Source organism: Polyodon spathula, chromosome 4 (genome assembly GCF_017654505.1).
Source record: "Polyodon spathula isolate WHYD16114869_AA chromosome 4, ASM1765450v1, whole genome shotgun sequence".
Classification (NCBI taxonomy): domain Eukaryota; kingdom Metazoa; phylum Chordata; class Actinopteri; order Acipenseriformes; family Polyodontidae; genus Polyodon; species Polyodon spathula.
The window spans coordinates 51,996,800-52,068,888 of NC_054537.1; the positions used below are offsets into that span (position 1 = coordinate 51,996,800).

General features: G+C 39.7%; 1 protein-coding gene across 2 annotated transcripts; it reads right to left on the reverse strand.

Moving 5' to 3' along the window:
- Positions 1-9,995: 9,995 nt before the first annotated feature.
- LOC121314621 (geminin-like) lies at positions 9,996-30,084 on the reverse strand. Of its 2 annotated transcripts, none has more exons than XM_041248070.1 (7): positions 29,980-30,084; positions 27,924-27,990; positions 13,239-13,343; positions 12,251-12,401; positions 11,301-11,383; positions 10,975-11,085; positions 9,996-10,889 (listed from the first exon to the last, which is right to left on the reverse strand). In XM_041248070.1, the coding sequence occupies exons 2-7, from the start codon at positions 27,978-27,980 to the stop codon at positions 10,698-10,700; spliced, it is 699 nt and encodes a 232-aa protein (XP_041104004.1). In that variant the 5' UTR covers positions 27,981-27,990; positions 29,980-30,084; the 3' UTR covers positions 9,996-10,697. The 2 variants fall into 2 exon arrangements, with proteins under 2 accessions (XP_041104004.1, XP_041104003.1); XM_041248069.1 differs by lacking the exon at positions 29,980-30,084 and adding an exon at positions 28,938-29,200.
- Positions 30,085-72,089: the final 42,005 nt, after the last annotated feature.

Here is a 72,089-nt window from a genome sequence, read left to right on the forward strand (position 1 = left end):
ATTTGCACAGTCTAAAAACAACACCCATATGTAATGAGTAGATTAACTCATCTTGCAGCGCGTGACCTTTGCTTATGTTTTAATTATCAAAGTGTAGGAGAGTGAAAAAGAAAAATGAAATGAATTATCCCTGCAGCAGTGAAAAGCAAAAACACTCCCAAGCAGCGTTCCTGCTAAGCTTTTTAGATAGTGAGAAACTTGTCATTTTGACTGAGAAAGGGTAAATTATCAGTGAGAAACCTTCGGCCACGCATCAACCCTTTTAATATATTTTTGTTGCATTATACAATTTTTAAACAATATTCCTACACAAGTTTTTCAACAATTTTACAATTTACTTTAAATTTAAACAAGACATTTATTGTGGCTCTGCCTCTGAACCTATGCAGCCTTGTCGGTTGTTATCAGATGCATGCTAACTGGTGGCCTGCATAAAATTGCTTTATACTACTGCATAAAACACTGTTGCTGTAATAATAATAGTAAGTAAAGCACCTGAAGACACTTCAAACCTGTCATTATGTTTATAGACATCACTTGGCTCATTGCTGGCATTAAAATAAGCAGGCAAACCTAAGACTTATATTACAACAGTTCAGAAAATCAAATGTCCATATTATCATATTTACAGTTTTCCACTAATGCAGTAGTTCAGTCTGCAAATAAAGGTGTTTTGAAAAGACCTGTTTAGCTTATTGCTGGCATTTACAATAACAATAAACAATATGAAACAGTTTAGTAACAGTCCAGCAATGTCATGTGAGAGTAATCTTATGTACAGTACTCCACAAATGTAGTTTTACTGGCATTATAATAATAACCAGGAGGATAAAATCTAAAACACTGATAAAGGCGTGTTGACTGACTCGTTGCTCTAAAACAGGTTCACTGCTATGTATTACCCGATTGTAATTTAAATAGCGCCCCTTTTAATGTAAACATATAATTAATCCTCTCAAGTGTTTCTTTTCTAATTCTGCAGTGTTATTTGCAAGATTTAAAAAGAGGCGTGTCTCTAGACAGAATGGCTTTATGAAACCAACAGTGTGTAGTGTAGTGACTACATCCTTTACACAGTAAAGTGATCAATTTCCTTAAGGATTGTATAGCAAGAAAAATAGTTTGAGCTCATTTCTTAAATTCAAATATAATTCAATTGAGAAATGACCATGGTTTTAAATTATAGCTAATTATAGCTATAATTATAGTTTTGTTAAAGGCAGGTAGCATGGAAAGAAATAAACTAAACAATAATGAAATATGCAATTAATTTAGCTTACTTACTTCGGGAAAGCTCTGCCTTGAACGCAGTACCTTAGGTCTTAGTTTTTCAGCATAGAATGCAGTGCTTTGCCATTGTTGACATTGCATTTGCTTTCTTATTCTCTATGTGTTTACGACTGGCATTATGATATTTAATGATATTTACTCGTACATTATAATGCGAATTACAGCAAAACTTCAAGAATACTATCGCACCATCCTCATATAAATGATCAGATTTCTTTTAGCTCTGTCTTATTGAAACATTGCTTGATTGGTGCAGCTGCCATGTTCAGTTTCAGTAGAGACATGTAGTCACATGATGAATAAACTCACAAAAAAAAAAATAATGGACATGGTATATCTTCAATTACTATACACTTAAATGTGTATTTTTAACTAAAGTGCTGATTACAATTTTACCAGTTTCAAAATGCTTGAGATGATTTCTGGAATGATCGTTTTTTAAAAGGGAAATAAAACAAAAACTGTCAAAGTGTAAGTATTGTGACTCTTATTTATATTTACCGGAGTATTTATACATCTAAGTAATGCAGGAAAATTCAATTCAATTATACGACGAGTTAAAAACTGTAAAGTTCATGAGCAGCACCGAGCAACACTCTATAGAGGCAGAGCATTTTTACCTGAGGGAAATCAGAGAATCAGTTGCAAGACAGACACAAATATTCTTATGTTAGTGCGTCATAAGAATAGTTTCAAAATAATAAGTTTACCTCGAGAGGCTGGAGTCTTGACTGAGTTTGATATTTAGTTAGTAAACTGAAAAGTTAGCAAACTGAGTGCGAAGGTTGTTGTCAGTTACTGCGAAAAATACGCGCATTTAACCTTAGATGGAACGCTGCTCACAAGAAAAAGCAAAGCATATGGTAACTTACCCTAAACAAACACCATTCTTTTCATCACAGCAAGCAGCAGGTGACAAAGATGCTAATACTAGTAGTATGTCGTTGGCTGTAGCTATTGTGGATATTACTGGACCACGAGCAAGTGAAGTGGAAACTGAGGAGGGCCTACAGCAGCTATAAGCATGTTATCTAATGACCCATCATGTTGGCCAGATCACATAAGCAATGATCAATGTTGCAAAATTGTAAAAAGAGGTCTGAAGCAGATTATGGAAATGGAAATTCTACAGAACAGTATGAAAATGGTTGCATGCTGTTTTACAAAAGAGAACTACTACATGAAGAACGGTGGCAACATTGTTCGGTATGTGGTGTGTATATTCTCCTTCTAACCATGTCATCTATGTAAACAGTGGCAAAATGCAATCCATCTCCTGTTGGAAAGTGGCTGGTGCTCTGTGCAACCTAAAAGGCATGGTCCCAAATTGGTATAACCCGGAGGGAGTTGAAAACGCAGTTCTCTCTCTGGAATCTAGGGTTAGGGGTAATGTGGAAGAGCAAAGCTCTGCCCTTTTTAAATTGGCAGGGATGGGGTTAACTTCCCCTACCTGCCTTGGTTCATTGTGTTCAGGTGGCTGGGGTTGATTAGATGATTAGTTTAATTAACGATCAATCAGCGCCCAGCCACCTGACATAAAAGGAGGCCTCTGCTTCTCATTTGGAGAGAGGGAGCTGAGGAAGCAAGTTGGGTTTTTTTTTTTTTTTTTTTTTTTTTTTTGGTTGTTTGGAAAGTTTGAATCCAGTGAAGACATTGCCCAGCCTGGAAATTGTTATTTTTATAAGTTTTGCTTTTTTGTCTTTCTTTGTGTTTAAATTGCTTTGTTTTGGCCCTTGTGCCCTTTCATTTTTGTGTTTATTTATAATAAAATAGTAATTTTTTTGAACTGCAGTCTGTCTCTGGGCCTCTTTCCACTCGCCAGCCTGCCACAGGTAACTACCAGTATCCCTTCATTAAATCCAGTGTTGTCCTAAAATAAGCCATGCCTAGACACTCCAGCAATTCATCTACCCAGGACATGGGATAAGCATTAAATTTCGATTTTTCATTGACTCGCCTGAAGTCAATGGAAAATTGAGTTGAACCATCTGGCTTATCCATTAAAATAACTGGACTGTTCCAGTCACTTTGAGACTCCTCTATTACTTCCATCTTGAGCATCTCATCAATTTCCACTTTCATTACCTGCCTTTTGCTTTCAGGTATATGGTATGGCCTCTGGCGAACTGACGCCCCTGGCTCAACTTCAATGTGATGGGGGACTACTCGAGTCTGCCCCAGGATAGGAGAAAACACATCAGGAAATTCCATCACCAGACCGTGAGCCTGACATTTCTGTGTTGGTGTCAGATTGTCTGTAATCTGTACTAACCCTGTTTTTGCCAACACAGAAAGATCAGGTCCCAGGTCTGGGACATCATCTGCTTGCACCACTAACAATGCCCTGTGTTGCAACTTCAGCTTCAAGAGGTTCACATGATAAATGTGCTTTTCTCTCTGTTGCTCCTGCTGGTGGATTTCATAATCCACCGCCCCAATCTGGCGTGTAACCTCAAAAGGTCATTGCCACTTTGCCATAAATTTGACTGAGAGCTGGAGAACAATAAAAGTACTTTATCCCCTGGCTGAAACGTGTGTAACCGGGCTCCTCTGTTGTACTGGGTCTCCTGTCTATGTTGAGCCTGCTGCAAATTGTCATTGTCACCCACTGCCCTACAGACTCAAAACATTTGCACAGTTCCAACAAATATCGGACAGTATTGGTCGAATTATCCTGTTGCTCCTCCCACATCTGTCTGACCAGATCAAGCACACCTCGGGGTTTCCGCCCATACAGCAACTTGAATGGAGAAAACCCTGTAGAAGTCTAAGGTACCTCTCTGAGAGCAAAGAGAAGGGGAGGAATCAGCTGATCCCAGTAGCGCACATCACTACTAATCTGTGCAACCTGTTTTATTAAACCCTCTTAAAACACTCCACAAGACCATGGGTCTGAGGATGTTAAACTGAGGACCTAATGGTCTTTATCCACAAAAATGTATATGTTAGTGGACTAGCCGGAACAAAAAGTTGATGCCTTGGTTGGTCAGTATTTCCTAAACAGTTGACTGTTTATTATTTTTATTTTAAAACAGATATTGGCGAGCTGCTTGAACAGAGCCTCAGTTTAAGCGTACATTCCAGTCAGAAGGTCACGTGGTCCTCCGGGATTAAAGTATTTTTAATGTTAATAGGCTATTCTGTTATGTGTATAAATACTGTGTTAAGATTTAACTTTTTCCTCATATAGTCCTCACTTAACAGCGTTTGTGTTTAATGCTGTAGTTTCAAATTAAGCGCTCAATAGTAATACTTTAAGATGTTTGGGGGATGTCAGTAATGGCTCAAATTATAACAGACCGACTTCTCTATACATTTCATATCCTTTTTACAAAAGTAATATATCCCCTTTCATTCAGGCAATACAGCATATAGGGGACCAGTATGTGCCCTTATATCTAGTCGGTTGCTGCGTACCCCCTACTTCCCTGGTTTATGATACCCTACGCATCTGGACGGCAGACAGCTGCTGAGGAAGCATTCAACACCATGCTTGGGCGAGTATGGGTAGTGGTTGAACAAGCTTTTGGGCACTTGAAAGGGACGTGGCGGATACTGCTGAAACAGTCTAAAGTGAGGCATGAGTTTGTTGCCAAAATTGCCACTGCCTGTTGTATCCTGCACAACTTGTGTCAAGAATAAAACAAGGTGTTCAGGAATCAATGGCTGACACCTGAGACAAACAGGGAGATGGTTACCTCAGTCATCAGTTTCAACTGAACAACAGTGATCTGAGGAGGCTCATGTTTTCAGACTCCCTCCTTGTTCCAGTGATTTTGAGTGGAGGGTGGACACATGTGGTCATTGGACATAACTGGAATCTAAAGCAAGGGAATTCACTTAGACACTTATGCCCCTTTTCCACCTGCACACTCGAGCAGAGCCTGTGCCGAGTCAAGCCAGTCTGGTAAGGCTTGGGTACCTGGGGTGGTTTTTACACTAGAGAAACTAAGCATTAATTTAATAAAATTATTTTTTATCGTGGATTTTTTTTTTTTTTTTAATGCGGAAAAGTATTGAGAATGCACGCATGTGTGTGTATATATGCCTAAACAAAGGAAGCAAAGACGGGGGACCATATTACAAGTGTACCTAATTTAATTACATCCTTATAAAATGACATGTGGTTTAACGTTTCTATTTTTTTTTTTTTAGTGCAAGCCCTAATATCTATAGTGATCTCTCGCTATAAGGCTCTCAGTAACTACGAGTCTTGGATACAGCATGTTCCCCAATTCCCTACTAGTGATTCATGCAATATTTCTACAGTAAATACAGTACCTGTGTTGTTCAAACTGTAAACAACTTCAAGTGATTTTATTTTGCATTTTAGTCAGATGTGTTGTGTGTCTCATAGTGTAAAGGTAAGGAGTTAGGAAAACATTTAGCGGTTGTGGTCCTGGGGGTTGTCACTTTCTCTTGGCAGGACGCTTGAGCGTGATGATGATATGCAATAATCCCGCCCACAGCCTGCTTCGGCCCCGAGCCTGATTCAGGTATGTTGCAAGGCTGGAGTTTCACAGCTTTGTTCTGGCTCAGCTTGGGTATTTGCTAGTGTACCGTGAGGGTGTAGAGCCCTCACCGTATGGGTGTGCTAATTTAAACGGCACATTAGTAAGCAGCTCACTTGCTCTTAGTGTTTAACTTTAGCATAGTTTTTACAGCAAGGGTATACTCAAACAGCTGCTTTAACACTAGAACAAGGGCATAACAGTTCATGGTAAGTGGTTTTATACAAAACTGCACACCCACAAGAGATACGCAACATGACAGGCCAGACACAGCAAAAAATATTAATAAAAAAAGCCACCTGCATTATCAGTAAGGTGAACTACATCATTTCTAACCATAAAACCACTTCTAACCATAAAAGCCAGTCTTGGAATCCACAGTAACAACTGACCTGCTCCCTTGCCGTATTTATAGTGATGTCACTTAAGGATAAACAAGCTCATTAACATTTACATGTAAAATGTGGGTTTCCATTTGAAAGTAGGCGTGGGTTTTCCTGTGATTTTTATCATTTACACGTGTAAATAAGATTCACTCTATTCCTGTTTGGTCAGCCACAAACCTGATTACACGAATAATTCTCCCAAAGGTGTATGTATGCACATCGCCATTTCACGTGTAAATTGCTCCGCCTGGAAACCCCATGATTGAGACTGATATTTGACAAGGATATTGTTACATTACCATTTTGGAATATCAATTTAGTACTGGAATTGTATTTTTGATCTAAAAATAAATCAGATTGTGTATTACTGGAATTAGATGTTCACTTATGTACCCTTGATTGGTCCAGGTTCAGAACTGAATGCTAAGCCTCAAATTAACTAAACCTTTCCAGCCAAGGATCACCACTCAGGATATTCATGAGAGAATAACATTTGCTTTTATAATAAAATTACACCTTTGATGTAGCAAGTATTGTGTCCCTCGGGAGGGGGATCAGAATACCTCCTGGGTATCCCTGCCTGTCGTAAGAGGTGACTAAAAGGGTTGTGTCAGGAAGGGCATCCGACGTAAAACCATCTTGCCAAAACCATGGTTGCAAAGAACACAAATCACATACCGGATCAGTCGGGGCCCGGGTTAACAACGGCTGCCATTAGTGCTGTGTCCCAACAGGGTACTAAGGGAAATTATGCTACTGTGGGGAAAACTGTAGAGTGGGGTCTACAGAAAAGAAACAAGGTGAAGGGGCCTGAAAGGAATGTTAAGTCAATGAGAGTGGGGAGTTGGAATGTTGGTACCATGACACGGAAAGGGAGAGAATTGGTTGAAACTATGGCAAGGAGAAAAGTGGAGATCTTGTGTGTGCAAGAAACCAAGTGGAAAGGAAACAGCTCAAGACACCTAGAAGAGGGATACAAGATTCTATACGCTGGAAAGAGTACAAAAATGAATGGAGTGGGTGTGATAGTATGCAAAGACCTAGCAGACAAGATAGTGAGAGTGGTTAGACACTCAGACAGGATTATCAATGTACAGGTGGTCTTTGAGAGCGGGTTGTGGAATATCATCTCTGTATATGCACCACAGGTAGGAAGACCACAGGAGGAAAAGGTTAGCTTCTTGGAAGATCTCGAAGAAGTGGTTAGCAGAATCCCAGGAAATGAAATGGTGGTAATTGGAGGAGACTTCAATGCACATTTAGGAGAGAAATGCCCAGATTATCCAGATGAACATGGTCAGAGAGGGCTAGGAGAGAGAAATGAAGAAGACGGAAGGCTACTAGAAACACTCCAAGCTCTTGAATTGTTTGCAGTGAACACAGGGTTCACGAAGAATTATGAGCAAAAGGTGACATACAGGAGTGGAGGCCATGATACCCAAATAGACTACATATTAGTGAGAACTGATAGAGCGAAAGTCCAAGATGCTAAAGTCCTGCCCTATGAGGCTGTTACCAGACAACACAGGCTACTAGTGATGGACATCATAATATTGAAGGAGCGAAGAATAAAGCAGAGAAAATGCCCAGCACGAACAAAAGTGTGGAAACTGAGAGAAAACAAAGCAGATTTCAACAGGCTGGTGAGAAAAATGAAAAACAACAGAGGAGCCTTCAGTTGAAGAAGAGTGGACTGAGATGAGCCACATCCTAGAAGAGGCTGCTACCAGGGTTTGTGGAAAGACAAGAGGCGGCAGACAGAGGGAAAATGAAGAGTGGTGGTGGGATTTGGAAGTTCAGGAAACACTGAAGTAAAAGAAAAAAGCATACAAAGCACTGAAAGATGGCACTGGAGAACTAGAAGAATATAAGAGACTAAAGAAGGTAGCAAAAAGAAGTGTAGCAAGAGCAAAGGAAAGAGCCTGGAAAGAATGGTATGAGAAACTTGAAACAAAGGAAGGAGAGGACCAAATCTACAAGATTGCTAAACATAGAGCGAGACAGAAAAAAGATATTATCCTGGTGGCAGTGCTCAAGGATGGAGAAGGCAGAGTCTTGATTAAAGAAGAGCAGATCAAGCAAAGATGGCTGGAGTACTTTAAAAACCTGTTAAATGTAGAAAATGAGAGGGAGAACCTAATGGAGGCAGAAGTAGTGTGTGGACCAATCCAAGAAATCTCAGTAAAGGAAGTGACAGAAGCTATCAAAGAGATGAAAGTGGGCAAAGCAACTGGACCATCAGGAATAGCAGCAGAACACTTTAAAAACCTCGATGAAGAGGGGATTCAGTGGCTGACGAGATTGCTAAACAATATTGCAAAGGAAGAGAATTCCAGAAGAATGGACAAAAAGCAGTATGGTTACCATCTACAAGGAGAAAGGAGACCCAATGGAGTGTAAAAACTATAGAGGAATAAAACTTCTGGAACATGGATTGAAAATCCTGGAAAAAATTCTGGACAAGAGACTCAGGAAGATAGTCAGGATCCACAACTCACAATTTGGATTCTCAGCGGGGAAAAGCACAACAGATGCCATTTTTGTGATGAGACAGTTACAGGAGAAGACACTAGAGAAAGGGAAAAAGATGTATGTGGCCTTTCTGGACTTGGAGAAGGCATATGACCGTGTGCCCAGAGAGATGGTGTATTGGTGCTTGAGGAAGAAAGGAGTACCAGAAAGCATGGTGAAGTTAGTTCAAGCAACCTATAGAGATGCAACTACAAAGGTGATCACACAACAGGGAGAGACAAAAGAGTTTGAAATCACAGTTGGAGTACACCAAGGATCAGCACTAAGTCCTTTCCTTTTTATAAACATTATTGACACACTGACAGAGGAGGCAAGAACAGAAGTGCCTTGGGAACTCATCTTTGCTGATGATGTGGCACCGATGGCAGATTCAGTAGTAGAACTACAGGAGAAAGTGTTCAAATGGCAGAGGAGTCTGGAAAAGGGTGGACTGAAAATGAATGCAGAAAAATAATGGTAATGGAGAGAAGAGGAGATACTATGACCACTGTTGAGACAAATGGAGGAAAACTGAAACAGGTTGATGGCTTTAAATACCTTGGATCAGAAGTGGTAAAGGGAGGAGAAACACTGGAGGCAGTAAAACAAAGAGTGAAAGCTGGATGGAACAAGTGGAAATAACTGGAATAATCTGTAACAGGAAAATTCCCAGAAAGTTAAAGTGCAAAATGTACAAGACTGATTAGATCTGTACTACCATATGGAGCCGAATGCTGGGCAGTTGGAAAGAGGGAAGAGAACCTGATGAGAAGAACTGAAATGAGGATGTAGAGATGGATTCTGCAGATTTCAATGAAGGATAAGATCAGAAATGAAGAAATCCGTAGATGATGTAGGGTGGTGGATGTGGTTGAGAAGATGCGGGAGGCGAGGTTACGGTGGTATGGACATATCATGAGGAGAGACGTTGAGGAAGTAACAAAGAGGGTAATGGAATTTGAGGTGGAAGGTAACATGGGAAGAGGCAGGCCTAGAAAGAGATGGATAGATTGTGTGAGAAAAGATATGGAGGTATGTGAAGTGAGTGAGGAAGATGTGCTCGAGAGACAAGTGGAGAAGAGCAACCAAAGCAGCTGACCCCAGGACAGTCTGGGACTAAGGCTGTGAAAAAGAAGAGGAAATGTAGCAAGTATTGTCCTATCCACCAAAAGAAATTAAATAGTAAAATTAGTCATTGTTTGAGGATTATGGATATCATTTTATAGCTTTACCTTTCTGAAGCACATTATTTTGACCAAAAAAAAAAAAAAAAAAACACCCCACACTTAGAGCATGTTTCATGTTTAATAAAAACAAAAGGAATTGAATGTGCCTTTGCAAGAATCTTACCCAACAATGAAGAGATTTCATACTCTGAAATTGATGCGATAGTCTTCAGACTATTCATATTAAGGTTACACATATTGAAGTGCATTTGTATATTACTCTGTACCAGTACATTGACTAATGTCTTAAAAGAATTACATGGGAGCAAACCATGTTAAGCACACCAAGCCTGTTAAAAAGAATATTGAGAATCAACCTAAAATTAAAATCGTCTTTTTGTGTGTTTACTACACAATATGTACAACTAAAATCTCATCCAGAAGTTAACATACATACATTAATTAAAACTGTACACTTTCAAAATATACATACTAAACTGTTCACAGCTGGTTAAACCTGTATTGGACAGCCATGATTTACACATGCAGTGCATGAACAGTTTCCTATCCAAAAACAAAAAGACTAAACACCTTCCCCTCCAGCAGTATAATGAGAATCCAGGCCAGGCCGGCGCTACCCACCAGTTATTTCATTCTCACCTGGCTAACCTCTGTAAAGTGCAAAAGCTGGTCTTTGAAAAGGGTTTCTAGCCCAAATAAACATACAAATGAGTGAATCTTAATGCAAAATGCTTTTTCCACATTGGTTCCTTAAATAATAATGTAAAGAAAAAAACAAAAACACACAAAAAAAAACACGTTTTCAGGCTACTTTAACTGGATTTGGGAACATTAAAGTCAGTCACAGTTGTATTATCTTCATTGTCACTTTCCAATTCTGAAAGCTTATAGTCTTCCTCCTCATCCTCACTGCTGATGTATTCCTCATCATCTTCATGTTCATGTTCTTCTGCATCAAGGTCTCTAAGGACTTTGAGGTTATCTGGACTCTTCCCAGTTAATCTCTGCAAGGAAAAAAAAACTGTTACTCAAGCTATTAAAACTTCCAAGTTATGGATTTTTCTGGTTTTGGAAATACACCAATCTTACCTCAATCATACTGGCCATGTATTGTACATGCTCTGCAAGTTCGGACAGTTCTTCATTTTCTTGCTTTAACTTTGAGATGTTTTCCTCTTTTAACTCAATTTTCCTATGCAGCTTTAGAAAAAACAAACAATTAGTCAAACTGGTCTCAAGAGTTAATCTTGCATACCACATTCAATGTTGCACATTCATCCTTTTGCTGTAGCACAGACTAACCGAACCTTGCATTTTTGTATTCCAATTCACTGGCAGGTCATGCAGAGCGTGGGAAAAGTCCGTACATTCAGACAACTAAATATTGCACAACAAAGTAATACAAAACTAGATACCATCTCATTTTCTTGAAGAACCTTATAAAGTGCTTCCCTCCTTTCATCTGCCAGTTCTTTCCAGTAGGTAGACGGAGGAGTTTCTGTTCAAAAACAGAATACAATTAAGGAAAGACATACTTTAAATATTACTGGCTACAGAAATTGGTATTTACAAATTCTTGTAAATTTCTCGTTGCAGCAAGGTCATAGCTTAAAACAATAACACACAGGACAGACAGAAATGTAGAGTTTGGTGAAGCTGAGCACTTTGTTGAGCTCAGCATTCAATAAACAAAATAAGTTTTAAACATAAACAGCACACCAAAACAGGACATGGCACTTGCGGCCAAAATAAATAGGCAAACAAAAACGTACTAACAGACAAAACAAGTGGACGAATGTTAAATACTGTGCTGGCCCTCCAGCATGACTTAGCAATTGGTATTTCTTTATTTTAACTCTCTTCTCCACACCCGTTCTCCACTCACAAACACATAACCCCCAAGTGTGTGAAAACATGCTGCTTTATACAGCTGTACCAAGACTATTGCTAATCCATCATTCAATCTGAGTCTCGGTACAAATGCATGTGAAATAGTCTAGTGCAATTTCCCGTACTCACATACGTTTTAGCTGCACGTGAAGTGCTGTGTAATCCTTGTGCCTAAATACAAATATACATTTTAAATAACTCGTGTTCATAACCCATATTATATCCCCGTATACCAATTACAACACACAAACATTAGCACACTACACGCAACACAAATTAATAGCCAAGGGGCAGGGCACTTTGCCACAGCCACAATGACCTTATCAATTTGTCACAATTGGAGCAGTTAACGATGTAGCTACAGGGAAAACATGCACGTTTGACTTCATCCCCATTTATTGGAGCCCACACAGTTCAAGACAGAGGGAAGGAGAACTGTTGGTTCCAAAGTGTGCCAGTTTCAACAACTTCTTACCTTTGACCATAAGTTCATAAGTCTCTTTGGTCATTCCCTCTGGCCCATTCTCACTGTCCTCGGTATACACAGCCACTTCAGTTTTGGCCCTCTTTGAGCTTTTTGGCTGTTCCATGCTCCACAATTTCCTTTTTGGAAGAGACCTGACTGGCTACAAAATAAAAAAATGTTAAACTCCCAAGATTACAAATGTAATCCCTATAAAAACAGCAGTTCTCAAACTATGGGCCACGCCTCGACGTGTTAAGGGGCGTGCGAGCAGTGTGTTTTTTTGGAGGTTGGCGATTTGGGAAAAAAAAAAAAAAAATGTATATGAATTACATTATACTAAAAATAAAATACAAAAAGTATCAGATTTAAATGAATGACTTTAAATTCTGGTGACAAAGAGAGACAAAGGTACAACACATGCCAAAGTGGGGGCAGCAGCGGAGGCGCCAGCAAAATACAGAAGCCAAAAATATGATGAAGCACATTTAAAACTGGGCTTTACATGAAGCGGGTCCAGCAGTGCACTGAGGCCTCAATTAGTATCTAAACCAGTAAAGTTTTTTCAGAGGAAGCTCAATAAATTTATTTCTTTATTTATTGCATCTATAGAGCGCTTTTTATACAGAAGTATCGCAAAGAACTGTACAGTACATAACAGAAAAAAGAACAAACCAAAATACATTTGTATAGCATGTCACACATACAACTACCACAATCTAAACAAAAAAATAAAAAGAATTTAGCTGCTTCCATTTGTACTGTTCTTGAATTAATATTTGTGAAGCTCATACTGCTCTATATTGATCAAATCCCTTCTACTTTTTTATTCATTTTTTTGCAACATAGGATTCAGTTTGTCATTGTTTTAGTAAACAAAGGGAGGCGCAGTTATTTTTTTCATAGCTCAGGGAGGCTCACTATGGACAAAGTTTGAGAACCACTGCTATAAAAGGTTTGATCCCATTTTCTAAATAAATGTACAATTAAAGTGTTTTACCTCTCTGGTCCTCCCAACAAGGTACCCAGTTGTCACTGTAGGTTGAATTGCTTGTAGTGTACGCCTAGGATTTGAACTTCCATTGACTCTTACAGTGAAGATGCTCTAGGAGAAAAGAAAAGTTTAATATTTGACCAAGGATAGCTTTAAAATGATCAATTTCATTTACGGATGCATCACGATTAGCTGAAGTACTTCAAGCCAACCATTTCAGGGAACATGCCCAAGTATTGTTTGTGGGAATGAACAGTAGTATTATCAAAATTTACCTGACCTGAGAGTAAACACAATTTGCAAAAGCTTAACCCTATTCTTCTCACTTAATTACACTCCCACCATGGGATAGCAAATAAAAAGTAGATAAATACAAGAAGGTATTGACAGGACCTGTGTGTCTACTATTTTACTAGCGTGGGAAAGCAGCATGCTTGCCTAGTACGACATGAAACCGTGTTAGATTCCCATGGGTAGCCGCTTTGCCAAAGATTATTATCTTAATGTGGTGCTCTTGAACAAACGGTAACTGGCGTGGGAACAGGCTTCCCTATCATGAAGACCAACTTAGTCACAGGTTAGTTAATATTTTAAATAGAAAACAAAGTGTGACAGCACCAGCTACAGTAGTTATAAAAAACACTGCATGGGGTCTGGGGAGGAGGGATCCCATGGGTTAAAAAAAAAAAAAAAAAAAAAAAAAAAAGCATATATAACTGTACAGCACTTAAAAAAAAAAAAAAAAAAAAAAAAAAAAAAAAAAAAAAAAAAAAAAAAAAAAAAAAAAAAAAAAAAAAAAAAAAAAAAAAAGCATATATAACTGTACAGCACTTAAATGCAGTGAAAAGGCAGGGTGCAAGCATACACATTTATAAAAGCAATTACATGAAGATTTTAAATGTAGCGGTATTGTGCTGGAATTGGCTTTCATTTTCAAAACAGAGCGGTTGTGGTTGTAACCTTACTTACAAGGTCAGGATTCAATGATATTGTGGCACATTAAAAATCTAATAAAGAATTGCTGTCTTTATATGCGTGTATGATTTGTTACCGAAATCACGGTCAACAACTGAAGACATAAGAGGATAATTTCTTACCACTTAATTTCAACCGATGAAACATAACGTGGTTAACTGCACTGATGGCACATTAAATGCTTAATGACAGACATGGTTACATTCTTGTCAAACTTAAGGAAAAAACAAAATACACTGACAAGGAATTGCTTTGTAATTGTTGTGTTCTGGTCGGGTTTAGTCTGTATTTTATGGTTCGGGCAGGGGTCTTCCTCTGTGTGCAAGTGAAACTGGCAAACGTGACACTCCGTTTACATCATAACCCGCTTTATATCACTAATTATGCCTGCACGGCAATCATGATATAAAGCGGGTTCATCTGTATATAGGTTGATTGAGTTAAAAGAAAAAAAAAATCCACGCATACACAATCAACAGGCAAAGGCGTAGCAGTGGAGTGTTCAGTTTCTGGAAAGGGTATGTCTAAATCCACTGTTTGGGAAAAATTACACATTTTTGTATTCAGCGATACTAAAAGTCCATGTGGCTTTCTACTATGTAAAGCTTGCAATAAATTACTAAAATATGACATCTAAAACATTGGAAATTCATCTCTGCAGTGGCACACTGAAAAGTGATGTATTCACCCTGTAGCGGTTTTAAAAGCCATAGTTGTGGTGTAATATTTGTTGTGGAATGTTAAATTTAATGGTTTGATATGACAGGCATGTCCAAAATGAGTATGCAAGAGCATCTTGTGTGGCTATTTATGGAAACAAAGTTTTCAGGAAGCTTGTTATCTTTTAAATCACGCAGTGTTGGACTACTAGGAAAAGGAAGTACATTGAGATATGATTGAGAGATTGTTCTTTAAGTTTTAACAGGAACCCAGTAATACTCTACACCAGAGACACGCAACCCGCGACTCGTTCATCATCCGACTGTGGCCCAGTGTATTAATTCCACTTCACTTATGAATATAATGTAAATATTTTTTCTAACTGTTGACTTGGCATAAAAACCAGCACAATATTTCAATTCAAACTGCAGAGGGTAACTGCTTCTCATCAGCTTGCCTCCAACAAACTTCAGTCTTCCTCTCCTTTCTCAACTGCACAAACCTGCTGCATTGAAAGAACCCATTCCCAACATAGGAGGCTTGTTGCTAGGGAGATGACATCACTGCTCTGTGCCTTTTTCTACATTGCGGTCTGCTGCAACAGCACAACTTATCGGCTAAAATACAAACTGCTTCAGCAAGTAGATATTTAATTTGCTTTGTTGTGCAACACATGTGTACATTCTAACAGTACAATATTAATGCTTTTTTTAATTTTGTACATTTTTGTTTGCGATGTGTATTGTGCAGTACGAAAAAATTGAACAATAATTCTAAGGGAAATTATTTTATATGTCTCTCTGTGTCGCGCAAAAACCTTGTATGTCCAAAAAAATGAAATTCAAGAAACACTGACATTTTGCATGAACAGCAAACATCAACTCACAAAATAAAAAAACAGTGAGCAGTCAACAGTGGAAAATGGAGATACAAGGTTTTTACACAAGTTCATAAGGTAATTCATTTTCTAAAAAGGTTTAAAAAAAAATTCAGAGAACGCATTTTAAAATGTGCTGAACTATTTAATCATTAAACTGAATCTCTAATTGCGTCTTATACTTACAGTAATTAAACTGTACTGTAATTCACCCAAGTAAAACGTACAGTATTAACCACACAAATAAACATTAACTTTGAAAATAATCTAAAAATCCAAGGTAATTTATCTTTAGTCATATTAGATTTGTTATGTACTTTTGTTTATTATTAATCTATTTACATTTTGTGTCATTTTATTCTGATTTCCTTTGAATTTTTTGTGCAAATCCAAAATTAATGCCCCAGTCCTTCATAAAAACAGTGGCAGTCCCAAGGTACAACACTCTTCAGCTGCTGCAGGTGTTTGTTTATCTTCAGGCTGGAGTTGAACAGTGATGTTGCTGTAAGATTGTTGGCAGAACCTCTCCTGATCCGTCATCTGGGCATTGGGACTCCACGGGTCTGTCCAGTCATTAATTGAGAGTTTAATAAAGGAGAGAGTTTTACCATGTTTGTCATGGGTTTCTATTAGTTTAATTTGCTGTCATACACAAGAAATAGCCAACCACCGCTTACAAATAATGTAAACAGTAGTTAATTGCCCTGCAACGTTAACGTTAGCTAACTGCTATGAAAATTATATTCCCCCTCGTTTTAGTTAGCTAGCAACAAGTAGACTTAATTTGTTTAAAAACTCAGTTTAGCTTGACACAAGTTAGCTGTCGGAAAGGTTGTGCCTCAAACATTAGCGTTATCAAAATAAAAACAAACGTAGTGTTTTATGCAAGACACGGAGGGCAAGAGTTATTTATTTATTTATAATTTCTTAGACAAACCTGGAAGACTGCATGCAAATGTTTTCAGTATTTATAATTCCAGTTTTAAAAATGTTATATTAAAAATCTTGATATTTGTTGTCGCCCTTTTGATCAACTCTAAAAACCACTTAGCCACATGATTCTACTCCTGGCCGCTAGTCTCCCTTTCCTTGATTTGAACTTCAGTACGAACAAAATGTATAAAGCATCATTTCCAGAACTACTTCCACTTTTCGCATCGTGAACTTGGTCGACGTACTAGCCAAGTATTTAAACTTGTTTCATTTTTATATTCATATTTACTCACATTAATAATTCTATTACTTCATGCAGGAATTTCAGGAATGTGGAATGCTTGCAAGATATTGACATTGGGGGGGGACCATCTCCCAATATAACTTGTTAAATACTTATACATAAATATTCACACATAACTGATAAGAAATATAAATTATATAGGAAGTATACATTATTTGTAGGCAAAAGCTTTCGTCATTCCGGAGGGAGCCCATCTTTTCCAGGACAGCTTTGAAGATTACATCATTGCGCATTTGTTGAAGAACTTTAGGAGATTGAGTTGAGACCGACGAGATGCTTTGAAGAAAGAGCAAATCCAGAGGGAAAGAAAATACTTGTTTTTGAGTTTAAATAACACAATGTATAGGTGTTCACTTGTACTGTAAACAAGTCTTTGTCGGTCCTCCCATTGGTTCACAGTATTTGATAGACAGCTGTGTGTCACACAAAAAGGGTGTGTTAGAAATGGAATGTATTCACCTATTTTGTTATCAAAGGATTTCACATTTATCATTTAAATATCCTATTCAATATAACTTTAGTTACATTCATTAGAGAAGCATATACATTTTAGTTTAAATTTAAATTTTATAATTAAAATAGGAAGGACTTAATTCAATTTAACTTTGCTGTCACTTTAGCCCTTGGAATTCTGCTTGAATGTTGACATACAAGATTTTTGCATGACAGTGTGATAGCCAACTGACATACAAGGTTAAGTCACATGGGGTTTTGAACCATTTATTAGTTGTTAAGTTATTAGACATTACAGTACATAGAGCTGGATGAGAACTTTCAATGCTTGTTTTAAAAAAAAAAAAAAAAAAATGGACATACAAGGTTTTTGCATGACACGACGAGATTATACGTAATAGATACACACACAAACTCACCCACCCTTCATTATATTGTCCATTGCTATACTACGGATTCAGATATCGCGGTCATTGAAATGGCTCCCCATTTTTTACTGTCTAACTGCATATGCCTTAGCTGCAATATATACGGTTCACTATTTTGTATTGCATATCAAACAATATACAACACAATTAAAAACAAAACATTAAAATCGTACTGTTATCATATACGCACATATTGCACAATAAAGCATTGACGCCAGCTACACAGCAACAAGCCTCCTATGTTGTTGTGAATGTATTCTTTCAATGCAGCGGGTTTGTGCATTTGAGAAAGGATAGGAAGACTCATGAAATTAATTGGAGACTGAAGTAGATGAGAAGCAATGATCCACCACTGTGCGAATTGAAATGTATATAGCCGATTTATTTTGGACCCTGACACCAGAGATATATCAAGTGTGATTTTATATATTATATATTATATATATATTGTATATATTTATAATATATATATATATATATATATATATATATATATATTATATATATATATATATATATTGATATCACACACACACCATCACACCACACACCTTGTTCACACACACACACACACACACACACATGCTGCAGAATAAATATGGGGCCAATATGCCTCCCTGATATGCATGATGGATATGCCTGTACTTCTCATTGATACTATATATATATACAATATATATACATATTTGCAGAAATGCACAGACATATGCAAGGAACCTCCACCATGCTTCACTGTTGCCTGCAGACACTCATTCACCACTCTCCAGCACTTCGGCGAACAAACTGCCTTCTGCTATAGCCAAATATTTCAAATTTTGACTCATCAGTCCAGAGCATCTGCTGCCATTTTTCTGCACCCAGTTCCTGTGTTTTTGTGCATAGTTGAGTCGCTTCGCCTTAATTCCACGTCGGAGGTATGGTTTTTTTGGCCGCAAGTGTTCCACTTCTGACCAGACTTCTCCAGAGAGTAGATGGGTGTACCAGGGCCCCACTGTTTTCTGCCAATTCTGAGCTGATGGAATCGCTGGACATCTTCTGATTGCGAAGGTAAGTAGCATGATGTGTTTTTCCTCTGCTGCAGTAAGTTTCCTTGGCCGACCATTGCGTCTACGGTCCTCAACGTTGCCCGTTTCTTTGTGCTTCTTCAAAAGAGCTTGGACAGCACATCTGGAAACCCCTGTCTACCTTGAAATTTCTGCCTGGGAGAGACTTTGCTGATGCAGTATATCTACCTTGTGTCTTGTTGCTGTGCTCAGTCTTGACATGGCGTATGACTTTTGACAGTAAACCGTCTTCTGCAACCTCACCTTGTTAGCCGAGTTTGGCTGTACCTCACCCAGTTTTATTCCTCCTACACAGCTGTTTCTGTTTTAGTTAATGATTGTGTTTCAACCTACATATTGAATTGCTGATCATTAGCACCTGTTTGGTAGAATTGTTTAATCATACCCCTGACTATATGCCTACAAAATCCCTGACTTTGTGCAAGTGTACCTAGAAGAATTGATGCTGTTTTGAAGGCAAAGGGTGGTCACACCAAATATGGATTTGATGTAGATTTTTCTTCTGTTCACTCACTTTGCATTTAGTTAATAGATTGTATTTATCAATTAACATGTCTATTTTTGAAAGCATTCTTACTTTACAGCATTTTTTCACAGCTGCCTAAAACTTTTGCTCAGTACTGTACATATACACACAGTGCCTACAGAAAGTCTACACCTTTCAAAATTCACCTTTTGTTGCCTTATAGCCTGGAATTAAAATGCATTCATATATTTTTTTTCAGTTAATCTACACATCCTACACCACAACTTCCAGTGAAAAAAATATTCTAGAACTCTGTAGAAAATTAAAAATAAACTGAAATAGCTTGGTTTGGTAAGTGTCCACCCACTTGTAATGGCAATCCTAAATTAGCTCAGGTGTAACCAATCACCTTCAAAATCACAAACCAAGTTAAGTGGCCTCCACCTGTGTTAAATTGTAGCGAGTCATGACTTCAGGATAAATTCAGAATTTCCTGTAGGTTCCCTCTACTGGGTAGTACATGTCAAAGCAAAGACTCCACCGAGCAGCACCAAGACGCTTTAAAAAGAGCACAGATCAGGGGATGAGTTTAAAAAAAATACATCAAAAAGGCCTTGAATATCTCTTGGAGCACGGTCAAGATAATTAAGAAGTGGAAGAGTATGGCACCACCAAGACCCTGCCTAGATCAGGCCCTCTGTCCAAACTGGATGACAGAGGAAAAAGGAGACTGATCAGAGAGGCTACCAAGAGGCCAATGGCAACTTTGCAAGAGCTGCAGGTTTTTATGGCCAAGACTGGTCAAAGTGTGCATATGACAACAATATCCCAACCTGCTGCCTCTGCAAGAAAGCTGAAACTGGGATGGAAGTTCACCTTTCAGCATGACAACGACCCAAAGCACACAGCCAAAGCTACACTGGAGTGGCTGAGGAACAAAAAGGTAAAGGTCCTTGAGTGGCCCAGTCAGAGCCCCAACCTAAATCCAATCGAAAATGTGTGGCATGACTTGAAGATTGCTGTCCATCAACACTCCCCAAGGAACTTGACAGAGCTTGAACAGTTTTGTAAAGAATGGTCAAATACTGCCAAATCTAGGTGTGCAAAGTTGGTAGAGACCTTTCCCAACAGACTCACAGCTGTAATTGCTGCCAAAGATGCTTCCACCAAGTATTAACTCAGTGGGGTGGAGACTTATCCAATTATTATCTTTCAGTTTTGTATTTAATATACAATTTCTCAAAAACTTTTTTCCTCTTAACAGTGTGGAGTATGGTGTGTAGATAAGTGGAAAAAAATCCTCATTTAAATGCATTAAACTGAGGCACTGACACAACAAAATGTGAAAAAGTTCAAGGGGGTGTATAATTTCTATAGGCACATATATAGGTACCCGGTTCAAATCCCAGCTCAGCCACAGACTCATTGTGTGACCCCGAACAAGTCACTTAACCTCCTTGTGCTCCGTCTTTCGGGTGAGACGTTCTCGTAAGCGACTTTGCAGCTAATGCATAGTTCACACACCATAGTCTTGTGTCTCGTAAAGCTCTTTGTGACGATGGTCCACTGTGAAAAGCATGATAGATAGACAGAGATTGACAGACAGATATTAGGACTGTCAAGCAATTAAAAAAAATTTCTTAATCTCAGTTTTAACTGCATATTAAATTGATACAATTACTACATCCATCTCATTAAAAATTATTTCATTACTGATGCTATTATCTTTAACTGTAAATAAAACAGTTTAAAATTTATTTATTTAACCAGGAAATGTACCCATTGTAACAGTCACCAAAATTTACTAGGGGCATTGATTCAGAAATTATAAATACAACCAACACAATAAAATGTGTGGTTCAAGCTTGATCAGCAGCATACAGAGATCAGAAAACTGAATAAATAGGATATCTATTTTTAAATGTGATTGCGGACTGAAATCAATTTTGTTTTTGTTTTTTTAATAAAACTATAAATCTGTAGCTACAGTTAGCACTTCTAGGAAGTTAACTTAAGTGTGAAGAGAACAAAAAAAAAAAATCCCAAAACTGTAAACTAACAAGAATAATTGGCAGGTGTTACAAACTACGTAGCCTACTCCTTTTATATATAAAACAACAAAAAAATTATCATACTTAGCTTGATTCGTGGGCTTTCAGGGAGCCTGAATTTCTGTCGATGCAGCTGGGTTTAATTTGTTGTTGTTCTGTTATTGTCTGTAGCAGGGGAGCTGCTGCTAGTGTATGTACTTGTGTGCGATACTGGAACTCACTTTGGAGGTAGACAAGTAGGCCAGTTTCAGACAGATGCTCTACAGCACGCCTTCCTCTGCCGCTCCAAGTGGCTCTGGTGCACCTTGGTTTCATAAGGAGTTCCAGCGGCGAGCTGAACTAAGCTGTATTTAATGCTAATGTACACAAATGATATGCTAAACAGTATCATGTATCCCACAATGCTAATCAATCATGGCAGAGAAGACAAAACTTAAGAGTTACGAAAATAGTGAAGATCTTCCTAAGGTGGTGGTTTAGTTCAATTCTTCAAATTCTTATGATTGACCTAAATTTCTTTTAAGAATTTCTTAAATATTCTCTTAAAAAATCCAGAGTAATATAGGCCTAAGGCAAACTGAATTTAAAATACAGTACATGTATTGTGATTGAGCTAAACACACGCTACATTTTAATGTATTTATTTACACATTACTAAAATAAGCCATGCAAATTAATCCTTGTTTGCATAAATATTAACATGAAAGCAGACTTCTGATTAGTTTCATCTGAGCAATTTATTTTGATCCTCTTATACATTTGGGCAAATCTAAACAGAAATAAAATACAATAACTATTTCAATAATTGTCAATGACAGGCTTTTTAACTAAATGGGGAAGCAGTGATTTGTTTTCTTGTAACTCGACTTAATAGAAATGCAGCTGGAAAAAAAAAGTATTGTAGCCCAACTCCCAGCAGCAGCACGGAGCTCTATTTTTTAGCTGACCAGAAATCGTGCTTCTACCTGGGGAATCTGCTCGCTGATCTGTCCTTAGCACTACGGCTTCCGAAAACTGAGACAGATTGTAGTGCAGCGGATAGATCATGGTATTCTTAAGGGTAAAAGGTAAAAAAAGCCTTTTAAATTCAGATTTTTTATTATTGGTAGTAGTATTTTACTTTTTTTACAATAAAAAGGAGACATAAATGATGGTTCAATGTCATTAAAACTTGTTTAGCTGTGTTTGACACGAGCGAATTGCGCCGTGTAGGCCTACTGTTCTCAAATAACAGAGTTTTTCTTTAGAATAATCACATTTGTCTACAATGCAATTTTATTTAAGACTCCTTTGGAATAAGTGCGATACGCTTTCTGTTCGCCAGTATGAAGGCAATTGGTTCATCGAATTTAATGAAGTGCGTCTCTAATGAGTTCGGCACGCCTCTGGAGCATCCGTCTGAAACTGGCCTAAACGTTTTCTGTCCAGTTCTCATCCAGTAGAGTCGTCATATATATATATATTATATATATATATATATATATATATATATATATATAAAAAAAAAAAAAAAAAAAAAAAACACATCATTTTTAGTGTTTGCTCCATTATGGCTCCATTATTTAAACAATGACACTCAATACACTAAGACACTCAATCCAGTGCTGCTGGGATTGAAGTACAGTGTGCCGAAAGACTCAAGACACAGCAATGCGATTAACGTGCGTTGAAATAATAAAAAAAAAAAAAAAAAAAAAAAAAAAAAAGAATTAACGAGTTAATAGCAGAAGTTAACGCCGATTGACAGTCCTAATCTATACATTTTTTTTATTTTATTTTTTATACATATCAGCTAAAGGTTTAACCTTATTACTCTTTAGTAATGTGCGGCCCTCTATATACATTAAGTTAAACCAATCTTCTTGATACGTGGCACGTAAGTTTGGTTTTTGGCTACACTGAAAGTACTTCGTTGCAGTAGCGAATTTTAGGAATGTATTTGTGGAGATGGTCGGGTCAGGTAAACATATTTCAAAAAGGTGTCGGGTTTTAAATTTAGGCCCGACCTCCAATTCAATCCATTTAAAACGTAAGGTAGGTATTATATATGAAAATAAAAACTATTGGGTTAAATAAATCACTACTGAATAAGACCATTTTGCTACCTACTTTTGATCTACATCCCATTCACAAACTTGCTCAGCGTCAGCTGGCCCGTTCCGTCTAATCTCGTCCTTCGAGAAAAGGATTCATTATCATAATGTACTATTGTTGCCATTCTTTTTACTGTTCCCCCTCCTGGCACTAAGCCATGAGAAAGACATACTGTATCATTGGTTAATGAGGGGCAAACAGAGGGAGGGACGCTGTTAGACGGAGCTCAATATTTTTCATGTGAATTTTCAATCACATGCATTCACTGGCAAAAACATTTAAAAAGAAAGAAGGAAGAGCTGTAAAGTGGAAGCGAAGCGTTCAGGTTTACCTAATGCTCAGGCAAGCAATGGGTGCACAACAAGTCGTCCCCGATAATAACAGCAATATTAATGTGGACTTAGTTGTCAAGTACTGCAGAAAGGACAAGATTAGCCAGAATAAATTGAACTGTGAGAGAACAGGCTTAAAATTGCAATACTTAAAATGCAACGGTGAAATACACATTGACTCCTTTCATGTCTTCAGTATATATAAATTGTTAATTTATATAGATATTTCAATGACTGTGCCGTTTTGTAATTTGTTACACACAAACGATTAGTTTTGCTCAAATTTTTTACACCGCAAAAAAAGTAGCCAAGACATTGTTCAAGTAGCAGCTCCCTGTGTTATAAAACGAGCAGAAAAAACATAAGTGAACGAAACACAATCTTGAGAAGTGAATCCATTTCTGTTTTCATTTATTTTTGTGTAATACATTCTCACTACCTTACACAGTTCTGATTTTTAACTAGTAAAACGTGTGTCTCACGAAAGGGGTTAGAAGGTGTATGTGTTTAAAACAGCAGACCTTCCCCCCCAAAAGCTGTTTGTACAGGTTTTGTAACAGTGGTTAGTTAGCAAACTACAGTTGTGCAGGCACTGCAGCTCAAACTCATTTGACCACTATTATTATCAAACTCTAGCCATGGGTAAATCTTCAGCCAGTTTGCCTGAAAATCTATCTAACTTTCCCTTCACTGACATCGCTTATTTGTGCTGTTGTATCACCAAGGCTGTACCTAAGCCTAATCTAATCTCTATATTAGTCAGTGGTGTGTGACAGAGTTCACTAAAAAATACCCAGAATATTCATTTTTGCCATATTACCCTTTGTATTTTTTCATTATAAAAAAGTTTTGTCCTTAAATTTGACCTATATATTTATTTTTGTAACAGTTGGCGTGTGAATCACTCAAAATATTGATTTGTGCTTGTTCGAATTAAAATGTCATCAACATAATAGGCTTGCTATTACTTTGTTGTTTTATGAAGGAGTATGAAATCGGTATGGTGCCCTTGGGTTGGATTTATGTTTTGCCCCCTAGAACTGCCTTGGTGCCCCTGAATTTTCACATCAAAAGGAAGGCAGCATTGCCTTGCCCTTCATGACCTAATCTTCATGCCCTGGTCCTGTATGGATTGAAAACTAAGTGGAGAGCATTGTTCCTCAGTACTGTTATTGTTTTATATTTTATTTACAGGTGGCTACAGTTCAATTTACACTTGCAATTAAAATGCTGAACTAAAAAAATAAATAAATAAGCATGCCCAATTGAAACACCTTTTCCTTATACGTTATTTTTTGCAGTTCAATAACTACCCAGTTTAATTCACCATTCCTGAATTATCAAATTATTTAAAGATTCTTTAAAATTGACTTAATTTACATTCATTAAAAATGTACTTGCAATTTGAACCTTAACACCTGTTTAATATATTTATCATAGCTATGTACTATATAAAAACAGATGGGCTTCAGCGAGTTAAAAGAAAAATAATTCCATCTTGGGTTTCTGTGACAGTTTATAAAATGACATCACAAACCCTAGATGAAATTATCTTCCTGTAACTCACTGAAGCCCATAAGATGTTGTTGAGTTGACAGATCTTTCTGATGGCGAACTACTTCAAATTACACACCCGTCACACAATTTGGTCTAAAATGAAAACCAGACACGGTATTTTGTTTCTGATCCTAGTTAGAGGGTTGTGGCTACCACTGATACTTTTACAGTTTTTGGGTAGGAGTAAAATTATACTTATGGAAACACTTCCAAAGAAATGAATGAGTACATTAAAACTTTTTTTTAGAAACTAGGTAATCGTAGGGAATATTTCAGAGTGAAAACATTATCTTGACAATCTTCAGATTCTCAGCTGTTTAGAAAGCTATAATATGGTACACTTTCAGTGGATTTGTCCTGATACACAAGCCGAAAGTCGTTTTGGTTGGGAAAATGGATAAATAGAAAATTTTGTTTTGTGGGTGTTTCAGTCACAGCATACAGTTGTACTGAAATTAATTAAGTCAATCTATAGCTTTACAAACCTACTGCCAACTACCCTGAGATTTAGCAGCTTTTTAAAACAAACACACTGCTAAACCATTACATATAAAATAGCTTAAAAGGTTTTTGTAAATTTTTATGATGTTAAATATTCTTCCTAAAGCAAATTTGAAACCGTGACAGCCCTAATTTCAATACAGTCAGCACTCAGCTATACGACACTCAGATACACGACTGTTGCGTTTTACCTATCTTGTATTAACAAACCAATCAATTCCCATTATAACTGCAAGAAATGAATGCACTTGCCCATCACATGCGATTTCCGACTCTGGGTCATCACTTTTCCGATACAAAGCCCAGCTCTTCAATGTTACAGTTTATTTGATTATCCTCATAACCCGTGGTCCCCCCCCACCCCAATTTCACCTGATGAAAATCCAGCAACACAGCAAACAAGACAAGCTATGGCAATGTAAAACAGTTAATCATTAAACAGTTTTAGATACTGCAGTATATAAGGAATAAGTTATATAAGTATATAAGGAAACAGTTTTTTTGTGCATGGATAACATTTTTATTCCATTTGCTGTTGGGTTGTTAATAGGAAATTTTATATACTGCTACAATATGTAGCAGATTTTAAATAATTTCCTGTACAGTCCACATGTTGTCTTTTGGCAAGTGATATTTTCAGAATCATATCGTTCTGAATTAAAATACTCCTGTTAAATATAGTACTGTACCAACAAAACCAACTACAGTACATTTAAATGGAAGCCTACTTATTTTAAAACAGTCCTTTCAGCTATGTATTTCACACTGTATACGTCTTCCTTGAAAAAAGGACAAGGGTTGGAATGGACCAAAATGAAACAATCAGGATATGCGTCACATGAGTTTAACCATCACTGAAACAAAAAATGTATAGGGTCAGATGTGAGTGTTAACTGTATACTTTCGTGTGTGCATGTTTGTTTGTTTGTTTATATATATTATATATATATATATATATATATACACACACACACACACACACACTTTGTAGTTATGTCATTGCAATGTTAAAACATTTTGTTTATTTAGGATTTCTTTACTTAGAAAATACTAACCAGAGCTACTGGTACACATCAGAATGGAATATATAAAGAGAGAGAGTGTGTGTGTGTGTGTGTGGATATGGTTTAAATGCAGACACGTGCATAGCATTTAAACATTCATAAAAATGTACCAAAAGCACATCCCTAATTCACCACCCACTCGATATATCACGGGTGTCAGGGTCCAATACAAATCTGCGATACAAATAGATTGCAGCAGGGATAAAGAAACATTCACCATAATCATCTGCGCCGACAGCTGAATCCATTGAAGCATGTATGGAAGCACCCATAACAAGCTGCTTCTGGGCATTGATACGCACATTCTGTACTTGCATCTGTCACCCAGGTCAACACTGCTTTATTAAAAGCAGTGTGAAATCACGTAGCCGTTCCCCATGACATCAGGAGCATGCCAGTGTGAAAGGGGCTTAACCCCGCAAGAGAAAGCCAATTATCCCGTTAAAGTTTTCATAATAAAAGGGGTAAATTGAGTCGTGTTGTCAGTGATTTGCGAGTTATTATTGGGACAGACAGATTGATAATATATAATATCTTTATTTTCACAGTGCCTTGCATAGTGGACCACCATCATAAAGCTCTTTACAGAGGTAGGCTGTGAACTGTGCATTACATGCAGTCACTTACAATAGGACATTGACAATCAAGCTCGATCCTCCCTTTGTTCTCAGAAAGTGAGTGCAACTGCAACACAAAATGAGGGCTCATCTACAAAAATGACAGTATTGCAAAGACTGAGGGAAACATTACATGAGAAAATCAAATGAGGCTTCCACAATCTCTTACACTAAGCACCAACCCAGGTGAGGTTAGGCTGATATTGCCACATTCACTGCATTCTACAACAAACAGTTAATAGCTCTACATTCATATATTTTGCTTCACTATGTCCCTTTAGGGGTTCTATACAAATATTCAATTCATTTGCTTACCTTTATGTTTGCAGCAGATTTGTCTGCATCCAGTCGTTGCTTCACGTTTGTAGTCATTTCTTCAATACTAAAAACAATATATTTGCAGTTATACAAGGTCTACATAAATTTTAACCATAAAACATGAATTACATATAACAGCATATAATCCAAATGTTTGCATACATGGACAAATACTTATGTAATTAAAATATGTACTTAAATAGTTACTCAAGGAAAAAAAAAAGAGACCAGTCACTTTGTATTTAACATGAAATGACTCAAATTCGTCTACATCCACTACATTAAACCAAATGTAAAACAGGAAGAATGAGCGATCACACTTTCAGCAAATGCTACACTTGCCCATTGAGTGGCAATTGTCACAGGTGGTTACAAAGCCTAAGCCCGCCGAAAATAAACCGCCACTCACAACAAAGCAGCTCCCCATCCTACCACACTAACAGTTGTGCATGCCTTCTTGATTCGTAAATACCTTGGAAAGCTACTGCCATTAATCTACATGCTGACTTTTAGGCAACAGTCGATGGCCATCTTTAAAATGAATGGGATTCTCAAAGCAAGTTAAAAATAAATAAATGAAAATAGAAAAACGCCTTGTTAAAAAAAAAAAAAAAAAATGTACCCGCTTCCTCAAAATAACACACTGGGGAAATGTGTACAATAGCTGCGCGTGTCTAAAAAAATAAAATAGACCATAGACTAGTATTTCACTGGTAGTACAAACAGGGTTTAGAAGGGCGCCTTACGAAGAATGTATTTTATAAAACTGCACGGTTCGCCATATCTGTATTAAACGCAACAGATTAACTGAGTGAATGCAAACGCCAACTTTTACAAATACGTTTCACACAGAATGTGTTTAATACTACATTTCTGGGTGAAGTTAGTTTGTTACAAAAACTAAAAAGAACTACAAACCACAATCAGCTTAACTTCATGTCACACACCACGATTTTATACATTTTACTAATTATTCAAAACAAAATTTGTGAAAGAACGACCCACACTTACCTGGTGAGGTACACAAAGCTAGGACACACGCCCAGTATTATCCACACACCCAACCAAGCTGAACACTGAATGGTCTCTGCTACTCGAATGTAGCATTATCGCGCGCTGTGTTAAATTGTGATGACTTGTCACGTGATCGTCGTTCTAAAGGAGGCTCCTCAGATGTCACAAAAAACTGCGACGTTTGCAAACTTTTAAGTACATAGAACCTGTCAAATCGTTTGTAATTGGTTCAAGGGGTCCATCAGATAAGTATAAATATCATATTTCTAAGGGAGTCTTATACAGTGCAGTTGATTTATCAACGCCCTGGCAAATGAACAAAGTGAGATACATCAGTGTGTACAACCCCACAGTACGATAGCTACTGAGCACGTAAACAAAGAAGACCAATGAACCAAAAAAAAAAAAACACTGTAATACAGTATTTGGTAATTTACAAATCAGCATAACAAAAACAGTTCTTATCGTGCTTTCTCAGTCTATGCCAAAGTAATCCATCACATTTTATAAGCACCGGCGTGTTAACCGATTCAGAAATAAAAAAAAAATAATAAAGAAAAATAGTGCGCACAAAGTAACACAAACTGTCTTTGAAGTTCAGTGAAAAAATGTTGTTTTCACTTTTTAATGGTACATTATATGAATGCCTTGCTTTCGTGTTCTTTTTTATTTAGCATGGTTAAACTGGGCTATTGAAGTGACAGCATATACAAGTGGAACTGAATTCCCAAATTCTTTTTTTTTTTTTTTTTTTAATCTACAAGTGAATCTATTCTGTTTTACTAAGAGACGAATTCACTGTTTTAGACCCATTTACTAAGCAGGAGGACAAAATAACTGTTTTGTATTTGGTTGCATTTGCGGCATTATAGTATAGGTTACCAAACTTACTATATGTTTGATAATATAAAAATGCTGGTATTACTTACATGTATAAATATTAAATTAAATTCGACACACGTCTCCAGATAAAAGTCTTACAGTAAAAGCGTATGGTTTTAAATATAATTTAGCATTTACAATAGCCAGTAGTTGTTACCTTTAAAAATAGAAGCTGTTTCTGTCATTTAACTTCAAAAAAACAAATACAAATCTGACGGATCTGAAGATTCAGTTCATAAAAACTGCTACTGCTTACTGCTGAAAGGAGCGATCATGATTAGTGACGTGATGGGAAACGTGTTTCAAGAGGAGGGGTGATTTACAGTCGGCCCTACCTTTGGGTGGTATGACAAAGATCTTCTATATAAACAACATAGTCAGCTCTGCCTTTTCTTCCGTCCCTCTCGAAGCGATGCCCCATGGGAACCCAAAGAGTAGCGGTAGCAATTTATCCCTTATCTGTATAATGTAAAATGTGCCTCATTTCCTATTCCTTCTCTCTCTGTTGAAACCTACACATTAGTGTTCTTTAACTAAGCACTTCCTCGACCCCACGGTATCCTAGGTAGAGGGTAAGTATGTAGGGCGCTACTGACTTCCAGTGGCATAACTTGAACCGAATTATATACATAAGCATTCACATTACTACATTAATTCAGTCGTCACTAATGTTTTTTTGCTCTGATTTTATCCCCAATTTGGAATGCCCCGCTGTAACCCCCTGGTGACTCTGGAAACGGAGACTTGAACACTAGTCCTCCAAAACTTGCTCCTGTCCATCCTTTGTCACCCCTCCTCACCCTGCCACGTGACGATTAGGTTTCGCGATGCGAAGAGAGGATAGGGTAAAATCATATCTCGGCATTTTAATTACTCAAAGTTACCTTTGCATTTTTATTGGCATTTATTCGTATTATAATTTTTTTTCTTCATGTGATTACATAAGAGCCTTGTTGTCTAGACAGGATCTGTTCTATGTGTCTGCGTACTATTCTGCCATCTCCCAGCATTACCTTGAAAGATACAGGATCAGTCACTGTTGTAATGACTCCTGGTATCCACCTGGGACCGTAACTGAAGTTTCTTGTCATCACAGAGTCTCCATCTCCAAAACTCCTCCCCTTTGTGTGCTTGTCGTGGTGTTCCTTTTGTTTATTCTGCTTAAGTTCCACTTTTCTCTTTAAATCGGGATGCACTAAATCAAGCATAGACCGAAGTTTCCTCCCTAGTAACATCTCTGCTGGAAAGGTGTTAACCTATAGTTGAACAGTACCCTTGACACTTTAGTTGACATACTTCCTTATCCCGCTTTCTTCATCATCGTCTTGAATATTTGAATGGCTCGTTCTGCGAGACCGTTGGAAGACGCATGAAATGGGGCTGATGTAACATGGACAATGCTATTTTTGTTCATGAATTCCTTGAACTCTGAGCTGACAAAACAGGTGCCGTTATCAGAAACTACCATTTCTGGTAATCCCCGATTGCTAAAACTTTTTCGCAAACAGTCAATTGTAACAGCTGATGTTGCTGAAATTATCGGGTAAACATCCATCCATTTGGAATGAACATCTATGAGTATCAAGAACATCTGCCCCATAAATGGTCCTGCATAATCTAGGTGTAATCGCTTCCAGGGTCTGTCTGGCCACTCCCAGGGATGTAGCGGGGCTGTGGTTGGTGCTTTCCGGTGTTCTTGACGCTTGCTACATGCCTTTACTCGTGTATCTCCTCATCTAGTTTGGGCCACCAGAAGTAACTTCTGGCCAGAGCCTTCATGCGCAAAACCCCTGAATGGCACTGATGCAGCTGTTCCAACACAGCCTGTCGTCCTCGCTGTTGGATGATGACACATGCCCCCCACAAGACACAACCATCTTGCACACTCAATTCTGTCTTCCTAGCAGAATAAGGTGTAAAATCTGTTCCTTCCCCCTGCTGTGGCCACCCCCTTAAAACGTATTCTCTCACCCTAGACAGTATGGAGTCTTTACCTGTCCACACTCTCACCTCCTCTGCGGTCACCATCACCATGTCTTCCATCATCAGCACCCTGTCTTCCAGACCTGTGGATTGGGAAGTGTCCGGCAGTGGCACACGACTCAAGGCGTTTGCGTTGCCGTGGTCCTTACCCACCTTGTAGACTATCACGTATTCATATGCCTGCAGTGTCACAGCCCACCTCTGGATCCTCGGTGACACCATCTGTGGAACAGCCTTCATTTTGTTGAAGAGTGAAAGAAACGGTTTATGATCTGTGCATATGGTGAACTTTCTACCATAGAGATACTTGTGAAACCGTTGCACCACGAAAATCACAGCCAGTCCCTCTTTATCAAGCTGAGAGTAGTTTCGTTCAGCTGATGTGAGTGTTCTTAACATAAAACCTATGGGTCTCTCCCACCCATCCGGCATGAGGTGTGAAAGTACTGCGCCTGCCCCGTAGGGGGAGGCGTCACAGGACAGAATCAGCTCTTTCTCACTGTCGTAATGCACACGTATATCTGTGGATTGCATGAGCTTTTTCGATTTCTCAAAAGCAGCCTCCTGCTCTTTTTTCCATTGCCATTTTGTGTCTTTTCTTAACAATTTGTGCAGTGGAGCCAACACTGTTGACAGGTTAGGTAAAAACCTGTTATAATAGTTCAACAGTCCTAAGTAAGCCTTAAGCTCTGTTATGTTGGTAGGTGCAGGTGCATTTTGGATAGCTTGTACCTTGTTCTTAAGTGGGTGTAGTCCTGTGGCGTCCACTTTGTGACCCAGAAACTCAGCCTCACTTCCCAGAAAGGTACACTTACTTATCTTTAGCCATAGGCCTGCCTCCTCCACTCTCTGAATTACCTCGCTTAGCATCTGCAGGTGCTCCTGATCATTCTTGCCCATCACCATGATGTTGTCCAGGTAAATGGCTACATGGGGAATTCCCTGCAGCAAACCCTCCATAATTCTCTGAAAGATAGCTGGACTGGATGGAACCCTGAATGGAAGACGGTTTACTGTAAATAACCCTTTGTGTGTGTTTATAGTTACATACTTTTTTGAGTCCTCATCCAATATTACCTCTTGATAGGCATGACTCATGTCCGATTTACAGTAAGTTTGTAATCTCCGCAAATCCTCACAGAGTTATCAGGCTTTAGCACTGGAACTATGGGAGCTGCCCACTCAGAGAATTTCAATTATTTTGTCTCTCAAGAGGCGGTCCAGCTCAGCCTCCACCTTCGGTTTCATCGCATAAGGCACAGGTCTTGGCTTAAAGAACCTTGGTGTTGCCTCTTTGTCAACATATATTTTAGCCGGTGGGCCTCACAATGTCCCCAATTCCTCTTTGAATACATTCTCATGTTTCTTCAACACATCCTGGAGTGTTGTTTTGTCTCTACCTATCTGGTTTACAGTGCCCCAGTTTAATTCCAACTCCTTAATCCAACCGCGGCCCAGTAGGTTTGGTCCTTTGCCAGACACTACTACTACTGGCAGCTGTTTAACAGTGTATAGGTTCTGAGATGCAGGGAACATGTCTTTAGCTCAGGTACTTTTGCCCCATTCCTTAGTTTGGAGTACTCTGTTTCATTCATAATTGTAACACTGGACCCCATGTCAACCTCAAATTGCACATCCGACTTGTTGACTTTTAACTGTAATGTGATAGGTGCTACCTTGGGAATGCTTGTCTCTGTTATGTTAATCAAAGTGAACACGTCTTCACCGTCACTTGCATCTGTTTCAGGATTTTCGCTAATGTGATGAGCCCCATGTTTTTTTTCCACTTTTCCCTGCTTTTGTTTTCCTCCCCCTCTAGGTTTGGTTTTCTCCACAGGTGAGTTCGCCCTGCATGCTTTCCTGATGTGCCCTTTTTTCCGCATCTGTGACACATTTCCTTAAGAAAACGACAGTCATTCGCCATGTGCTCACCACCGCATCTATAACATGCCCTCATAGTTCCGTCAGTTCGTGGTTCCCTCCACGTTTTTAGCTTTTGCACTGTAGCCTGGCTAGCATGTTTCCAGTTAGCACCATTGCTTCCTTTGCTTTGCCATTGTAAATCCTGAACGTCTTTGTTCGCTGTCTCCAATGCCTGAGCAAGCTTCAGTGCTTTTTCAAATGTTAACTCGGTTTCTGCTAACAGCCTGCGCTGAATACGATCATCGCCTATACCACAGACTAGCCTGTCCCGTAACATTTCCTTTAGCCTGTCTCCATAGTTGCAATGTTGAGCCAGTTCTCTTAGCACTGCCACATATTCAGTCACACTCTCATTTGCCAGTTTGTTTCTCTAGTTAAATTTAAAGCATTGAACTGTTTCGCTGGACTTTGGGTTGTAGTGCGTTTTCAACAGTTCAACTAAATCGTCAAATGATTTGTCCCCTGGCTTATCTGGGCTTAACAAATTTCTCATCAGACTATATATTTGGCTTCCTACCGAACTTAAGAGAATCGCCCTCTTTTTATTGCCGTAGTCAATCTCATTTGCTTCAAAAAAATGCGACAGCACTTCGCAATATTTCTCCCATGTCTGTAAGTGACTATCAAACGGCACGGTTGTTGCTACCGTGGCAGCCATGTTCTATTGTCTGTGAGCGCTCTCACTAACGTTAGCAGTTTGGGCCGAAGCTATGCAACTACACTTGTCTCTTTTCTTCATTGTCTCCATTTTCAATGACCTAAGACAAGTTGCCCGATTTCCTCGTCGCCATATGTAAAAACCCAAGATCCAAGTTGCAAGAGTATAACTTTAATCATAGTGTCTTTATTAGAACAATCTCTGTTGAAACCTACACATTAGTGTTCTTTAACTAAGCACTTCCTCGACCCCACGGTATCCTAGGTAGAGGGTAAGTATGTAGGGAGCTACTGACCTCCAGTGGCATAACTTAAACTGCATTATATACATAAGCATTCACATTACTACATTAATTCAGTCGTCACTAATGTTTTTTTGCTCTGATTTTATCCCCAATTTGGAATGCCCCGCTGTAACCCCCTGGTGACTCTGGAAACGGAGACTTGAACACTAGTCCTCCAAAACTTGCTCCTGTCAATCCGTCACCCCTCCTCCCCCTGCCACGTGACGATTAGGTTTCGCGATGCGAAGAGAGGATAGGGTAAAATCATATCTCGGCATTTTAATTACTCAAAGTTACCTTTGCATTTTTATTGGCATTTATTCGTATTATAATTTTTTTTCTTCATGTGATTACATAAGAGCCTTATGTACCACATATATATATATATATATATATATATATATATATATATATATATATATATATATATATATATATATATATATATATATTATATAGCTTATATTACCATCTTATTATCTTTCAATAATGAAATCTAGTTGTTATTAATGAACAGCTAGCTTGTGCTGGTCCAAACTAAAACTTCCTGTATCCTGGAAAACTACCTCATAACTTACTATCAAATCTAGTACTGACACCTTGTGGTCATGATATGCAACTGCATATCATTACATCCATTTTTCTTTGTGGTATAAACAACTTATTAAATTCTTAACAATGTGAATAATAGTAACACAACTTAATGCATTCAGCTAAACATCTGCATAAGTATTGTCTCAAATAATCACCTTAATGATTCATCTTAAATCAATTACATTTGTGTTCAATGTTTTTAACTTAAAGAAACACTTTACTTGCATGACATTTGTGCCAAATACTTTTAAATTAAAGATTCAGTCTTTCAGGTTTTTTAATTGTACATGAGGATCTTCTCAAAACAGGTAAGTCAGTCTGTTTGTTTGATGAATAATCTTATGTGAGCACAGCTGAAGACTCAGCTGTAGGGTGGTTGTCATCTGGTTGTTCATGTTCTTGTTCTTGAAATGTTTCTTGAGTTCTCAGAAGGCTGCGGCGATTTCTTCTGAAGATTTGTCCATCATCAGTCCTCACAGTGATCTCGGGCTTATTTCCTGCAGGACTGCTGCTTGCATTTGGATCTTCAATTCTCACTACATCGTATCTTGACAGTGATTTCAAGCTTTTTGTTGCTTTGTCATAATTTTGTTTCTGTTTCCACTTCAACAACTCTTGCTTCTACTTCAGCTCTTTATTCTGCTTCTCCTTCAAACAGTAGGTAGTGTGGTATAACCCATTAAGAGTTCAGATGGAGATGAACCACACTCCAGCGGTGAAGCTCAGCAGCTCAGCAGAGACAAGTAGGAATCTGATTTGCTGTCTGTTGCCTTTCTTAGCAGTTGTTTGAGAATGTGGACTCTTTTCTCTGCTTTGCCATTTGACTGAGCATACAGTGGGCTTGATGTGATATGTTGAAAGTCATAACGTTCAGCAAATTGTCTGAATTCCTTGCAGTTGTATGACGGACCATTGTCGTTTACCACAACTTGAGTTATTCCATGTCTTGCAAAGATGAACTTGATGGACTTGGACTTATCTGTAATCAGATAGTTTGCTGATGTGCTGGAGAGTAATGCCATCTCAGGATAGTTGGAAAAGTAATCTAGCACTAGCCATGGTGCTGTTGGAAGGCCAGCAACTGTCATGGGCTCTCTTGCTTGCTTGTTGTGATATTTTAGACAAGTCTCACATTTACCTATCATCTTTTCGATTTCCAGATTCATTCCAGGCCAGTAGATTGCATCTTTAGCTCTTTTCTTGGATTTTTCAATTGCAAGATGTCCCTTGTGAATTCTGCTGTCTCTTCTGCAATCTGCTTTGATTTTAGGTCTGACACAGGTAGTCCAGAAGCCCCCTGTGGCAAAGTGGTTTGTAGTGCTCCGGTGTATAGGTGAGTTGAGGTGCTCCAACAAAGGACAAACACGAAGTCTACCGGTCAGGTTTCTTTTAATGCCCTTTTTAATCCGGGTTTCAAATAATAAAGCTGGCTCTACCCAGCAATGGGTATTGCCAGTGAAAACTGGACCCAAAATAATAAAGCTGGTTCTACTAAGCAATGGGTATTACCAGCTACAAAACAGAGGGGTTGCAGTCCCGAAACAATAAACACAAAAAACACGTCTCCAAACTGGGTACTCTGGTGCAGGTGCGGTGCTCTGAGTGCTGGTGCTCGTGTGCGTTCAGGTCCGGGCTTCTTGCTGGAGCTCCAACTTCGTATCAGCCATCTGGAAAAACAAACACAATACTCCTCAATGAACCCACACCTCATTCAAAATTTCGTCCTTGTCTCCTCCCATTAACCACAACAAAGGAGCCGATTACGGCGTCACGTCCCCCTAAAGTACCCTAAGCCCCGCCCCCTCCGATAGCTAGTTCAATCATGTCTCCTCCAATTCATGACTGAAACTTCGCTCACCATACTAGGGCGATGACTCCAGGTACCATAACGCCGCCCTCTTCCTGAATGGCCGGCTCCCGACTGTCCCCAGGATGAACTGCCCAACCATTCAGTAGGAAGCCCGCAGCTCCTGTTGTACAGTGCCCTCACTGGTCGAGAGGGAGATTTTCGATTCGGATTCATTCGCTCTCCGTCACACCCCCACATTCACATGAACATCCACATCTTTTTCAGTCAAACTCACATCACCTGCTGCGTTTCCTATGGGTGCTTGGGACAGAGCATCTGCTAGCACTATATACTTGCCAGATGTGTAGATTAGATCAAAGTCATAGCAGTGCAGTTTCATTAAGCACTGAATTCGAGGAGACATTTCGTCCAAGTTTTTCTTTATTATTGCAATTAGCAGTTTGTGATCTGTCTCTGCTGTGAAAGTTAGTAAGCCATACACATAGCTGTGGAACTTTTCCCATCCAAACACTAGGCCTAGACATTCTTCTTCTATCTGGGTGTAATGACATTCTGACTCTGTCATGGACCTTGAGGTGTATGCTACTGACTTCCAGTCATCATCTTCAGTAGCTTGAAGCAATACTGCACCTAAACCATCTTTGGATGCATCTACAGATATTTGTACTCTTCTGCCTGCATCAAAAAGGTAAGTCCTGGTTCTGTTGTCAATGTTATTTTTGACTGCTGCCATTCCTTCTCATGTTTAGCAGTCAATTGAAACTAATTCTTTAGATGTAACAGCTCTCTGAGGCATGCTGTATTTGAAGATAGATTCGGAATGTATTTGCAAATTAAGTTTATCATACTGTGATAAGTGCGAGTGGTGTAGTGAATAAAGCAATGTCCAAACAGTTATGTTTCCCAAAAATATCAGTATTTTTAATAAATAAACAAAAAGAACCACCCCTCTACCAACAATGGTATCGGGGGAACATGGCTGGTTTGCAAGGACTGGTAGGTGACATACTCACATACAGAGACATATGCCTGATTTACGCTCCTTGCAAAGGAGCCAGCTCTTTTGTACAGCAGTATCAGTACTATGCTTCAGTGCGAGAGGTCCCGGGTTTGCGCCTGCCCTCCGTCTGTGTGTGGATTTCCTCGCCCTGTGCGATGCGCCTTCCTCCGGGAACCGAGATCGCTACGGTATATACAATATCCGCGGATTCTCCTGCTGACCTAAACCCTCCCTACCAATACAGCGCTCGATCAATTGTGCGCCACCCCCTAGGAACCCCTGGTCACAGTCGGCAGTGACATAACCTGGATTCATATGTGGGATCTCCAGGGGCCGGTTTTTCAAAACTTTTAATCTGCTGTCACAGATGGTTCTGGCACGTCCCTTTTGTGCTATAAGTCATTAGATCCTTTTGCATGGAAGGCCTTGGTTGCAAGGGTGTGCGGTTCTTTGATGGACCCGGATTCAGGTAAAATGTGTTTGCCTACTGACGATGGGAATGAGAATGGAGCCCAGCTAACAAGATTTAAGTTTTTGCAGGTATCAGGCTTTTAAAGTCACCCACACCTGTGAGCAGAAACTGACCCAAGACTGTCACAGCTACTGGACGCAGGCTGATCTTTGGGAAACAAATTGAATATTTTTGAAACTGCAACAAATATTGTAATGACTGTAATGTGTTTTAGAAAATGTTTTTAGCAGATCTGCACAGACCTGTCGTGGTGTTCGCAGAACCAGTCGGAGCTGAGCCTGGCGCAGAGTTCCAGTCCTGCTGGGAACGTGCTATTAGACATTAATTGGATGATTTAAACTAGCCTGTATTGATTGAAATAATATGATATACTCTTTGTCAATAATTATAGTAATATTGTATATGTTCTTTTCAAAAAGATCTGTATACTCAGTAGAAAACAATGGATAGGTGTTGTGTGCAGTCTATGAAAGCACCTGCTGAAAGGAGTCAAACTTGGCAGGCTCTTATCATAAGGCCTTGTTAGCATATTCCAGTATTATGAGCAAAAGTGGCCAGTTGCTTTCATTACTTTACTTGCATTCCTTTCGGATAACAGAAGGTAGGAGTATTAGAAAATGCTTACGGTCGTGTCTCATACTAATCAACACCAAAAAATTTGGAAAAAGGCTAGTATGTCTTAAAAACTGCTCCAACTGGATTTTGTGTTTTTAAAGAATATAAAATCAGCATAAATAATTGCAGCAAATTATGAACCGGTTACAATGATTTGAACTAAGAAAACAGAACAAATCTTAATGTTAGAAAAAAAGCTTGTCAATGTGCCTTTGTTATTCATGCACATACACTTTTGGAGGCCGGCCAGACTATTGCGCGTGGAAGCCTGTAACCTGAAGCAGAAATTGCAAATTAGCAAAAACAAAAGTGTAACCCTTTTTTAGGCAGAATGATATTTAAAACTAAAGAGACCTATTTGATTTTATTTGATTGTGTTATTACTAAACATAGAGGTTTTAAATTAAAATGTTTATATATATATATATATATATATATATATATATATATATCTGAAAAAAATTAAGAGACCACTGCAAAATTATTAGTTTCTCTGGTTTTACTATTTATAGGTATGTGTTTGGGTAAAATGAACATTTTTGTTTTATTCTATAAACTACTGACAACATTTCTCCCAAATTCCAAATAAAAATATTGTCATTTAGAGCATTTATTTGCAGAAAATGACAACTAGTCAAAATAACAAAAAAGATGCAGTGTTGTCAGACCTCGAATAATGCAAAGAAACTAAGTTCAGATTCATTTTTAAACAACACAATACTGATGTTTTAGCTTAGGAAGAGTTCAGAAATCAATATTTGGTGGAATAACCCTGATTTTCATGCGTCTTGGCATGCTCTCCACCAGTCTTTCACATTGATGTTGGGTGACTTTATGCCACTCCTGGCGCAAAAATTCAAGCAGTTCAGCTTTGTTTGATGGCTTGTGACCATCCATCTTCCTCTTGATCACATTCCAGAGGTTTTAAATGGGGTTCAGGTCTAGAGATTGGGCTGGCCATGACAGGGTCTTGATCTGGTGGTCCTCCATCCACACCTTGATTGACCTGGCTGTGTGGCATGGAACATTGCCCTGCTGGAAAAAACAATCCTCAGAGTTGGGGAACATTGTCAGAGCAGAAGGAAGCAAGTTTTCTTCCAGGACAACCTTGTACTTGGCTTGATTCATGCGCCCGTCACAAAGACAAATCTGCCCGATTCCAGCCTTGCTGAAGCACCCCCAGATGAGTCCAATTTTCAGCTTTGCCCAACACCTCATCGTCTAATGGTTAGACGGAGACCTGGAGAGGCCTACAAGCAACAGAGTCTCGCACCCACTGTGAAATGTGGTGGAGGATCGGTGATGATCTGGGGGTGCTTCAGCAAGGCTGGAATCGGGTAGCTTTGGCATGAATCAAGCCAAGTACAAGGTTGTCCTGTAAGAAAACTTGCTTCCTTCTGCTCTGACAATGTTCCCCAACTCTGAGGATTGGTTTTTCCAGCAGGACAATGCTCCATGCCACACAGCCAGGTCAATCAAGGTGTGGATGGAGGACCACCAGATCAAGACCCTGTCATGGCCAGCCCAATCTCCAGACCTGAACCCCATTGAAAACCTCTGGAATGCGAACAAGAGGAAGATGGATGGTCACAAGCCATCAAACAAAGCTGAGCTGCTTGAATTTTTGCACCAGGAGTGGCATAAAGTCACCCAACATCAATGTGAAAGACTGGTGGAGAGCATGCCAAGATGCATGAAAGCTGTACTTGAAAATCAGGGTTATTCCACCAAATATTGATTTCTGAACTCTTCCTAAGTTAAAACATTAGTATTGTGTTGTTTAAAAATGAATCTGAACTTATTTTCTTTGCATTATTTGAGGTCTGACAACACTGCATCTTTTTTGTTATTTTGACCAGTTGTCATTTTCTGCAAATAAATGCTCTAAATGACAATATTTTTATTTGGAATTTGGGAGAAATGTTGTCAGTAGTTTATAGAATAAAACAAAAATGTTCATTTTACCCAAACACATACCTATAAATAGTAAAACCAGAGAAAATAATAATTTTGTAGTGGTCTCTTAATTTTTTTCAGAGCTGTGTATATATATATATATATATATATATATATATATATATATAGAGAGAGAGAGAGAGAGAGAGAGAGAGAGAGAGAGAGAGAGAGAGAGAGAGAGAGAGAGAGAGAGACAAAACTGTCTGAAGAGAATAACGTTTTAGTTATTTTGGTCTATTGAGAAACATAATATTTAAACCAACAAGTGTTTTTGCTTGTTCAAGGCTCTACTGTAATACAAACAGAATGTAAAAGCAGGAGCGAGCATTTAATTTAATCCATTTAAGAATTAGTTCATTTTCTTTCACCAACTAAACAAAAAAACTTTTAGACATTACAATATCCATTAAATTAAAGAATATAAATGTTTAATTTTATATAAAGGTTTTTACTGCAATAAAAAAACAGGAACTTTTAGGTTGGAATATCAAATAAAGTGCAAACTGTATTCAATAATTTTAGTACACAATAAAAACTACAGAAAAATAGCCTTTCCCTTATCTGCTTGCAAGCAGAGCGGTGCTAGATATGGAAGGTTCTTTTTGGCAGTTTTGCCAGACAAGAGGATCTGACGGTCGTACCGAGCATTCCACAAATTAAGGGAGTTGTGTCCAGTATTAGTTATTATCAAATAAGTAGCAACTTTTTTGGGGAGAAAACTAACTTAATGCGGTGAATTTGGAAAAATGCTTACAGTGGAGTTTCATATTAATTAAAACGCTAGCCTTGGCAAGTAAACAGGGTGTGTGAAAACTTGCTTGTGCAGGAGAATTTTTGGAAACCGAGAGAGCAGTCAAGCTTAGTCCAAGCATGGTACATGTTAATGTTAGGTTATTATATTTAACATGTTTCATTATAGCTTATTTTAAAATGGAAATAACTGAACTGACCACTGTATGCTTATTCAAAGGCTTGTGATAAACCCCTACAGTCTTTTTGTTCTACACTTGGTTAATACACATTTGTGTATGACGTTAAACTGACCCATTGACAACACACTGAAAAGGTAACATAATATGCGGCTAAGAGGGGCATATATTTTACAACCCAGCTTAATATAATCAAATAGAGCTATTGATATATATTAAGAACATCTCTCATATATACACATATTATATTATAGCAAGGATTTCGTTAACTTTGGTCCACCTGACTTTTTATAAAAAAGAGTTTGAAAAAAGAGCGATGAAATCATGTTCTAATATCTTTTGGCAAGAAGTTCTTTCCAATCAGTTTTGAAAAATGAGTGGACCAGCTCCTTCTAGAATGTATAATTAACTCAAAGATAAGAAATGTCAAGGCTGAGTGATGATTAGATTTACTTGGGACTTCTGATGTATTCAATGGAGGCAAAATCTTATATAAGCCCAGAGCAAGACCCCAGTCGATATCGCTCAACTTGCTAACTACAAGTTGTGTGATCCATGCTCTGAGGGCGTCTGAAAAACTGATTGCTGTTTGGTTGATGTGAAGGCTTTGCCTTTTGAAGACAGTTCTTATTTTTCAATAAAACCTATAATACACTTCCATATACTGGAAGGTAAGCATATATTTTAATTTAATACCTCTTTTATATTGATGCATTGCTATAAGGTGTAGAAATTATGTTTTAGTCTTAAGAGAGTGACATATATATTGAATGTTCTAGAATTTAGTGATGGGCGTTTTTAGCTTTATGCATGCATAGCCTGAAGGCTAAATATATAATAACCATATTCGTATTACTGTATTGAAGTACTAATGCTGTTAAACCTGTAAAGCACTGGATCGCCAGATTGCTTTTCACTTGGGATTTATGGTGGTCTATGCAACCAACCAATCCAATTTTTAAAGTATTTAATAAACCGAAAGATTACTAACACTGCTCTGATTCGTACAACTTCAAATTAAATGAGTCTGTGTGATTTTCTTGATTATTAAAAAGTTGTGCAATGACATTAGAAATGCATGTAGCAAAGGAGAAGCCATACTAATGGGGGATTTCAACTTCCCCCAAATAAAATGGGAAAACCCTGTGGGTAGCACGAAGGATGAAATAGAAATGGTGGAAATGACAAATGACTGCTTCCTAAAACAATTTGTCAAGGCACCGACTAGAGGGGAGGCATGCCTTGATTTAGTCTTTTCAAATAACGAAGATAGAATAACTAAAACAGAGGTCAGAGAACCACTGGCAAACTCAGACCACAACATGGTCTCATTTGAAGTGTTTTTTAAAACCCCAAAAGTAATAATAAAAGTAATTAACTAAAGCTAAGGTTTACAATTTTAGAAAAGCAAACTATGAAGGTATGAAACAGAGACTAACAGAAGTAGATTGGAGTAAAATAGAGAAAACACCCACAGAAAAAATGTAGTACTAGAGGCACAAAACAATTACATCCCTAAAGTAGACAAATCTAAATGTAAAACTAAATTGCCAAAATGGTTTAATAGATCAATTAAAAAAGAATATTCAGCGAAAAAAGGCACTTTATAGACATGGAACTGCAAACGCAAGTCAAAAAGGAAGTTAGAAAGGCCAAGAGAGAAATAGAAATGAACATTGCTAAGGGAGCTAAAACCAATTCCAAAATGTTTTTCCAATATTACAACAGCAAGCGAACATTCAAAGAGGAGATTAAATGTTTAAGAGATACAAATGGCAAAATCGTAGATGAAGAAAAAAAAATAGCAAATATATTAAATGATTACTTTTCACAAGTTTTTACAAAGGAAGATACTGACAACATGCTTCACATGTCATTCAGTTCCTATCCAGTTTTAAATAACTTTAGCATAACCGAGGCAGAAGTGTTAAAGGGACTAGGAGCTCTTAAAATAAACAAATCCCCTGGGCCGGATGAGATCCTCCCAGTAGTACTCAAAGAAATGAAAGAAGTAATTTACAAACCGCTAACCAAGATCATGCAGCAGTCTCTTGACACAGGGGTGGTACCGACAGACTGGAAAATTGCAAACGTAATACCGATCCACAAAAAGGGAAACAAAACTGAACCATGTAACTACAGACCAGTAAGCCTGACTTCTATTATATGCAAACTTATGGAAACTATAATAAGATCCAAAATGGAAAATTACCTATATGGCAACAGGGTCCTGGGAGACAGTCAACATGGTTTTAGGAAAGGGAGATCGTGTCTAACATCGATAATGGATAATTGCAAAAGCTTTTGACAAAGTTCCGCACAAAAGATTAATTCTCAAACTGAACGCAGTAGGGATTCAAGGAAACACATGTACATGGATTAGGGAGTGGTTAACATGTAGAAAACAGAAAGTACTGATTAGAGGAAAAACCTCAGAATGGAGTGTGGTAACCAGTGGTGTACCACAGGGATCAGTATTAGGTCCTCTGCTATTCCTAATCTACATTAATGATTTAGATTCTGGTATAGTAAGCAAACTTGTTAAATTTGCAGACGACACAAAAGTAGGAGGAGTGGCAAACACTGTTGCAGCAGCACAGGTCATTCAAAATGATCTAGACAAGATTCAGAACTGGGCAGACACATGGCAAATGACATTTAATAGAGAAAAGTGTAAGGTATTGCACGCAGGAAATAAAAATGTACATTATAAATATCATATGCGAGATACTGAAATTGACCTAGGAGTTTTTGTTGACTCAGAAATGTCTTCATCTAGACAATGTGGGGAAGCTATCAAAAAGGTTAACAAGATGCTAGGATACATTGTGAAAAGTGTTGAATTTAAATCAAGGGAAGTAATGTTAAAACTGTACAATGCACTAGTAAGACCTCATCTTAAATACTGTGTGCAGTTCTGGTCACCTCGCTATAAAAAAGATATTGCTGCTCTAGAAAGAGTGCAAAGAAGAGCGACCAGAATTATTCCGGGCTTAAAAGGCATGTCATATGCAGACAGGCTAAAAGAATTGAATCTGTTCAGTCTTGAACAAAGAAGACTATGTGGCGACCAAATTCAAGCATTCAAAATTCTAAAAGGTATTAACAGTGTCGACCCAAGGGACTTTTTTAGCCTGAAAAAAGAAACAAGGACCAGGGGTCACAAATGGAGATTAGACAAAGGGGCATTCAGAACAGAAAATAGGAGGCACTTTTTTACACAGAGAATTGTGAGGGTCTGGAATCAACTCCCCAGTAATGTTGTTGAAGCTGACACCCTGGGATCCTTCAAGAAGCTGCTTGATGAGATTTTGGGATCAATAAGCTACTAACAACCAAACGAGCAAGATGGGCCGAATGGCCTCCTCTCGTTTGTAAACTTTCTTATGTTCTTATGTTCTTATGTCTGGACATATAGCCCGCCCAGTGCATGAACAAAACCACTACAGGAGTTTAAAACATCTCTGTCCTCTTTGAACGTCTCCCCTGAGTTTAAGAGCGTGCTCAGAGCACACATATCAATAAAAAGAGTATGTGCGGTTTCTGACACTGGGTAACAGTGATCCGGATGTTGTAAATCTATATTTTTGTTTCAAGATTGCTTTTATCTGGATTATTTTGATCCGGTTTTTCAGAAAATGTCACTGCGTCATTACAAATCCAGTTTTTTTTTTTTAAAGTAGGCTATAGTTATTATTATTATTATTTTAAGAATACTTAAATTTAACTAAATAAATAAAATTGTGGTAATAATGATAATACACAACTTTATTTTGTTTTTATTTTATTTTTTTTTAACAAAATCTAAATCACTTTTAATGTTAGTGCACATAACGCATCCAAATAATGGTTATTTTATTTATGCCCATTTAACAAAAATTAAATAACTACATCTAAATTGAATAAAAATAAATTTCTGAAAAAAGGATGCGTGTTTTTAGACTTGTTAATCGTCTTCCTTGTCTGTCGGTAGTCCAGCAACTCAGACGAGCTTTAAGGAGGTATATGTGAAGGTGTATGCGTATGCTTTTTTAAAGCTATGCCACTAAATACGTGTTTTCCTTTTTACTTGCATTGATACAAAACTTAAATAAATATGTAAATATTATATTCTAACACTCTAGTTGGACATATAGCATGTGTTTGTTTTGACAATTCAAACAAAATATCGATGTTATATGATTACTTATAACCCTGGTGCCGGGTTATTCATTTTGTTAAATATCATAAATAAGGCCTCTTTTTAAAAAAAAAAAAAAAAACTATTAAGAACTTGCCTATTCAAAAAACTGGATTTCGGAATTGTGATTATTTGTTATCGGGGTAAATGTAATCCAGCAGTTACATTTTCTGAAAAACTGTATCAAAATGATCCAAATAAAAGTAATCTCAATCAAAAATGTAGGCTTACAAAATCCAGATCACTTTGATCCAGATAAAAAGTTTTTAAAAACCTTTTCCAGGATATAGGGCACATCCCGCACTCCACTTGGTGTGCCTTTACTGCATGTGCCATGCGGAGCGCCTTTACTGGATGCGCCTTTACTGGATGCGCCACGCGGAGCGCCTTTACTGGATGTACTACTGGAAGTACTATACCATTGGGTAGTTCATACATATACAAGTACAGTACAATTCTAATTTAGTTCAAGTATATCTCTATAAAATAGGAAGCAGGTATATTCCATATTTCAGTGAATTCTGAATCCTTATCTAAAAAAAGCATAGGTTATTCTTTCCAAGTTAATAACATCTAGTGCAGAATTCCTCTAAAGTGCCACAATGGGGGGTTCACTATCCTTCCAAGAAGGTTTAGCATATATTTTTTTTTAGTTATGAGTAGAGTAAGTAGTATTTGTGGTTTACTAACTTGAAGAGTTGATATTTCTCCTAAGATTGCAACAGAAGGGTTGTAGACGATATGCAATTGTAAACTGTTATTAATATGTCTATAAACTGCAGTACAATAATCATTAAACTTGCTGCAACTCCATAAGATATGTAAAAGATGAATTTTCCAGAGTCTCATCTCCAGCACTTGCCATCTTGTTTCAAACCACACTTTAATGATCTGACAGGAGTATAATGAATTCTATTCAGAATGTTGTATTGAATTGATTTCAATTTGGAATTGGGTGAAGGCAATGTTCTATTCTTATTGATCCTATTCCAGGATGATGCCATTATTATTATAAACTAATATTATTATATGACAAATTATCTTTAATTATTTTGTAAAACTTGGATACAAAACCTTGTGAATTCAATGGATTTAATAAAAAATACTGTATCTCCAGTTTAGTTAAATTCAGACAGCAAAATTGAGGGATTAAATTAGCTAAAGATTTTTTATATGTTGGTAAATTCTCGTTTCTCCACTTGGGATATGGTATGTATCCTATAGCAAGCTGTAACAGGGAGAGATCTGTGCTGACTCTGCTGGCGTGTTCACGGGCTGCAGGAAGAGGGCGGCAGTCGCCCAACAACCGCCTGTGAGTCATGGCAGTGACACGGGGAGGTGGGAAAGTGTGAGTGTGGACTTTCTCCCTCTCTGAATGGCCGAGAGGCGGGTCTTGGGTGATTGTCGGTCCTATAAAATAACGCTCTGTTGTTTCCTCAGGTCTGCCCACTTAGACGCGCTAAGGGTGCGGACACTTTGATTCGGGACCGGGAATCAGCGAGACAGAGAGAGAGAGCGGGGAACCCTTGGGCAGACCCCGGCGTATTGTGAAAGAGCAGGCGAGATAGCCGAGAGAGTAGGACGGTGATCCGGGTCGTGCGGGTAGCGGCGACCGGGATAACGCTGCCGAGTGCAGCACCTTTTATTTGTAGTTTTATTACTGTTTTATTTTCCCTTGTTCTTTTCGCCTTCTGTTTTCATTATTATTTCTTTGAGCACCTGCGAGTGCATTTGCGGTTCGTGTACCAGCTGTGGTATTTCCGTGGTGCTGTCTATCATCGTTGATAGGCAGCCCACGGTCAACAGTGCCCTCTGCCGGAGAGGAAAAAAATAACCGGTCTAAAATAAAACTGGGCACCTGTGTGGTGTTTCCAGAATACACCTGTCTGTCTCCTGGTCAGTGAATTACCCACACCCCTTTCACACGTGGTGTCAGAAGTGGGATTCACTGGCACTGCCCCAAGCAGTGCAACTATAGAAGGAGCAGACTAGCGATGGATGCGACTCAGTTTGCCGCAATGATGGACCTCCTGCGCCAGACGCTCACCGCGGCAGTGCAGGGGGCGGCTAGACCCGCAGCTCCAGACCACTCCATCCAGAGACCCACCAAAATGACGGCCGAGGATCGACCGGACGCCTACTTGGAGGTGTTCGAGGCTATGGCGATCTCGGCCGGGTGGCCCCAAGCCCAGTGGGCTAGCTATGTGTTGCCCCAACTCACCGGGGAGGCTCAAGCAGCTGCGAGGACGCTGTCCCCGGAGCACATGCTGGATTACCCCCTGCTGAAGGCAGCCATCCTAAATCGTGTGGGGGCCACACCGGAGGGCTACCGGAAGAAATTCCGGGAGGAGCAGTTTGCGGCCGGGGAACACCCACGAGCCATCGCCCACCGGCTGAAGGATTACGCCCTGGGTTGGTTGAATCCTGACCTAAACACCAAAGCCAGGGTGGTGGAAATGATCGTGGTGGAGCGCTTCCTGGAGTGTCTAGCCTCGGGACCTCGGCTGTGGGTCCAGCGGCAGGCGCCAGACACGCTGGACCGGGCGGTCGAACTTGCCGAGCAGTACCAGGCAGCGGAGCCAACGCCTGCGAAACTGCCCGGGAGGAGTGTGGCTGCTGGATCGTCCCATCAACTGGCCCCGGAAAGGGCGAAGGGACTGGGGGGAAGGGGTAGTCCAGGATTTGGTCGGGGGGTGTCGGCGGGAGCTCCCGGCCCGGGTACTGGGGCAGGGTGGGGATACCCACGGGCTGCTGCAGTGTCGGACCGGGGTCTCGCGCGGACGCCTTATCGGCGAGCCCCTTTTATGGCTCCAGTGTTTCCCCCTCTTTCCAAAACTTCGGGGAGAGAAACCAGCCCACCGAGGTGTTGGACGTGCAGGGAGGTGGGCCACCTCTCCCGGGACTGCCCCGTGATGGAGTGTGACCTCAGCCGACCAGGTAAGCACGTTCAATTACCTCAGTCGCTTCAGCACACGGGTTTTGTTATTCCTGTGACAGTGGATGGTACAAAAACCCAGGCTCTCCTGGATTCAGGGTGTGGTCAGTCTCTAGTACAGGAGAGCCTAGTCTCACCGGGGCATAAACGTATATTGGGACGGGTGCATATTAAATGTATTCATGGGGATGTCCGCTCCTATCCCAAGATAAATGTGTGTATGACTATTGGCCAGCAGGTGACGCAGGTGCAGGTAGGATTATGTCCTCGATTGCCGGTACCAGTAGTTCTGGGACGGGACTGTGAGCAGTTTAAAGATTGGTTGGCTGCTCTGACAGCCCCGTCTTCTTTATTGGCTAAGAAAGAGGAAGTAATTGGAGAGATTTTTCCCTTTCGCGATCCAGAATGGTTTTGCCATAGATTTAAACCCCGTAAAACTAAACGGGAGCGTCGGATCGCTAAGAATGAGGGCTGGCAATGGAGGGAGTCGGAGAAGTTTCAGGTGGGGGCGGTTGGTGAAGAGTCCGGGGGGGAGGTCGCGGAGCCAGCGCAGGGGTCTGGCTCGGCTGCCTCTGCTCGGGACCGACCTGACCCCGAGTTGGAAGCCATGGGAGCTGATTTCTTAGCTCGCTCCCGTGACTTCCGACTCGAGCAAGGGCGTGACGACGTGCTGGGCAGGCTCTTTGACCAAGCAGCGGTGGTTAATGGTCGGGTGGTCGAGCCCAGACGCGCCGCCACGTACCCCCACTTTGAAATTGATCGAGACCTACTGTACCGTGTTGATAAATTACCCCAGACCGGTGAAGTGCGTCATCAGTTGCTCATTCCTCAGCCCTTTAAGGAGGATTTGTTGCAGCTGGCTCACGCTATTCCCCTGTCTGGTCATTTGGGAAGGGATAAAACTAAAGCAAGGCTTGTGTCACGGTTCTTCTGGCTGGGGCTGGATGGCGATGTTAAGCGGTTTTGTGAGCGTTGTGGGGAATGTCAGAAGGCCAGCCCTAGAGCCGTTCCACGAGCCCCACTGGTGCCTTTGCCCCTAGTGGAAGCTCCGTTTGAGCGTATTGGGATGGACATAGTTGGGCCACTAGAAAGGAGTGCGGCAGGATACACCCACCTACTTGTCATTCTGGATTACGCTACGCGTTATCCAGAGGCAATTCCCCTCCGATCTATGTCCGCTAAGTCTGTTGCCAACGAGCTTGTGAAGGTTTTCTCCCGGGTGGGGATTCCCAAAGAGATACTAACCGATCAAGGCACCAATTTTATGTCCCGGCTAATCCGCGGAACATGTAAGCTTTTGGGAATTAAGACCATTAGGACCTCTGTGTTTCATCCTCAGACAGACGGTTTGGTGGAACGCTTTAATAAGACCCTTAAGAACATGTTGCGCAGGTTTATTCGTAGTGATGTGCGTTACTGGGACCAGCTGATTCCTCCCCTTCTCTTTGCGATCAGAGAGGTTCCCCAGGCTTCCACGGGGTTTTCACCATTCGAGCTGCTGTATGGGCGGAGACCCCGGGGCGTGCTCGATCTGGTCAGAGAGATGTGGGAGGAGCAGCAGGACAATTCGACCAATACCGTCCGGTATGTGTTGGACCTGCGCAAACGTCTTGAGTCTGTGGGGAAATGGGCGCATGACAATTTGCAGCAGGCGCAGCACAGACAGGAGACACAATATAACCGAGGAGCCCGGTTGCGCACATTTCAGCCGGGGGATAAGGTACTTCTTTTATTACCCAGCTCTGAGTCGAAACTCTTGGCTAAGTGGCAAGGACCCTTTGAGGTTACACGCCAGGTTGGGAAGGTGGACTATGAGATCTGCCAGCCGGAGCGACGGACAGAGAAACACATTTACCATATCAATCTTTTAAAGCCTTGGTTACAGCCAGAGGCGTTGTTAGTGGCGCATGCAGATGACGTCACGGACCTGGGACCTGATCTTTCTGTGTTGGCAAGAAAAGGATCGGTACAGATTGCTGAGAATCTGACACCAACGCAGAAATGTCAGGCTCGCGGTCTGGTGGCGGAGTTTCCTGACGTGTTCTCTTCAGTCCCGGGGCAGACTCGAGTAGCCCATCATCACATTGATATTGAGCCGGGGGCGCTAGTTCGCCAGAGGCCGTACCGTATACCTGAGCGTAAAAGACAGGTAATAAAAGCGGAAATTGACGAAATGCTGAGACTGGGGGTAATAGAAGAGTCCCAAAGTGACTGGAACAGTCCGATCGTTTTAGTCGATAAGCCAGACGGGTCAACTCGATTTTGCATTGATTTCAGACGAATCAATGAGAAATCGAAATTTGACGCTTATCCGATGCCCCGAGTAGATGAGTTGCTGGAGCGTCTAGGCACGGCTCATTTTATGACGACACTGGATTTAACGAAGGGGTACTGGCAGATACCCCTGACTCCGGAATCTAGAGAGAGGACGGCGTTTTCGACTCCCTTCGGGTTGTACCAATTCAGGACCATGCCCTTTGGGTTGCACGGAGCCCCCGCCACTTTCCAGCGGATGATGGATCGCATCTTGCGGCCCCATCAGCAGTACGCCGCTGCTTACATAGATGACGTGGTTATCCACAGTGAGGATTGGCCGAGTCATCTGTGTAAGGTAGCGGCGGTGCTGCAATCCTTGCGGGAGGCGGGGCTCACTGCTAACCCAAAGAAGTGTGCCATTGGGAAGAGTGAGTCGGAGTATTTGGGGTATCGAGTAGGGGGCGGCCAGATCAGACCGCTAGTTGCTAAGGTGAAAGCCTTGGCTGACTGGCCGGTTCCTACAACCAAAACCCAGGTGCGCTCTTTCTTGGGACTAGCGGGCTATTATAGAAAGTTCATCCCGAGTTTCGCTACGCTCGCTGCTCCCTTGACAGACCTCACCCGGAAGGCTGCCCCAAATACGGTTCAGTGGACGGAGTCGTGCCAGAGGGCCTTTCTCGCCTTGAAGCGGAGGCTGTGTAGTAAGCCAGTACTATGCAGCCCGGATTTTGGTAAGAGGTTCACCCTGCAGACGGATGCGTCAGAGACAGGTCTCGGGGCAGTGTTGTCTCAGGAGGTTCGGGGAAGCGAGCACCCAGTCCTGTATATCAGCAGGAAGCTCCTTCCCCGCGAGAAAAATTATAGCACCATCGAGAAGGAGTGTCTCGCGGTAAAATGGGCAGTCGAGTCACTCCGGTACTACCTCCTGGGGCGACACTTCACCCTGGTTACAGATCATGCCCCCTTAGCATGGCTTCACCGGATGAAAGATAGCAATGCCAGAATCACGCGGTGGTACTTGGCCTTGCAGCCCTATGCCTTCAGGGTAGTCCACCGAGCAGGAAAGCTGCATCAAAACGCAGACTTTTTCTCTCGGGAAGGCATGGGGGTGTAAGATTTTCGAATGAACCGGTGGTGTCATTCTGAGGGGAAGGATATGTAACAGGGAGAGATCTGTGCTGACTCTGCTGGCGTGTTCACGGGCTGCAGGAAGAGGGCGGCAGTCGCCCAACAACCGCCTGTGAGTCATGGCAGTGACACGGGGAGGTGGGAAAGTGTGAGTGTGGACTTTCCCCCTCTCTGAATGGCCGAGAGGCGGGTCTTGGGTGATTGTCGGTCCTATAAAATAACGCTCTGTTGTTTCCTCAGGTCTGCCCACTTAGACGCGCTAAGGGTGCGGACACTTTGATTCGGGACCGGGAATCAGCGAGACAAAGAGAGAGAGCGGGGAACCCTTGGGCAGACCCCGGCGTATTGTGAAAGAGCAGGCGAGATAGCCGAGAGAGTAGGACGGTGATCCGGGTCGTGCGGGTAGCGGCGACCGGGATAACGCTGCCGAGTGCAGCACCTTTTATTTGTAGTTTTATTACTGTTTTATTTTCCCTTGTTCTTTTCGCCTTCTGTTTTCATTATTATTTCTTTGAGCACCTGCGAGTGCATTTGCGGTTCGTGTACCAGCTGTGGTATTTCCGTGGTGCTGTCTATCATCATTGATAGGCAGCCCACGGTCAACAGTGCCCTCTGCCGGAGAGGAAAAAAATAACCGGTCTAAAATAAAACTGGGCACCTGTGTGGTGTTTCCAGAATACACCTGTCTGTCTCCTGGTCAGTGAATTACCCACACCCCTTTCACACAAGCATAAATAAGAGAATACATTTTCTTCAAATAAATCACCAACCTTATTGATTTGTGCATTACTCCATGTGAGGGTAAATAGTGGTTTTCTATTATACAAAATGTTGGGGTTATGAACTGAAATAAATAATTTTAAAGTCTTTTAAAAGGAAAGCTAGTCTTTTGAAAATGTTAAGTGCAAATCTGAGTTACCCTGCAAAGCAGCTGGAGGACCAGTAACAATACATCTTTTAAACTGTAGGGGGAGGCAATAATTTCAACAATTTTCACCCAATTATTTGATTTTACATACCTCTAAGAGGCCTCATTTGATAAGCTAAATAATACAAATATGGATTAAGAATATTCATAGCCCCTTTATTATGACTATTATACAGTTTATTGATTTTAATTCTTGCTTTCTTATAGTCCCATATACATTTACTGAAAGCCACATTAATCTGTTTAAAATAAGAGAACGGAATATGAAGTGAAAGCATGCCAGCCTGTATGCCACCATCGGCATTAACTGACATTTTGATAGTTTCTATTCTGCCTCATAAGGACAATCGTAATTTACTCCAGGACTGTAATTTAACTGAAATCTTATCATTTAGTGGAGCCATATTAAATTTAACAGTGTCTTTGATATTTTTTGAAATTTTAATCCCCAAATATATATATAGTAATGTAAAGTAGTTTTTATTGACTGTTGGCGATTGTGAGATTACCTTTATGCAAGTTTACCACGGTAAAAAAGAGAGAGTAAAATACCACAGGATTTTCACAGTTAGCATGGTAAAAGTGCCATGGTTTACCCTGTTCACCATTTACCAAGGTATAAATCCCACCATATTACTGTGTTTATGTACCATGGTATAAATCCCATCTTTTACCATGTTTATGTACCGTGGCATAATTACCAGTTTACCATGTTCTGTAACCATGGTATGAACACCAACATTTACCATGCTCTGGATCTATGGTATGAATACCCCATTTATTCCATTCCTATAGCAGAACACATTTTAGCCTGTTTTGTTCCCATTCTCACACATTTTACAGTTACATATTAGTGTATAAACATCAGATAAAGTAAAATAACTAATGTTAATTCAACATTATATATAATGTTTTTTTTTTTTTTTTTTTTTTTTTTTGAAGGCATTTTGGAGTTTCTGTCTGATGTAACCTCTAATGTCAGAAGTAGTCTGGTCAGGAAATATTGTTCTCACTGCTCTTATTTGTAAAATAAAAGAAACAGTAATTTTACACAGGTATATTTGGTCAATAAAGCATACATCTAAAGATGCTGCAATAAATATCAGTAGTCTATAGCTCTATGCAAATATGACATTACAAAGACATTTAAGGTACCTAATGCTGTTCACAATTAGCAATTCATGTCTTGAGTGAAAGCATGCAACTGCAACATTAACCAATTACAACATTAGAAAGCTTTTCATAATAAAAGCTTATTTCTAAATCTTACATTTTTTACTTGCCTATTATTTCCTGGATTTCTGCTGCCATTACTGGTGGGTTTGGCTTGTGCCCTTTTATTATAGACAGCACAGGAGAGGGAATGACTAGACAGATATGTTGTGCTATACAGACCCTGCAGGAGATCCTTTGTGAATTTTTGTGGGTTTGCTTTCGGCAGTGATCAATAAGGCCTCTTGTACTAAACTAACAACAAATAAAATAAACAGAGTTTTTGGCATACAGCATAGTGAAACATTAATTAGCAAATCTCCATAGGTAGTTCACAATAGGCTAATCATAGATTAAGCAATTCTAGTTTTTCTTCACTGCATCACTATTCTTACTTCTGATGACGGGATCCCAGGTGTCTGTGCAGTTGATGTAGTTGGCTTTGAACCTTCCAGCCTCTGATTTATAAATTAAATTTTAAAAAATACAGAACAGTATAATGGCAGCAATTGCATGTACCGTGATAAAGTATTTGCCCCCTGTCTGATTGTCTGCATTTTTGCATATTTTTGACACTAAATGTTATCAGATCTTCAACCAACATTTAATATTAGATAAAAGGGACCCTGAGTGAACAAATAACACAAAATGTTGATACTTATTTCATTTATTTATTAAAGAAAGTTAAGCAACACCCAATGCCCCTGTGTGAAAAAGTATTCGTCCCCTTAGACTCAATAACTGGTTATGCCACCTTTAGCAGCAATAACTGCAACCAAACACTTCCTGTAGTTATTGATCAGTCTCTCACAGCGCTGTGGAGGAATGTTGGCCCACTCCTTCATGCAGAACTGCTTCAACTTAGTGACATTTGTAGGTTTTCAAGCATAAACTGCGCATTTCAACTCCTGCCACAACATCTCAATGGGGTTTAGGTCTGGACCATTCAAAAACTTTAAATTTCTTGTCCTTCAACCATTCTGATGTAGACTTGCTTGTGTGTTTTGGATCATGGTCTTGCTGCATGACCCAGCTGAGCTTCGTCTTCAGCTTATGGACGGATGGCCTGACATTCTCCTGTAGAATTCTCTGATACAGAGCACAATTCACGGTTCCTTCAATGATGGCAAGTCATCCAGGTGCTGATGCAGTAAAACATCCCCAAATCATGACACTACCACTACCATGCTTGACCGTTGGTATGAGGTTCTTACTGTGGAATGCAGTGTTTGGTTTTTGCAAGACATAACTGGGCCCATGTTGGCCAAAAAGTTCCACTTTTGACTCATCTGTCCATAGAACATTGTTCCAGAACTCTTGAGGATCATCCAGGTACTTTTTGGCAAGCATTCCTGTTCTTCTTATTGAGCAGTGGTTTCAGCCTTGCTACTCTGCCATGGATCTCATTTTTGCCCAGTGTCTTTCTGATGGTGGAGTCATGAACACTGACCTTAGCCGAGGTAAGAGAGGCCTGCAGATCCATGGATGTTGTTCTAGGGTTCTTTGTGACTTCCTGGACAATTTTATGCCCTTGCTCTTGGAGAGATTTTGGCAAGACGGTCACTCCTGGTAAGATTCACTACTGTCCCAAACTTTCTCCATTTGGACAATATGGCTCAGATTGTGGTTTGGTGGAGCCCCAGAGCCTTAGAAATGGTTTTGTAACCCTTTCCAGACTGATAGCATCAACAACTTTTTTCCAGAGGTCTTCAGGGATTTCTTTTGATTGTGGGATGAGGTGCCTCTAGTCTAAAACCTGTGTGCTGACAACTTCACTCTGATGGTAACGGCTGAAGTTAATCAGATTTGTATTGGGCAGCGCTGGCTCAAATCAGGCCTGATTTTTAACCAAAGTATTCCAACTGCTGACCCTAATTATTCTTGGGTTGAGTTAACTAGGGGGGCAATAAATTGCACACCAAACAAATAAAAGAAGCACCAAACTTTGGTGTAATTTTTCTCTTTCAGACTCCCTCTATATACTACTACAGCCCACAAAAATATCTGACCAAATTCAATGTGAAAAATGTGCAAAAATGCAGAAAATCAGATAGGGGACAAATACTTTCTTTATAATACTGTACATCTTTAAATAAATGTTATTCTGTAGAGCTAGATTAACTTACATCCCATGTCTTCTCCACCAGTGCTTCTATTTGTTCAGAAAGAGTCCCTAAAGCTTGGGGGAAAAAAAGCAAAAACTAAAGTTGGCTGCAGAACATTCCCTAACAGGTGATAGTTAGTCAAAATAGACAGTGTATGCACATCTGTAAGCAACAACTTCTAATGCATCCTGAAATAACTTTTGCTGTTATCTGTATTACTTTTAAATGCGCCTGTTTTGACTATTTATATCTAATCTATGCTATTGCCAGATTATCTGATTTTACTTGTTCTGCCCCTTAATTGAATCATTCTGTATTTTGGACTTGCTCTTTAGTTAAATTTCCCCTTTTTTGAACTGAGATTATTGTTTATTAGAATGTATGTATGTATGTTTTGTTACAACTGAAAGTCATCCTAGGTAAGGTATATATATATATATAAAAATTAAGATCAACACTTACCTTTATAACATCTCAGTTCTTCCTTCAGTGCATGTATCTCTTTTTTCATTTTATTTATCGATTCAGTTTTGGAGTGTCCTGTAAAATTATATCACTAATAGTTATGATGAGTAACAACTTTGAAACTGATTTGACTTATATATTATATATATATATATATATATATATATATATATATATATATATACACACACACACACACACACACACACACACACACACACACACACACACACACACACACACAGTACTGTGCAAAAGTTTTAGGCAGGTGTGAAAAAATGCTGTAAAGTAAGAATGCTTTCAAAAATAGACATGTTAATAGTTTATATTTATCAATTAACTAAATGCAAAGTGAGTGAACAGAAGAAAAATCTAAATCAAATCCACCCTTTGCCTTCAAAACAGCATCAATTCTTCTAGGTACACTTGCACAAAGTCAGGGATTTTGTAGGCATATAGTCAGGTGTATGATTAAACAATTATACCAAACGGGTGCTAATGATCATCAATTCAATATGTAGGTTGAAACACAATCATTAACTGAAACAGAAACAGCCATGTAGGAAGAATAAAACTGGGTGAGGAACAGCCAAACTCAGCTAACAAGGTGAGGTTGCTGAAGACGGTTTACTGTCAAAAGTCATACACCATGGCAAGACTGAGCAAAGCAACAAGACACAAGGTAGTTATACTGCATCAGCAACGTCTCTCCCAGGCAGAAATTTCAAGGTAGACAGGGGTTTCCAGAAGTGCTGTCCAAGCTCTTTTGAAGAAGCACAAAGAAACGGGCAACGTTGAGGACCATACGCAGTGGTCGGCCAAGGAAAATGAAAGACACATCATGCTTACTTCCCTTCGCAATCAGAAGATGTTCAGCAATGCCATCAGCTCAGAATTGGCAGAAAACAGTGGGACCCTGGCACACCCATCTACTGTCCGAAGAAGTCTGGTCAGAAGTGGCCTTCATGGAAGACTTGTGGAAAAAAGGCATACCTCCGACGTGGAAACAAGGCCAAGCGACTCAACTATGCACGAAAACACAGGAACTGGGGTGCAGAAAAATGGCAGCAGGTGCTCTGGACTGATGAGTCAAAATTTGAAATATTTGGCTGTAGCAGAAGGCAGTTTGTTTGCCAAAGGGCTGGAGAGCGGTACACGAATGAGTGTCTGTAGGCAACAGTGACGCATGGTGGAGGTTCCTTGCAAGTCTGGGGCTGCATTTCTGCAAATGGAGTTGGGGATTTGGTCAGAATTAATGGTCTCCTCAATGCTGAGAAGTACAGGCAGATACTTATCCATCATGTAATACCATCAGGGAGGCATCTGATTGGCCCCAAATTTATTCTGCAGCATGACAATGACCCCAAACATACAGCGAAAGTCCTTAAGAACTATCTTCAGCGTAAAGAAGAACAAGGAGTCCTGAAAGTGATGGTATGGCCCTCACAGAGCCCTGATCTCAACATCATCGAATCTGTCTGGGATTACATGAAGAGAGGGAAGCAACTGAGGCTCCCTAAATCCACAGAAGAAGTGTGGTTAGTTCTCCAAGATGTTTGGGCCAACCTACCTGCCGAGTTCCTTCAAAAACTGTGTGCAACTGTACTAGAAGAATTGATGCTGTTTTGAAGGCAAAGGGTGGTCACACCAAATATTGATTTGATGTAGATTTTTCTTCTGTTCACTCACTTTGCATTTAGTTAATTGATAAATATAAACTATTAACATGTCTATTTTTGAAAGCATTCTTACTTTACAGCATTTTTTCACACCTGCCTAAAGCTTTTGCACAGTACTGTATATATATTTCTCCTGCTGGTATCTTGCATGTATTCTTGTGTTTTAATTGCGTAGCCTAGTAAAAATGTACTATATATTAGCAACTACACTTAACATCTTTATAAAAGTGCTACAAAACTTTATCACATCTTTTTACAACTTTGGCAGGTTTGTTGATTTTTTGCTGCTCCTAGAAAATCAGATTAACATCACAACAAAAAAAAGACTTAACTTGCAAGTTATTCTTTATCCTTGTACACAAAAACGTCTATTTTAATATAAAAGTATCAGTCTGTGTTTGTGTACATTTCAGTTATCAGGTCAAACCTTATTAGCATAACACTGCAAACACTATTTGTTTACACTTTATTTGTATTTGCTATATTCAATTTAAATACGTATTACAGGACAGCTAACCGGCAAAAGCAAAAAGTCAATGCTTAGCCTACTGTTTACTTTCAGTGCTCTGCACTGATTGACTCAAAGTAAATACAATTACCGTTAATGCCCTCTGGCTTTGTTGCTACCGAACCAGTATTTGATACTGTGTAGACTGTGGGGCCAGAGTTTCACGGTTGGTTCTTGCTCGGCTTGACATAACAGCAGTGTTGCCCAGTGGAAAAGAGGTAATAGATCCAACATTATACTTTAGCCTTGAGAACCAGAAAAAAATGTGATAACCTGGTACAGCATTGAATGCATATTACAGCAAGGATCAAACCCAAAACTACACAGCTAATACAAGGTTTCTGCATTTCAACTTTTTAACAACGTTGCTAAAACGTAGAATTGTTAGCTGGGTATCTCTCTGCAAAAACTGAACATCTACTGTAAACAGGGTTGAACAATATTAATCTCTTTGAAAAACAAATACATTAGTTTGTTATACCAAAATACCTGTACTTCTCCTTGATCATGGTCTTTTTTGTTTGCTCCTCAAACCCTTTCCTTTACCTCCTTCTGATTTTAGTATAGCGCTCTTTAAGGAATCTCCTCTTTCCAGGCAGCTCATTATATTCATGAGAATAGATCGTTCATCTGGGCATTTAACAAAAGATATATATAATAAATGCAATTAGTTTATTTTGACTTCTGAATGTATATACACATATTTGCGTTTAAATTACTTACCTGAAAACCTTGGCTGCCACTTTTAAAGTTTTCTTCATTCCCCATTTTACACAAACATGTGTTTCAAAATCAAATGCTTTATTTGTAGTACTTTCTTCTGCAATCCCTTAAATGCACGAGGTCTCCCCAGTATCCATTTGTGATGTAAATATAATTTTGGTTCTGGTTGGAAATCTCCCTCTCAACCTGTGAGGGCAAGAAGTAGTGAAAGGGAAAGTCTTTGGACAGGCTGATCTGACAGTTCATTTCCAGGGTTGGAAAGTCAGTCAGTTTGGAAGAAGGCGAGACTCCGTTGCAGGAATGTATTGACCTGGAAGGTAAACGAGGTAGCAGCCGCAAGCAATAAAGGCAGCTGCAATCGTTTACCAAGGGATCATGAGTGATAGCATTGTGTATATATCCACAGTGTAATATAGTCCCAAATTTTATTTAATTAAATTAATTGTTTGCTTATTAAAACAGTACCTCAGTTTCCCGCAGATGTTTAAAATCCAGGCCGGTAATTCAGGGGGTCGTGTCTGGTCTTGTCATTACCTGCTTTTCTAAGAGTTTTCCTCATTGACAGGAATACATTGTTGTTGGTTTTAATCACGCTGTCAGCAGATATATTAAAACTTACACTGTTAAAATATGTGTTTAGTCCAGCTCAGCATTATACAACTGGAGACTGAATACTGGTCCTTAGTTTAACTTGTTGCACTGGCATAAAATGCCCTTATGTTGTTGAGATTTTTTTGGATTTATTTTGATAAAATGAAAGTCCTTTTTTTTTTCTTTAACTACATTAATCAGCCCATGCTATAGTTTTTTTTTTTGTTTGTTTGTTTGTTTTTTTTTTCAATCTTTGTTTTCTTCTATTTAATTTAGCTGTTCCTCATCAACTGCTGTGTCTGTTCTTGCTGGTGCCCTTGTTTTATTTATTGTTATTTTTTTTTCTGTCTTCACTCAGAAAGTTCTTGTTCTACCAGTTATGTGGATTTTCATTCCCAAATACATTAAAGGAAATACGTGAAATGCCACTCATTTTTGGCAGTGGTTTTGTAACTAATAACAAATAAAATGGCAGTTTGTCAGGGAATTTAGAATGTAGTGGTGCGTAGTGATTTATTTAGTATGAAGCAGCTCATTAGTATGCAAGCCATGGTATACACGCTATATATATATATATATATATATATATATATATATATATATATATAATATATATATATATATATATATATGCACAGTCATGTGATGCTGTTTAACCAATCAGAGATGGTTATTTTTCCAAGCCGTTTTATAAAATCAAATAAGCTACATGCTCCGTGTCTATCTGTGCAGTTTGAAATTAAATGTGTCGCCTCCTGCTTGCTCTGCGGCGCTCAGCCAATAGGCAGGGATGGGATATTGAAAATAATTGTGGGATATGTGGGATCGAGTCATAGAAGCAAAGGTATATTTCAAGGTTTTAAAACACAATTCTTTTCAATGTCGAAAAAAAAGTAAAAGCATGTTTAATTAAAATAATTTGTATTAAATATCGTTCCACCTCTACCTGACCTTACAAAAAATAGTCCCTTAAAACATGGGCCGTAATGTCCCCTGACAAGGGAGTCAGTCTGTTCATATGCCAAGCGTATAGCATCTGCCATCCAGTGCACTAGACGTTGCTTCAATAGAGCCTGACCTCTATAGCAGGAAACATAGCAGACAAACAGCTGGTTGGACTGTCTCCAGGACTCTGTCCTATCCAGGTAACAGCACAGAGCCTGGACCAGGCAAAGTGTGTGCTGTCTACGGTCCTCCTCTGACTCCTGCGGGGGAGGTCTGAAAGTTTCCAAAACCACCGGTTGGTTAATATGAAATGATGAGACCACCTTTGGCAGAAAGGCTGGATTTGTTCTTAATGTTATCCGCGAGTCAATTACCAGTCCATCGACGGACAGCGCATGACGCTCACTTACTTGTCTGGCAGACGTATCGGCTATTAAAAAAACCACCTTCAAGGAAACAGGGTGCAGCTCTACTGATGCCATGAGCTCAAAAGGGGGACACATGGACCCGTAATACCAGTTCCAGATCCCACTTGGGGACTATGCTTTTGATGGGAGGACGAAGCCTCCGAGCCCCTTTAAGAAATTGCACTGACAGGAATTGTGTCCCAGGGAACACAGTCAATTTTGTCGTGGCACACAAATATTGCTGCCAGGTATACCGTCAGAGTAGACACAGATTTTCCCACGTCAAACAGGTGTAACAAGGTTAATATTGTCTCAATAGGGCAGGTCACCAGATTGTGACCTTCAGCAATGCACCAGTTGTGGAAAACTTTCCATTTATATGAATATTAGGCTCTAGTGCTCGGCGCTCTAGCCGACTATAGTGTCTCTACCACTGCATCTGGCAAACCTTGTCTGGATAGATGACTCCGTTCAATGGCCAGACCCAGAGTCGGAGCTCGGCTGGGTTCAGGTGCTATAATAGCCCCTCCGCTTGGCTCAGGAGGTCCTTGCATAGCGGGAGCTGCCACGGTTGACCCAACATGTCAGAGAGGAGAGCAAACCAGGGGTGCCTCGGCCATCTGGGTGCAACCTGCAGATTGTGTGCTTTCTCCACCCTGATCCTCTCTAGTGTCAGGGGTATTGATGGTAGTGGAGGAAACACATACAAGAGCCCCTGTGGCCAGGGGTGAGCTAGCGCATCTAGTCTCAGGGGGGCCCCCCCGTCTCTCTCCATAGAGAACCATAGGGAGCAACGAGTGGACTCGGCTGTGGCAATGAGGTCGACTCGTGCAGTATGAAACCTCTCCCAAATCTGTTTCACCACCTGAGAATGCAGTCTCCATTCCGAGCTGTCTGGAGCTCTTCTAGACAGGATGTCTGCTGCCTTGTTGTCCACACTGGGGAGGTGAACCGTCCTGATGGAATGCAAGTTTCTGTGCTTCCAAGACAGGAGTCTGTGCACTGCATGGTGAAGGCCTGGCAGACGTAGGCCGCCCTGGTGGTTTATGTGGGCTATCACTGTAGTGTTGTCCTTCCAGACCAGCACATGTTTGTGCACTAGCTGCTGGCAAAAATGAGAAAGCGCCAGTTCTACTGCTTGCAGCTCTTGAGCATTTAGAGTATATGCACTTGCTGCGAATCTCCCTTCCACTGACCTCTTATTCCCCTCCCATTCCAGACCGCTCCCCAGCTGGAGGTGTCTGTAGTGACCATTTCCCTTCTGTGAGGGGAGCCGAGGGGAGATCCAAGGTGCAGATTGCTGGGACGGAGTCACCACTCCAGTGTCTTCCGGCATTGTCTGGACACTCACACCAGCCAGTACCGATCGCGGACCGGGTACACCTTGAGCGTATTTACCCAAGCTTGAAGCTGGCGCATTCTCATCCCTAGTGGAAGGATTCTCGAGGCGGCTGCCATCAGCCCCAACAACCTTTGATATGTCCTAACCTGTAGAAGAGCATCCTCTTTGAATTGGGAGTGTGACTTCCAACGACTGAATCCTGTCTTCCGACAGTGAGGCAAGCATGCTCACAGAGTTCAGTTTGATCCTCAAGAACACGACTGAGATGGTACGAAGTTGCTCTTCTGTTGATGTATGGAGAGCCTTAGCTTCGTCACATGATCTATGACCTGTTTTGTGTGCCCCTTGTGTGCGCGCAAACTAGCCAGATAGTTCGTCCAGATAGTTCAGGATCCGAGTACCCCGCAGCCTGAGTGCCGCTGGCGTATATGCTTTTTTTAGCATGGCGTCAGTTGTTCTGCACGGCTTGGACAGGAAGTCCGGGTTGTCCCCTCTGGTGAAGGTAGACTCCTGCACCAGTACTGTGACTGTGTCGCCGATGGTGGGGAATGTGCCTAGGTCTGCTTCTTGGACTCCTGCAGTGTGTAGCAGGGCCTCTGCTGTTCTAGAGGCTGAGGGGGCAGATGCTGGGTTGCTGCAGGATGAGCGAACCACCTCAAGAAAATCCTGGTACAAGGGGAGGGCATGCTTTGGGTGCCCCTTCTGTTTTAAGAAGTGGTTCCTCTTTCCCTCCTGTTCAGCCAGCCTGGGATTGTGATACCCCTTTGCGATACATCCAGAAGGGGCGGTATGGAGCCCCCTGCTGTGGCCTGCCCAACTGATGTGGCGGGGTCGGACACGTCTGACCTTGAGGCTGTAAATGATAGATTGTCTGGACTCGGAGGTCTATGTGTCGGAGATGGTGAGTGGGACTGGGGTGGCTGGGGCTGGCCGGTGGTAGTAGGTAGTCTGTCCTGAGACTTCAACAGGGTCTCCAGCATGGTCTGCTAGGCCCTCACCGTCTCTGCCAGCTCTCGGAAACGCTGCTCAGCCGAGCTTGGGTATCTCCGTGGCGACTCAGAGGGGGATTGCCTGTGCCTATGTGGGGAAAGAGAGAGGTACCTGCGCGGTGACCGTCTGCTCCCCGGCACGCATCCCCTAAAGCGGTGACACTTTGCGTTGACACCTTGGCGGCGACCATCTCGCCTCCCCTGAGAGGCACCCATTCTTCTTCACCGGTAGTGGGGAAGGGGAGAGTGACCCAGGGGTATGTGAGAGCTCCCTGGTCACAGTAGAGGGAGGGGTTCTAGAGAACCTTTGTGAAGTACCCTGGACCACCGATCTCATTCTCCGCTGGAGAGGAGAGAGACTCCGCTGGGTGGAGGGCTGCTCTCCTGCGTTTAATTCGTTTTGAGAGCTTCTTGCATGGACAGCAGTTCAGCTCGCCCGCCAGTGCCTTGGCTGCATGGTCTGGCCCCAAATATCTGGCGCAGGAGAAATGCTTGTCCTACCTAGGAAGCTTCGCCACACACTGGTCACACTGGAGAAAACCAGCTCTTGACCCTGTGAAGCGCACTGACATGGCACAGGTGTTAGTTCCGAGCAATGAGTCAATGCCGAGCTTCGGTTAGCGAAGGCGGGATCGGTGCCAAATGTATCGGCGTTAGCGCTGAGAAAGGACTGAGAAAGGACTGAGAAAGCACGGTCGGAGCCGCATAGTCAGTGAGGAGTTCAATCGGCGTCGAGTCGATGCCTCTTAGAGCAGTCGGTGTCGAGCAGTCGATGCCAAGTCAATCGGAATCGAGGTCAGTGCCGAGGAGAGCGCTGTCGGTGCCGAGCAGTCGGTGCGACGCGAGCCCGCGCGGTCACCCTACAGCACCACAACAGCTCAAACAACGGTAACAAAAAACTACACGAGGTAGTGAAAAGGAGAGAGTAATGGCTGCTTGCCAATCTCAAAGAGAGTTTGAAATCAGCTCTAATTGGTAAACTGACGCAAGAGCACTCTCAATAAACGCTTGAAAGTGTAAATTTACCGTGCATTGATATAATTTGAAGGTTTAGAACCAACAAATAAGCCAAATTCAGACAAAGAAAGCACAAGGCAATCTGTGACCTCTCTCAGTGAAGTGAGAGAAATGGGAATATGCTACTGTGAGGACGACCCTCTTCAGCAGGAGGTGGGAGGGACTTCCTCCTCACAACAGGGCCCTGATAGGGCAGCCTTTTTTTATATATGCTTAGTGATTTACGGTCAGAGAGCTCTTCCCAGTCGGTAATGGTTTTCATTCCATTGAAAGGGAACTACTGGACGAGTGTTAAGAAAGAATTTAAACCAATGAAGGGCACAGAAGAAGACATGATACCATTGTACCTGGACACATTTAAAAGGTATGTCAGGAACTGTCGAGATAAATTCATAAGTGTTCAGCATCAGATCACACAGCTGCAAAGGGGGTGGGTCCAATGGTAGCAGGCAGGTAGACTGAAGAACAGACAGCGGGAGCAACCCCAGGGAAATTCTACTGCTCATCTTTATCTTTTTTAGTTCTCATGAGAAGAAATTGAAGTCTCAGTTTCATATCATGTATGTCTCTATCATGTCTGAAATGTTTCTCCTAAAAGCGCATGAAATACCATGAGCAACAAACGAGACAACAAAATGAGATGTATGAGAGACACATGAGCATTAGAAGAAACATTTGGCAGATAAAGGAGTAGTTTGTACCGTTTGCATGTACCATGTCATTTCATATCTTACTTATTGTATATCATATGTGGTCTCTATGATTCTTGGATATTTTTTCTGCTTTGATTATGTCACAATAACTAACTGTTCCATGTACAGTAGAACACAGATTATTTGAGTCTCCATATTACTGAACCAACCCTTTCAAACTTGCCGCAAAAACAGCACAGACCCAGAAATGCAGTAAATGTTCCTGTGTACTTTCGCTTTGCACATCAGGTTGCGCCTTTAAGGTGCTGCAAACATGGCTTCAACTGCCTCATCAAACAACCAAAAATGTGCTGTACTACCTTTACAAATTAAGGTAGAGATTTTAGATCATATAATAATGGAGTCACACAGAAAAATAAAAATATACTGGTATACGGTCTGGGAAAGAGCATTGTTTCTGACAGTAATGCAATGCTCAACAGATTATGAAATATAGTACGACTAACACAGCTGATTGGGCCGTCATCACGGAAGACCACAGAGTTTAATAAGGACGCTTCACTTGTAGTACAATACATTTTTAGCGCAAGTGAAACAATTATAAGGAATTACAAAGGAACATTTACTGCATTACTGGGTGTGTACTGTTTTTGCATTAAGGAGTGAAGGGGTATATATACACTGCTGTGCAAAAGTCAGACATTTTTGGGGGGGGGTTATACTACCATAGAATCAATCTGCTTTAATACCATCATTGAATCAACACGCACCATCTTCATCTACTTTTTTTTTTTTATTGGATGCTTGTTTATAGGTTTTTTAGAGTAACTTTTCACAAGATATGGGGATAATTGTGCTTTATCATTGTAAACCAAGATGTGTCCAAGAAGACACACAACAATCTGGCAGTCTGATATTAAAGATAAAGCTATACTTACATTGTATTCCATCCACAATCTTCCGATCCAAAAGCTTTTTTCTTTCAGGGACCTTTCCACGCTTTCCAAATGGAATAGCACCAGTAAGGTCCTCCTAGCTGAAAAAGTATTCAAACAGCAGAAGTACACACACACATACACAAAAATCATTACTACATAAAATGTTCATTGTATAGTATAACTGACCTTTCTCTCAACTGAGGGAGGACTCATTGATAAATCATCACACTCCCTTATCTTTTCTGGCAATTTTCTTTGTCTGTTTGGAAGCTCTTCCCTGCCATCCTGCAGTACATCTGTCAACAGTTCTAGGATTACTCATTTACAAATCATGGTCTTTTGTCCAGGAAAAAATGCACTACATTATGTTACAATTGATTACTAATATTTAAATGGAAGATACATTAACTTGAAATTTCTCTGTTACATTACATTTTTAATTTTTCCTAAATATAAATACATTTACTAATCAAAAGGTTACTACTGCACTTAATTGTATTGATGTTATTTAATAACTACTTTTTTCATTTTCTATAACCCTTTGCTGACATATAAATTAAAAGTAGCAATATATTCAACGTTGCAAGAGTAAGTGACATCTACTTGCAAACAATTAATACTCTTAACAGAAATGCATTAGTCTTACAGATGTAAATTACAGTTTATCCTTTGTGCATGTTCATTCTAATATAATATAATACAGAATTCATTATTTTACCTGTTCCTGTTTATTTTCACTGCAGTTATTCAAGTATGGTCTGGTACTCTGTAGGTCAGGCAACAAAATAGTTAAAAATAAAATAATTAAGTGTGCATTACACTAACTTGAATAAAATGTATGTATAGCTTTAAGTGAATAAACTTACTTAAAGATGACTCAAGAAAGTTAACAATCAGCCTTTAGAGTCAAACTGCACTATTTCCTGGTCTGTATAGTGTGCTATACCTGTAAACGCCCAAGCGTTACGTTAGGTCCTGGCTGCAAGCGTGCTCTCGAATGACAGTTACAAACACAAAAACATAAGAACATAAGAAAGTTTACAAACAGGAGGAGGCCATTCGGCCCATCTTGCTCGTTTGGTTGTTAGTAGCTTATTGATCCCAGAATCTCATCAAGCAGCTTCTTGAAGGATCCCAGGGTGTCAGCTTCAACAACATTACTAGGGAATTGATTCCAGACCCTCACGATTCTCTGTGTAAAAAAGTGCCTCCTATTTTCTGTTCTAAATGCCCCTTTGTCTAATCTCCATTTGTGACCCCTGGTCCTTATTTCTTTTTTCAGGTCGAAAAAGTCCCTTGGGTCGACATTGTCAATACCTTTTAGAATTTTGAATGCTTGAATTAGGTCGCCAAGTAGTCTTCTTTGTTTAAGACTGAACAAATTAAATTCTTTTAGCCTGTCTGCATATGACATGTCTTTTAAGCCCGGAATAATTCTGGTCGCTCTTCTTTGCACTCTTTCTAGAGCAGCAATATCTTTTTTATAGCAAGGTGACCAGAACTGCACACAATATTCAAGATGAGGTCTTACTAGAGCATTGTACAGTTTTAACATCACTTCCCTTGATTTAAATTCAACACTTTTCACAATGTATCTGAGCATCTTGTTAGCCTTTTTTATAGCTTCCCCACATTGTCTAGATGAAGACATTTCTGAGTCAACAAAAACTCCTAGGTCTTTCTCATAGATTCCTTCTCCAATTTCAATATCTCCCATATGATATTTATAATGTACATTTTTATTTCCTGCGTGCAGTACCTTACACTTTTCTCTATTAAATGTCATTTGCCATGTGTCTGCCCAGTTCTGAATCTTGTCTAGATCATTTTGAATGACCTTTGCTGCTGCAACAGTGTTTGCCACTCCTCCTACTTTTGTGTCGTCTGCAAATTTAAACAAGTTTGCTTACTATACCAGAATCTAAATCATTAATGTAGATTAGGAATAGCAGAGGACCTAATACTGATCCCTGTGGTTACCAGACTCCATTCTGAGGTTTTTCCTCTAATCAGTACTTTCTGTTTTCGACATGTTAACCTCTCCCTAATCCATGTACATGTGTTTCCTTGAATCCCAACTGCGTTCAGTTTGAGAATTAATCTTTTGTGCGGGACTTTGTCAAAAGCTTTCTGGAAATCTAAATAAACCATGTCATATGCTTTGCAATTATCCATTATCGATGTTGCATCCTCAAAAAAATCAAGCAAGTTAGTTAGACATGATCTCCCTTTCCTAAAACCATGTTGACTGTCTCCCAGGACCCTGTTACCATATAGGTAATTTTCCATTTTGGATCTTATTATAGTTTCCATAAGTTTGCATATAATAGAAGTCAAGCTTACTGGTCTGTAGTTACATGGTTCAGTTTTGTTTCCCTTTTTGTGGATCAGTATTAAGTTTGCAATTTTCCAGTCTGTCGGTACCACCCCTGTGTCAAGAGACTGCTGCATGATCTTGGTTAGCGGTTTGTAAATTACTTCTTTCATTTCTTTGAGTACTATTGGGAGGATCTCATCCGGCCCAGGGGATTTGTTTATTTTAAGAGCTCCTAGTCCCTTTAACACTTCTGCCTCGGTTATGCTAAAGTTATTTAAAACTGGATAGGAACTGGATGACATGTGGGGCATGTTGTCCGTATCTTCCTTTGTAAAAACTTGTGAAAAGTAATCATTTAATATATTTGCTATTTTTTAATTATAATTCAACTTGAAAAATCAAGATAAATTGTCCATATTATTTAAGTCAAACATTAAATTTTATCAATTTTAAGAGAGACATCTAAACATCCCTGTATTTAAATATTTAAAAAAAGAAAAACAGGCCCGAATGGTTGGATGGTTATGTTTTCGGCAATAGTCTTCGGTTTGGTTTGGTTTTCTTTTCTTTTCTTTCCTTTCGTCGTCTCTACCTATTTTTGTTTTAAATTCCAATTCCTGACTTATCATATTCCAAAATACACACACATAGCTTTAGGCTTACCTTTCATACATTGTTTCTTCAGCTACTTCCATTACGCTCTGAAGAAAATGACAGTTGCCGCCAGAAAATTTTGAATTTCAACTGCTCGTTCAAAGTTGCGCGATATCTTCATACGTCACTACAATGGACGGCAGCTGTTCCGAGGTTCATGAAGAAAGTCCCAGCTGCTAATCAATTCAGGCAAAATCTTTATTTGTAATCTGCTAAAATTAAATAAAATGTTTTCCTGTATCCAATAATAATATAAGAAAGAAAAAATGGGCTTGCACTACCTTGGATTTCTCATAGAATATTAGGTGTTTAAAAAAGTAACTCATAATGTATTAATAATGCATGTTTTATTACTGTAACAGTACATTGTAATTTATATGGCATGAGGATTAGAATGTAGAATTTTGACACTGATTATAGAGAGAATTGTCCGAGCTGTTAGTGATCTCATTCTGAGATACCGAGACAGTGAGATTATCAAGAGAACTTCTGAGATGTATCAGGAGAAAAAATGAGAAATAGGAGACATACAATATGTCTCAAATTCTTCTTAATGTCTTCTCATTTCTGTCTCTGAGAAAAGAATGAGATAAAAAAGAGGTCTCAGTTGCATTTTTTGTGTGCTATGGGAACAGCATAAAAAAATCTTTTAACCCCAAAGTCTCTTTAAGAGGGACCCAAGTCTTTTGTGAAAAGCTGAAACTTAAAGATATTTTTTTTAACTTTGTTTTCAAAATGGGATAGGGAAACACCGTAATTCAGGGAGAAGGAACAGAATGATCAGACTGGAGAGTTTTGAATTTATTTGAATACTTTTCCTTTTTTACACTACTTTAATTAATCATTGGTGTCCAATTCAGATTCATTCAATATCTCATGTACACTTCGGTTTCCCAAAAGTTCAACATTTACATAAATCTTGTCGATCATGTTAATTGCGATAAATGACAATATGTGTGCCGTTTTTGTTTAAATTCTAGTGGTATGGATATCTGCCAGTGATTTACCCGTTTTTGAAAAAAAGTGTCAACCCATGGTGATATGCTGTAATATCAACACCCCCATAGGACCTTTTTGACCAATCAGGATAGACTATTTAAAAATACCCATTTTATAATTTAATAAAGTGCACTGAACTCTCCATTGTTACATTTTTATTTTGTTTCTTTGGTTTTCGTGGTTTTAACAATGTAGCAAACTTAGGCTGTAACAACTGTAACCTCTGGCTAGAGGTTGCAAAGATAATAAACCCTTCAGAGCCCCCTCAAATAAATGAAGGATAACAGACAGCATTGCAGTTAAAAACTTTACTATAGAGTGAAACAAGAATGTAATGAGGTATCAGACAGGATCTTCTTCACTAGCTAATAAAATATATGTTTATGCTCATCAAATGTGCCAAGAATGTAAACTGTACTGTAGCTTTATTAGAAACTCCGACCATACGCCAATCAGCTAAACTTCAAAATAGAAAAGATAAATTAATACACGCACACACACACCAGAAACAAAATGATCAATAAAGTAAAACACAGTAAAACTAAAAAAAAACAACCAAAATCAAAGCAAACCCCAAAACAATGCTTTAAACCATAATCAAATGATAACGTGAACACAAATTCAGTTTAAAGTGACAGTTTATCCCGATTGATAACAGTAGGCAACAACCAAAATAAAACAATCTTCGGTAACTTTGGCAAGGGTATTCTCAATGAGTCCGTAAACTATGCACCGTAAGAGCGTACACTAGTAAGAGAAAATAAAAGAAACAAAACAAATAAACAGACTGTCAAAAGAAACAGTATACAATAAATGCAGTTCAACAATAAAATAAAACACAAAACAATGGTAAGAGAAACACTGGCTGCAAACACAGGGATTACAAAATAATACCAGACACAGTTTATAAAGAATCAATATATGTATATAAAATAAAAGCAATACCTCCAGACAGTGCAAACAAACAGACACGCCTGTCCTAAACGGAACAGGAGGCAAGATCAGAAAGCACATTAAAACAAACAAACCATTAAGTAATAAAATGAAATTGCACTGGGTGAAGCGGCACAGCC

Coding starts and splice junctions, on each gene's coding strand:
- LOC121314621 (XM_041248070.1), bottom strand. CDS start 27,980: ATGACTACAAACGTGAAGCAACGACTGGATGCAGACAAATCTGCTGCA. Junction 13,344..27,923: donor AATCTGCTGCAAACATAAAG/GTAAGCAAATGA, acceptor CTTTTCTCCTAG/AGCATCTTCACTGTAAGAGT. Junction 12,402..13,238: donor TTGTTGGGAGGACCAGAGAG/GTAAAACACTTT, acceptor TTTATTTTGTAG/CCAGTCAGGTCTCTTCCAAA.